Source organism: Heliconius melpomene, chromosome 8, assembly GCF_056956725.1.
Source record: "Heliconius melpomene rosina isolate 202511_hmr_F chromosome 8, ASM5695672v1, whole genome shotgun sequence".
In the NCBI taxonomy this organism is placed as follows: Eukaryota; Metazoa; Arthropoda; class Insecta; order Lepidoptera; family Nymphalidae; genus Heliconius; species Heliconius melpomene.
Genome location: NC_140396.1, coordinates 8,701,260 through 8,769,906, shown reverse-complemented (window position 1 = coordinate 8,769,906; position 68,647 = coordinate 8,701,260). Strand labels below are relative to the sequence as shown.

Genomic DNA, 68,647 nt, shown 5'->3' with positions numbered 1-68,647 from the left:
CATAAATACGATAAATGTGTATAAAGTCCTACCCGTTGAGACACTTTCGCGCATGCGCTGCTTTAATGGTAAGTACTACATGAAAAAAATGTACTGGAGTATTGTTTTTCTTAATAAGATCTACAAAAAAGTCCGCAAGAGCATATTTTTATATTTTAAGGATAACGTGTAGTGATCATATTTCTGTCTAAAAATAGTAATTTCAAGATATTTTTTATTGTGAGGGATATTTTTCCATAATGGTATTAATCCTTATCCTTTAAAATACTTTATTAATTTTCTACGTTAAACGAAGATAAAATTTGCTTTTTAAACTATTTCGAAATTGCGAATAGTATTAGAGAAAAACGCATTTAATTGTTGACACATCACGCCGTTGACACATCAGCTGTGCCGACTCAAGTTTTACTTATCCCTTACTCTCAGCATATAAATAAGTATATTAGTTACGTTGGCCATTTAATGTAGATCAAAACTGTCTTTTACTGTTTTTTCATTTTAATAAGTACTATAGAAATTGTTACAATATCAAAAAATCATTGCTGCGAAACGCGCCCCGCCACGTTTTGCTTATACAAGCGCGTCATGAGCAGTCATCGGTGGTTCAGTGGTAGAATGCTCGCCTGCCACGCGGGCGGCCCGGGTTCGATTCCCGGCCAATGCATTCTATTTAATTTTCCTCACAGGCAGCCACGTAGTGCTTGCTTTTCATCAGGGACAGAATAACCTCTTCAGCATTAACCACAGGCTCGAAAAAAAAACCCGCCCGCTATAGAGTCATAGCAACGAAGATTTAGATGCGTTTGCACGTATTGGATAATTGGAGTTGAATGTATTATTTCAGCGCGATATATTTGGTTTCATATTTTTTGTAGTAGTTGTTAGTAGGTAGGCTTTTGTTTATAATTTCTTCCGTTTAAAAATAGTCATTTAACTATCTAAAAATAGTCATTTAAAAATATTTTCATAAGTACTTGAAAAGATTAGTAGCACAGATTTAAAATTACGGTACCTACTAAAAAATCCTTGCTGTGTAAAACAATTGGAAAATCCTTATTGAAACTACGAAAATGCGGGTTGCATTAGAGTTTAATTAATTTTCACATTATCATAAGTGCTTTGCAAACATACATTATATGAATAATCCAGTAGTAAAAGCGGGCGAAGCCGCAAGGGGGTCGCTAGTATCTTATAAAACAAAGTCATTTTTCGTGTCTGTCTGTTGTTTCTAACTCTTCTTCTTCTAAACCACACAACGGATTTTCATGCAGTTTTCACCATTAGGTCGAGTATTTTTCGTAGAAGGTTTATATATAGTTTATTATTTGTACATTCTTATGTAAATTAACATAAATACGATAAATGTGTTTAAAGTCCTACTCGTTGAGACACTTTCGCGCATGCGCTGCTTTAATGGTAAGTACTACATGAAAAAAATGTACTGGAGTATTGTTCCTCTTAATAAGATCTACAAAAAAGTCCGCGATGGCATATTCGTATTTTTTAAAAATAACGTGTAGTGATCATTTTTCTGTCTAAAATTAATAATTTCAATATATTTTTTATTGTGAGTCATATTTTTCCATAATGGTATTAATCCTTATCCTTTAAAATACTTTATTAATTTTCTACGTTAAACGAAGATAACATTTTCTTTTTACACTATTTCGAAATTGCGAATAGTTTTACAGAAAAACGCATTTAATTGTTGACACATCCCGCCGTTGACACCTCAGCTGTATGTTACTCAAGTTTCACTTATCCCTTACTCTCAGCATACAAATAAGTATATTAGTTACGTTGGCCATTTAATGTAGACCAAAACTGTCTTTTACTGTTTTTCATTTTAATAAGTACTTTAGAAGTTGTTACAATATCAAAAAATCCTTGCTGCGAAACGGCTCGCCACTCGCCATGCGTCCGCCGCGCCCGCTTGCCTTACATGCATTCTATTTAATTTTCCTCGCAGGCAGCCACGTGGTGCTTTCTTTTTATCAGGGACAGAATATTCTCTTCAGCATTAACCACAAGCTCGAAAAAAAAGCCTGCCTTTATAGCAACGAAGATTTAGATGCGTTTGCATATATTGGATAGTTCGAGTTGAATGTATTATTTCAGCGCGATATATTTGGTTTTATATTTTTTGTAGTAGTTATTAGTAAGTAGGTTTTGTTTATAATTTCTTCTGTTTAAAAATAGTCATTTAACTATCTAAAAATAGTCATTTAAATATATTTTAATAAGTACTTGAAAAGATTAATAGCACAGATTTAAAATTACGGTACCTACTAAAAAATCCTTGCTGTTTAAAACAATTGGAAAATCCTTATTGAAACTACGAAAATGCGGGTTGCATTAGGGTTTAATTAATTTTCACATTATCTTAAGTGCTTTGCAAACATACATTATATGAATAATCCAGTAGTTAAAGCGGGCGAAGCCGCAAGAGGGTCGCTAGTTTAATATAAACACGACTGGTTGTGGATTCGATACTGAAAACTACATTCGAAAATGAATTATTATTTATTAATATTTTCATTGCAACGATGCAAAAGCCCAGCGTTGAGTTCCCCCACTCAACACGTGATGCCTAGAAAAATTAAGTGGACAGTGGAGTACGGAGTTTTCTTAACACAGGTTCCCTCTGCCTTCCCTACTGTATGCAGGATACATCGTGCAGCTGATTTAATTTTCTTATTACTTTGTATAATCGTTGCTTAAATCACTAAAATTATAATATTGTTAGCGTACACGTGTAAAAGTGGGTTGAGTCATGTAAGTAAGTAAAAAAATAAAGATATAGCAACGTGAACCTAAAAAAAATATAATAGATGGATAGAATAAGAAATTTTTGGAATAGAATTTCCTTCATTTGGAAATGCTATTAGTAAGCAAAGAAATATACAGAAAAATCGTTCCGCTACCGCTTTTACCTTAAGTAGTACTCTAAAACCAAACCCGTGCTCTCTCCCCGTAAGTTTGTGGTTTCTTCTCAGCAGTTTGTTACAAATCGCATCACATAAAATGTACCTCCTAGCGATATTTATTATAGAATTTATTCGTTGCTTAGTCTTTTTGAGGCAGAATTTTAGTGTTTTTACAGTTTTACTTGTATAAAGAATTTTTACTATTCTGGACAATGTTGGAAAAAGGGGAAAAGTGGGGAATTAAAAGATTTTCTTTGATTCTCTTGGGTTATCTTTTTTGCTATAGCCATTCTCAATAAAATGATTCTAAAAAGTAAATATTATTATTGCATTTGTTTAAATAGAACTTGTCCTGTGAATCCGTTTAATGCTTTACCAAAAAAAGTTTTATAAACACATACCTACACGTGTAACAGCGGAGACCGAGTTTGGGGATTATTTGTAGAACTTTCTTCTCAGACATCAATCTTAAGATGCTGATGTCTCAAGATCGATATATGTATATATATATATATATATATATATATATATATACTATTAAATATAGTAGGTATATGCGTGCGTCCATAATATCATAATCAAATCATACAATATCGGTTTGGCAAGGCTAAAGCCGAAACTATCGAAAAGTAATTCCAAAAAGGCCCCAAGTTTAGTTAACCAAATATAGAGGAAATCTAGTTTATTTATCCTAAATGTAATAGATGCTAAAGCTATCTGAATATACTTTTATTATAATAATATCGTTTTTGTGTATGTATTTAATGTAACGATTGTAAATTGGCTTAGGCACGAGGCGTGCGGCGTTAAGTTCCGCTACTTAACACATAATGCCTCCAGAATTCATGGGAAAGTAAGAAAAGATAGTATCTTAATGGATAATGGAGTATCTTAGCGTTAGGTACCCAGGTTCCCACTGCCTAAACTTTGACGATAAAAGTAGTTTCTTGTAGTTAAGTAACACGTTAGGTACGTATCTTAACACTAGGTTCCCTCGGCAGAAGCCATAATTCATATTTAGACGACACCCTCGTCGAAATTACCTTCGCGGAACCAGCTGTCGTCAACATGATGAATGGTCTGGAGTTTGTTTTGAAAAACTTCGGCCATTTGATTTATAGCTGTTTGATTACTGTTATTAATTATTTAGTGGGTCATCTTTGTTTGTTTATTAGTTCTATTTTGATTTTCAATTAGATATTTATTTGGAAACTTGAAAGGATGATATTGAATTATTAAATTGCAGAAATAATAATAATAATAATAAACAGCTTTACGTTGTGTCCCACACACAGTAGGGTAGGCAAAAGGATCCTAGTGTTAAGATACCCCGTTTCCCATTTACCGCCGATTTCTGGAGGCATTGCGTGTTGATTGGCGGAACTAAACGCCGCGCTGTACATCGACACCAGAGCAAAGAAATGAAATATCAATTTAATTTAATATTTTATGGCCTCGAGTGGGAATCGAAGCGACAACCAGTCGCGTTTACAGTCATAGACATAATTGCCTTTGATTTTAAGCTTATTTTAGCAGTATTGCTATCATAAAAAAATAATAAATTTTGAGAAGCATTTGGTAAAGCTTATACTTTGCAAATAAAAATACAAAATAATACGAAAAGAAACAAAAAATTAAAAAGTTGCTTTTACAAGAAAAATAAATTATCAGATTTCCTCCAGCACTAGTGGAAGAACACTACCGTTACTGAATTAAAGTTTTAAATCTTATTACAAGGTAAACTTTCTTTAACCTTCTCTCGGTGTACTTCAAGATTTTTCTTTGAGTTAAGCTGTGTTTGGCGTGCGAATTACTCTTAAATATGTTATTATAGTGCTATGTACTATATTTTTATTTTTTTTTAGTTTCAGCTGTATTTTAGGCAGAAGAAACTTGGGGACCTAGTATTCTGACACTCTGTTCTCCATTAAAACATTTCCGCTCCTTCGCCAAATTCTTGAGGTACTATCATAAGATATTATCGAGGTAACTGATATCCATATGTTTTTATATGGACTATTAGGAATGGAGGACATTAATATACCTTGGGTTCGATTTCTACTCTAGGGATTGTTCATATAATTTTTTTTCGGACTTTTAAGACAAGCACGGCCTCGGGATCCGCCTTACATTGAGCTGTTCTAAATTTGTAAACAAGGATAATTAACGCAGTATCATAAACTAGCTAATTAACACCGAGTTTTCAAAAATCTATCGAAGTTGTATACCTACGTATTACTTTTTATTTTTACTTTTAATTTAATTTTCATATTTTGCAAAACGAAATTCCAGTTTCAGAATTAAATTTTGATTACAAGAAGACCTTCACCAAGTATTATGTTAATTAGTTACAAAATCCAAAGTTAATTTTCGAAATCTCGTTAATAATCGAGAAAGTTTTGGGCGTTATTAAGACCGACATTTCACCGCGAGTCTCGACTTCGAACATTAAAATCATAAATCTTAAGAAATAATATACACTTTTATAGTCGAATAAAAAAAGTGGTTAAGTGCGAGACGGATTTGTCCAGCGAGGTTTCCGTATCTATTTCAGGATTATGAGTTAACTAAGTATATCTTATTAAAGTTGACAAATTTAGGTTTCCAAGCATATATTATATATACACTATTCTGCAAAATGGTTAATTCATCATTTTCATTAGTTTTCTTTCTCTGTTTTTCCTTAATTGACTAATTTCAGACATTATCAATGGCCAGAGCATATTAATGTTAGTTGAAAGAATGGAGTTTCTTGACAATCAATGTGAAGTTCCTATATACCTATATTTAGCTTAAACATAACTTTCTTGTGTATAAAAATCAAGAAAATTTAAAATATTATATTAAATTGAAAGTACTTTGATATAGTCACCACAAAGGCAAACAAACAGACATACTCTTACACCTAATTCTAAGGACTCGCATACATTTTTTACTAACGATACCCTAAAAAGGTATCTCAATAAACCTATAGTAATAAATTCCCTACCCTCTAAGCATCTTCTAAGAGCTCTCAGATTATTTATTTATTAGAAAAACAGAAAAATATACTTTTATTCGTTCCGAATAACGAACAGCGCGCAGTACATTACGTGATTGCCTTCCAAAGTGTTCGGAAACTTCTCATGTTTATTTACAAAACATTGAAGACACTGGGGCTGTTTACTTTAGTTATACTTAGAGGGGGGAATTGGTTTATTTTTTTATTTTCACATTTTTCACAAGAAAGAGGAGAAACTAGAGATAAATCTCTTCATTTTCATAATTTTTAGTAAGTACAGGAAAAAATTAGAAAACGGTAGCAGATATTTCATCCTATGCTCATACTCATTATGGGAGATAGTCCCATAATGCGGAAAATCTGTTAAGATTAAGCTAAAACAAATTGTAGGAAATAATATTTTAATTATTTCAAAGTAAAGAAAAATAATTAAATAATATTAGTCCGCTGAAAATATAACAGCAATGCTTAAAAAGCAACTTACTAATACAAAATAGGCCAATTTCTTCGTTAAAAATCAGTTTAAAAGTAGATTGTAATTCTTGAGGGAGTAAAGACTATTCCTTGCGGACATGAATTATATAGCTTTCTTATTCTGCAAAATGGTTCAATTTTCATTAGTCTTCTTTCTCTGTTTCTCCTTAATGGGCTTATTTCAGATATTATCAATGGCCAGAGCATATCCATGTTAGTTGAAATAATTATTTGTATATTAATTTCTGTTAAAAAAAATTTAACTGCCTAATTCCACTATGAATTCGGTTAATTATATAAATTAATTGAAATTAAAATTTACCTACAATTAAAATACCCGAATTAAAATTTACCTACAATTAGTAAATATTTACATACAAAATAAATGAGCTCGATTTGTTAGAATCCAAGTCCAATACAAGGCCGTGTAACCGCAGACCGCGCTGCAACGCGAACAAAATAAATAATATAAATCAATTATATTTGTTTAAATACCCGCAAATTATTGCGCTAAATTAAACTAAGGATATTTTTAAATTACATTTATCATATTCATCACGACATGTCACCAACTGCGATTAAACTTCCAAATGAAATATTTTATTAGCTTCAACTGGGTCGACACTATAAAACCTTAGTTTTAGAGCGTATGATAAATAGAAAATCAAATTAGCTTCCCGCTGTATCCCGCACATAGCACGGTAGTCAAAGAGAAGAGCTGAAAATATTAATAAATAATAATTAATTTCCTCGAGTAGGATCGAAGCCACGACGCGACGGCCTCAACGTTAGAGCATACGATAGATAACAGGAAATCACTATCGTCCCCATCAGATGGACATTGGAGAATGGCTAAACGCTCGTGTACGAAGAGGAGGACAATACAATTTCCGTTTTCCATAAAAGCAAATGGGATTTAGGAGGATAATGAATGGGCTGGACTGCTCGCTGGCTGGCTGGCTGGTAATGCTTCAATTGTTACATATTTATGCAAGAATGTCACGAATTTGTATTCGAACTTGTGGCCCATTCGATTGATCTAAAATCCTAATCTTATGGAAATAAATCGTATGTCGAATACATATATTGTCTCATCAGCACATTTTCTAGAATCCGGTATTAATCCACCCATAAAACATATTATAGCTATTGATGATTGTAAATGCGACAGGTTATGGGTTCGAACCCCACTTGAGGAAATGAAACATTCAATATTTTAATTTCCTCTCTCTAGTAACTATTGTCTTCATAATTCGGCGGAAAATGGGGAACGCAGTGTATTAAAACGAACGGAGTATCATAACACTAGCTTCCCAGATTACCTCTGCCTACAATATTATCTATATAATATTTTTAGCATTTTACAATAATATCGCAAAAGACATTTACGAGCGAGCTAAGTTCATATCGCCCGAGGAGGTAGCAGCGCAGTAGTGCTGGTTAATGAAAAACTTGAAAAGGCAAGTGATGTAAATGGAACAGCTTATTTCTCATATTCTTCATACACAATATGTGTGTGGAAATATACTGTTGATTGGTTTGGCTGATGAAATGTTTAATTATTATAACACCAATATTTTTAGTCGCTTGTTTGATTCCTGATGTCGTCGTTGAATGTGCTTTTAAATTATATTTCCAAAAGTTTAAAAAAAATCAGCTTCACGCTGTATCCCGCACACAGCAGGATAAGCAGAGGGAACCTAATGTTAAGACACTTCGTTCCCCACTTTCTGCCGAATTCTGGAGGCTTTGCGTGTTGAGTGGCAGAACTCAACGCCGTGCTTTGACGCCGGAAAATGAACCATAAATATGAAAAAGGAAAATGTACTATAAAGATGACAATGTATCATATATAGAAGAAAATAATATAAAAAATACAAATCCGTAAAACTTGCTATAAAAAGGGTCATATAAACTTAAATTTAGCCTTTTCTGTAGCAGAAAGGTCTACAGCGTAGCTTTTATAGGTTAGGAAGAGGGATGAATGTAAAACGTAAAGTTGACGCAAAATGAGGGATGTTACAAAGAATATCAATAGGTTCTTAATATGAAACCTCTCTATACTTTGGCTTTAAGATGTTTTATTATTATACTTGCGGACGCGCGCAGCTTCGCTTGCGTATTTAGGGGTGAATTCTAATAACCCATGAAACATGTGTTCGATGAAATATTTTTAAGAGTCTAAATTTAAAATTTTATAAAAATCGGTGGCGATTTAAAGATTTTTCCATACAAACTTTCAACCCCTTATTTGCAAAATTAGGGGGCGAATTCTAGAAAACCATGAAACACATGTTCAATTAAATATTTTTAAGGGTCTAAATTAAAAAAAATATAATAATCGGTGGCGTTTTAAAGATTTTTCCACACAAACTTTCAACCCCTTATTTGCACCCTTAGGGGAAGAATTCTAGAAAACCATGAAACATGTTGTCAATTAAATACTTTTAAAAATCTAAATTTCAAATTTTATAAAAATCGGTGCCGATTTAAATTTTTTTCCATACAAACTTTCAACCCCTATTTCACCCCTTTAGGGTTAAAATTTTTCAAAATCCCTTCTTAGTGGATGTCCAGATAATGAAAGTAAACATATGTCCAAATTTTACGTTTCTAACATCAGCGGTTACGGCTGTGCGCGCGTCTTACCTCAGTCAGTGAGGACAAGTCCTTTTATATATATAGATAATAACCCAAAAAAACTCATTTTCCCCATAGGTAGGGAGAGTGACCCTAGCGCTAAGACACGTGGTCTCGTCTCGTGGATCTCAACTTTGTCTTGTTATAGCATGAAAGAAAAGTAATTCTCCTGAGTGAGAATCGAACCCAGGTGCAGTGCCGCTGTGTCACTTTTACTTCTGAACGTTGGTAAATCAAAGAGCGGCGGTAAGCTCCACTCCTCTACAAGCAATATTCGAAATAGAATTCGGACGAATATATACTGAAAAAAATCCTATTCCTCCTATTTCCGGTGAATGTAATAAAAAATATTAGCCTCAAGCATGGGGCAAGCATGGTAAAGTTAGTTAACTAAAACTTAGAGTTAAAAAAAACTTAATAAATTTTAACAAATGCATTAAGTAATTATAATTACTAATAATTTTTGCATTAACAAATGTACGATTGTATATTATATTTTGTTAACCAAAGTTTCCACGTTATTGTCTTATGTTTGTAATAAAAATCAAAATGCTGACCACATCGTGCTATTTCACTGATTTTTTTCCCGCTTTAAAACTCCCCCAAATTGGGAATTGAACCCACAAGCATTGGGTTTACCATGAAGCCTCTAATAATTTATAAGATAAAAATTATTGTATATAAGAGTGATCTTGAAGTGATAAATCAAACTGAGTAAACAGTCAGTACGGTACGATATTGACATTTCTATATATTACTGTCACATCCGGTGATAGATGGTTATGGACTTTGCCACTTTTTTGCGACGTACAGATGTTTTTTTTCCAGCTTCGTAAAGTAGGAAAACGGAGACCTAGTGTCAAGACACTCCGTTTCCCAATTTTTGTCCATATTTTGATTTTTTGTGATTGATATCGCGTGCTGAATATGGATATTTAGTACCGTGTTTTCTTTTTTCAGGACTAATAAATAAATACAAATATGATATTCGATGTTTCATATACTAACATATATACATATATCCCAAATTGTTAATCTAAAAAAATCTAACTTCGATCCCCAAAAAGAACCTCTAAAAAAAATTTACTAGAAAAACGAGAAATTAACCAAATCGAGTATTCCATTCATACTCCATTATCCATTCCAGCTGTAGAAGAGCACCAGCAAAATGCATTGAATATCTGAACATTGCATAAAAGATGGAACGACATTCAGTGGGGAAGTTCCAATTCTACGAACCGAACTGGCTGACTATACCTAACTATAACTATACTCGACTGTCGATATCGTAAGCGTAAAATTCATATGACCAATAAGAACGGGCATCCTGCAGTAGAATATAAATGAACTATTGACAAAATTAAATATTTATACAAATCAATTGGGGCTGCGACAGGTTGTGCGTTCATTTCCCATTCGAGAAGATAAAATATATATTTAATATTTTAATTTCCTCACTCTGTTAACGAGGCAAAGCGCGGCGTTGAATTCCGCCTCTCAACATGCGGTACAAAATTCGGCGGAAGTGAGAACGGAAATATCCTAATGGGAACAGTGTCTTAACATTAGATTCCCAAGTACTTTTTGCCTACTCTGCTATGGGCGGGAAACAGCATGAAGCTGAGAATAAATATTTTCCAATCTAAACTTATAAAGGAATATTTTAAACAAAAAAATTGATTGACAAAACCTATCGTCGAGCTTAGTATTGTTTACCAGATCGACGAAAAGAAAATAATACATTTCACCAAATGGGAATTGAACTCACAACCCTTACAGTCAAAGGCTCTGCTGCTGTGCCATCATGTCCTCAAAATATTTTCTATTCAGAAAAGTTGCTTCACAAATATGCCTTGTTCTCGAGTCGACTCGCGAACATAACGCCTAATTGGGTTTGCTCTTTTTGCCAACAAATAAAGTGCCTACTGTACTTTTTGTTTTTTTTTCTTTATATTTTGACTTTTTTTATACAGTAAGAATAGAAATGAGGTATAAGTCATTCTGTACTTTAAGCCCATTTGTAAACATTGAACGTTAGGTGGCCAAAATAACTGAAGCTGTCATGGCGTAGCGGTGCAGAACTGTGTCTAAATGCTAAACAGCTGTGGGTACGATTTCCACTTAAGGCTTTTTTCCTGCACATAGCTGGATAAGAAGAGGTGGGGGGGGAGCTTAAGAACCTCTATTTTTCACTTACTGCCCAAATTTTCAGTTTTTACTCGTTGAGTAGCAGTATTCAACGCCAGTTGTTCTCTTTTTCCCGAAGCGAGGATATGGGAATTATTCATTCCCCGAATGGGGATCTAACTCACAACCACCTCTGACTACATAAAGTTCTTAAAAAGTACAGATAATAAATAAATTGTAAACAAACGTACCTACCATAGGAAACATTTTTTTAAAATCGAGCAAGTTGAACTACTGCAGTAAAGACGGTCGTCGATAGGGAATTTAGTTGGCTTTAACTATCTTCCCGTTTCTACTTCTGCCGAGCACAGATTCCTTGAACATTTTCTAAAATATTTTAAGACAAGTTTCATATAAAATTAATTTTTAACAAAAACAAAAACCGACTTCTAACAACGAACTAAAAAGTGAAAAATAATTATATAAAGATTTTAGAATTTTCAAGTCGGTGCCAAGTAAAACAAACAGGCTTAATAATTAGATATTGTAGTAAAGGTGTTGTGGCATTAGTTTGACACCGACTTCAAAATTATAAAATCTTTATATAATTATTTTTCACTTTTTAGTTCGTTGTTAGAAGTCGGTTTTTGTTTTTGTTAAAAATTAATTTATTTTACGATTTTTAGTGATGGGTAGATCTTAAAATGATGCTTCTTGAACGAGTGGTGATGGTGGTGGTAGTGGTTGTCAACGAGTGGTTGTGATTGTTCTATGTAAAACTTCATTTAATTAGCTATTATTTTTGTGCAAAGTTACATTTTGGTATATTGACAAGAACAAACATAAAAAGTATTCAGGTGAATTCGGAATCTCCCTTTTTTGAAGTTGGTTGAAAATGAGAACATCCTCTTTTTTGAGATTGGTTGAAAAGAAATGCAACGATCAGGAATCTCACTTCTGACATCAATTTAAAAAGTTTTTGCTTGTAACTATTACAGTATAATTAATTTTTGACCAAAAAAAACAAACTTTCTCAATTTTCTCCAGATTCCATAATCGAAACCTAACCAAACTTTCACCAAATTATCCTTGAAGTGTATCCTTTCAAATAAAAAAAGAATCATCAAAATCGGTTGGCGCGACATTGAGTTATTCGGCTATTAGTCGCGCACATGCATAATGCAAATTTAAGACTTATGTGATTTTCTCATGGATACCATTGTCAGATATGGACCAAAAAAAAATGGGACCATTCGGGAAGCTATACCTTTCAAATAAAAAAAAAAATATCAAAATCGGTCCACCCAGTTAAAAGTTATGAGGTAACAAACATAAAAAAAAAAAAAAAAAAAAAATACAGTCGAATTGATAACCTCCTTTTCTTACAGAAGTCGGTTAAAAAGAGAGTTTCAGAGAGAGTTTTCAAGTTTCAGATCGTCGTTCAAAATTAAGTAAAGATTGTAGGAACGAATATGAAAGTGCTATGCACTTTAATATCGGGACGCTTTATCGTACCTAGTTCTTCGTTTTTCCACACATGTAGGTAAAATACTTCCACACATGTAGGTAATCGTTGATTGCTGAATCCATTAAACGATACTTTCAAAGGATTTTTCTATCTTTTCAAAGTGAATTTCGATACGTTTTCTTATCATAATCTAAAACCTTCTAGTATGAGATTAAACCCATAATAAATTAACTGTGTAGCTAGGCCGTCCTGGCACAGCGAATATCATCTGACTGGAAACGCGACGGTGGTGGTAGGTTCAATTCTCTCCCGAGGGAACACGCAAAATCTCGGAAATTGGGCAGAAAGTGGAAAAATGAGTTTATTGACACTAGATTACCCCTGCCAACACAGCACAGCTTTAAAGTTAAAAAAGATAAATTAACACATACCTATTCTTTAAATATTACCACGATTCAAAATAACGTAATTAAACCACAAAATTTTCTCGAAATTTTTAAATAAACTATTTTCCATTAGATATAGCGAGCGCTATTTCAAATGCGAAATGAATCGGATCTCATCGCCCTCGGCGGGTAATGGGTCGGCGCATTTAATACTCGTTTACAGAGAATTACGTTTTGCTCGGGTTTTTTATGTTAAATCCACTATTCCAGTGTTTGAGTTGGTATTATCGTGGTGTACTTGCCATGTATATTGCTTTTGAAATGGTATCTTTCTTTTAAATTCTGTTAATGAGAACGTCATCATCATCTACTCATCACCATCAATAACATCATCGCGGTCAATAATATCAAATCAGCCTTTCATATTGAATTGAATTGAATTGAATTTAATTAATCTCTTACCATCAGAAGGTCAGGATCAGAAGAAATACAAAATGACTCATTACCCCAAGTAAAATGCGAATACAAACATGGTATTTACAGTTTTAAGACGGCCTTTATCTAAATGACTTCCAATATCTGATTGTGGAGACCAGTCGCCGCGGCACAAGTGTGTGACTGTAAACGTCACAGGTTCACTCAACATAATGAAATAGATAAGCACTTAATATTTTCATTTCTCCGCTTCCAGTATTCGGCGGGAAAAAGAAAACAAAAATGTCTTAACGGGAACCTATAAGTGTGGAATCTTAACCTCCTAGTGTTAAGATTTCACACTTATAGGTTCTTTCTCAAAGAAAATCTGATTCCTTTTAATTTAGTGAAAATTGTCTACTCTGCTACAAGTGAAAGAGAAGACAAAAAACCTTACAAGCTTTGTATACTCTTAGCACGTCTCAATTTCAAAAGGAGCTCTAAAAGTAAACTAATTTTAACCTGCTAAAGTACCTGCTGGAGTAAATTTCCATGTTTTATATGACACGTCGTTTAATTTTTTCATAATATAAGTCTAATTAGTAATATAAGTAATTTTGTCATGGGCTGTAATTTGACGTGAACTACCTCAGCTTAGGTCTTAGGTGTTGTAATATTTGATATGTTTCTATTTATATGTACCTGGAGGTGGTACCTGGTGGTAACTGGAGGAGGTGGAACCTATACAGGTTCCTCTTTTCTGAAATTATGATTAAAAGAGTTGAGGCCATTCGTGGTTAGGGTACAAGAGTGCGATTGTAAATTGATGTGGATTAGATATCTTCATTTCTCTGGCAACATTGCAAAACGCGGCGTTCAGCTACTCAACACATAATATCACCAGAATTAGGGTACTGAGAAAGTTGGGAACAGAAGTGTCTTAAGGAGAATGGAGTGTTACAATATTAAGTTCCTAGATTCCCTCTGCGTACATAGGGAACCTGGAAACCTAATTTTAAGATATTCCGTCCCCATTAATACATTTCCACTTCCCAATTCCCATTAAATTCTGAGAGCATTGCTTTTTAAACGGCGAAAGTCGATGCTGCTCTTTTCGTTACAAAAACGAAGAAATGAATATAAATATATAAAATATTTAATTTCCTCATCCATCCAGTTATTTATTTACTTTTCTATAGCTAGATAAAGAGAAAGAGAAAATAAAACAATAATAACATTTCTATACGAAATTCTCATCTGGTCACAGCATCCGTACAACAATATATTTGTTCTCAAAATAGTTGTTATGTTGTTCACACTCGTTAAAATGGAACTGTTAACGAGGACATCTGAACTTTAGTAGTTAACCAGACCGAGGTTTTCCAAATAAAATATTTATATTTTTCATTTTTCTGGCCATTTCTGTGAATGTAGATATAATTTCGAGCTCATTTGGTTAGTAGAGCTTGAAATGTAATATGAGGATGATATAACAGAAACTGTAGGTACAGTAATTTTATTATGAGATTTTTTTTTGCTTAATGCCATATCCCGCTTGTATCCCCATTTAACACAGATTTTTAACGTGGAACTCTATAACGCTCTCTATCTTCTTATCAGGAAACGAATAGAAAATTAATTTCTCCGAATAGGAATCAAACCTACAACGTCACGTCAGAAGCTTGGCTGATGCGCCACATCATCGCTACTACTGCTATGCGTGCTTTGTCTCCTAGCGATTTTTGTTTGTCAAAGAGATTCTAAATATAAGGATTCTCTATCCATCCCTTCTTTATCCACCGTCTGTCCAAAGATAAACTACGAGTGAGAATTGAACCCATAACCACAGCACCCCTATAGCTTACACAAAAAGCTATTATACATATTGATATACATTTCGGATCATTTTTCACTTCCAATTAGACAATATGAGTATCTCGTTAAGTGTCGTCGGCTGTAGTGGGCGCGTGCTGATTGAGGATTGTTTGATTTTAATCACCAGGAAATACTGTCTGTGGGTGATGAATACGTTATATTATTTAAATATCTGCTAGTATAATAAACTTTTTTTAGCTTTGGCTAGCAAAAGGACCCTGGGAACCCAGTCTTAAGATACTTTGTTCTCATCAAGAAAATTCCGTTCCCATCCATTGTTCGCCGAATTATGAAGACATTATTTATTGCCGCGCTTTGCCTCTTTACCATTGCAAAGAAATGTTGTTTTGCTTTTTTTCTGAATTTTAGACATTGCGTGGAGGTGAATGATGCAACTAACGAAGCCTTATGATTACAAAACAAGAAAATGGGTACAAGGGGTATTGCAAAATACGTAATGTTTTTTTTTTAGCCTCATCCTGTATCCCCCAAGTATCAGCTAAGGTACTTCTATCTCCACTTTCCAGTGAAGAAATAAAAATATTAAATATCTCATTTTCTCGAGTGCCAAAACGTGAATCAAACTCACGTTTACAGTCGATCTAATGTTCTTAAAATAACATTTGTTTTAGTGGAGATGGAATCGAACCCACGAGCATTACTTTCACAGTTACGCGCTATACCACGCTGGCCTGGGCATCAGGTTTAGTGTGTAGCTTTAAATTTCGTGATTAGAAGGCAGCTAACGCCGCTTTGAACATTTGAATGTTCATTAGCTCGTATTTCGATATAACTGGCAACTAAAACTTTACGTAGCTTAACGCTTTATCCCTTAAAAACATATTAGTAGGCAAAGAGACCTATTTACTATAAATACACTCTCCGCTCTCCTCTCAAATACTAAATCTTTAGTTGAGAAATTCAATTTGCCAAAGCTTTTGCAAAGAAAAAAAAACTTAACACCCAATGAGAATCGAACCCACAAACATCCTTATAGTTCGCCTCAATAACATTAACGTAGTAAAATCTAAAAATAGCACTTAATTCAAAGGAAAAGCTGACAAATGAATGTGCCATCTTACATTTTATAAAATATTGGAGCAGTATGAAATACGATCTGTAATTTTTCCTTGAGATTCGACTTAATATGGCATCTATCCATTGGATTTAAGCAATTTAATACTAAAAGCTATGGTTTGTTACAAATATGTATGAAAATAAGAAACATTTTTAAAGTTTTAATATTGATAAGGTTAAAGTTACATATTTTAATTTTTTTTAATATATGTAACTAGACACTAACATTACGCAAAAGAATTTAAAATATTTTGCTGCGTATTATACTATATTTTGTACAGCTACTAGAGATTTACTTTATTTTCTTAATATTTAATATTTTTTTACGACAAAAAATGCATTTGTTAGGAACACTTTTTAGGACAGCTTTACATCTTCCAAGGACGGCTTCCAAGAGGAGCGGGTTCAAATCCCACTATGTTGACGTTTTTATACGTTCTCTAAGAAATACGATGGCGTCACATAACATAAATATATATTTAAAAACAAATACAAATTTTCATATTTTCAAATATCTTATCAGTAAATATGTTTTAGTGGCATACAAGCTCTACTTTCCTTAGTAAATTAAGCTTTTTACGTTCAGAAATCAAAGTTTTTAATCGCCAAGTTGACCTACATACCGGCGAGTGGGGAAATGGATGAGCTTCGTTGCGGATTTATCACGTTCAAACTCTCTTTATATAATAACGGCAAATTATAGTTTTAGATAAACTTTTTTTTTAGTTATAATATTATGAAGCCAGTCGTGGCGCAGGGGCCCGTGTGCGGTGTGAATGTAAGCGCGACTGATAGTGGATTCGATTCCCACTCGAGGAAATTCAATAATTTTCTTTCCTAGCTCTGGTAACGAAGCAGAATGCAGAATTGAGTTCGGCCATTCAACATGCAATGCCACAGGAATTCGGTGGAAAGTGGAGAACGGAGTGTCTTACCATTAAGTTCCCAGATTCCCCTGAGCCTATCTTGGTACGTACAAAGTACGTAAAAATATATGTTTAGTGTAAATTTAAGGAACTACCCTATGCCTCGTTACCAGAGCACAGAAATTAAAACAAATAAAATTTTCATCAAAAGCATTCCCTCGAACGAGAATCGAATTAGCAACCACCGCGACCAATACCATTAGTGCCCCAATATGCCCCAATGTGCCCCAATAGTGTCTGTAAGTAATAGTAAAAGCAATTAAAAACATTTGTCATTGCCTTCGTAGCGCCATAAAACTGTCTCCCGCACACTTCAGTTAGAACGTCTTTAAAATAATCTCAACTCCTTAGTTTGTTTGAGACACAATTTGTAATTTGGATGGAATTTAATGGGAACGGAGGTTTTAACACTAGGTTCCCAGGTTCCCTCTGCCTACAATGCGGGACACAGCAGCAGAAAATATAAAATAATTCATTACAAAAAATACGTATATCAAATATTTTACATAATATTTTACACGTGTCTACGAACGAGGTTCCCATAAAGTTTTAACTAATACGAATAACCGTCAGTTGGGGGAGTAAGCCACATAATCCTGAACTTACTGAAGTATATTCCACTCGATAGATTAGTTCTGGAGACTGTTATATAATATAACATAATATATGTGATTGCAAGTTTATGTTTCACATATTATATATAATGTAAAATTGATTATAAATATATAATGAGGCCAGTCGTGGCGTGCGATTGTGAATGTAGATAGTGGGTTCGATTCTCACTCGGGGGGTTAATATTTCCGTTTTCTTCGTTCCTTCGTTCTGGTAACGAGGCAAAGCAAGCTGTTGAGTTACGCCTCTCAACACGCCTCCAGAATTTGATGGTATATAAAGTGAGGAATAGAAGTGTCTTAATAGGAACGGAGTGTCTTAACACTAGGTTTTTAGGTTCGCTCTGCCTACATTACTACTACTTCGCTTGCGATATATTATTTACTTAGAAATTAATGGAATATATTATTCCAATATGATTAGCTTTCTGCTCCCGTGTTTGCCCGCGTTTTCATAGATTTTTACAAAATATATTATTGCGGTAAAAGTGCTGTGTGCCGAACACGCATCACCTAGTTTTTTATTTATTAACCGACTTCTGTAAGAAAATGAGGTTATCAATGCGACAGTATTTTTTTTTAAATTTCTTTACCTACTCCATTTAAAATCAGTTTAGCTATTAAGCAATATCTGTATATACCTATATAATAAACTTACAGAATATTCCACATGTATATACCTAATAATACAAAAGTATTTTTAAATATTTTTATCATCGAACATAATTTTCTTGATAATAATTAATAACACTTTAATTAGAAGTATATACATATATGTAAATGGAACTTCAATGTCAGTCTGAAAAAAAACTTTCTTTTTTTTGACAGAAAACGCGACGGATTGTGGGTTCGATCCCACTGAAGGAAATAAAAATATTTAATATTTAATTTCTTCGGTCGAGTTTCGAGGCAAAGAACGTCGTTGAACGGCCTTGTTGAAGTCAGGACGCAAAGCCTCAAAAATTCCACGGAAAGTGGAAAGCGGAATGTCTTAACACTAGATCTCCTCTTAACACTAGGTTCCCTCTGCCTACCCTGCCGTATGCGGGACACAGCGTGAAGCTAATTCGTTTTTATTAAAAAAATTGTACCTAATAAGCTCCACGGATATACACATGTATGTATCTAACATCTTTTAATAAAACTTCCTTTTCCTTATCGAAAACGATTATACAGGTCGCCAGTTCACTTTAGTTGGCGACAGATAGTGGTGTACAATAGTGCTAATAATAAATGTAAAATTACATTTAAAAATATATATTATTATATAATAATAATTATAATAATTTTATATAATAATAATAAAAGTAATTAAAAATTATACATGGATTCGGAAAGACAATACCTGCTTGCGCCCACTGCTTCAGAACTCGCCTACAATAGATTAAGGTATTTTTTTTTATCGATACGTAATTAAATGTGTATAAATAAAAAAGGAATAAAAAATATAAATATAAAAGGTAATAAAAAAAAATGTAATAATTTAAGAAAAGTTAGAAATTTTCTTCATATACTTCGTCGTATTAAATTTATTTAATACATCCGGCAGCGGCTTCGCCCGTCTGAACTGTAAAATTATTTATTTACTAACCTGAATTACTTTTGTGTTCTAATAACATTATCATTTTAAATACAATATTTATTTGCATTAAAACTAATATTTCATCCAATTCAATAAAACAGTTATTTAGTAGAATTTTTGTCGATGAAAATATTTTATGATGATATTTTTTTATTTGTGAACCTATTGAAATAAAATAACTACTATCAGTTAAGGGAAGTCGAAATACAATAATGAAAACTGCATCTAAGTCAGTTGAGTTGTTTCTAACATTAGCGTGCGCAAGCGCATAGACAAACAAATAAAAAAAAATAAAAAAAACATAGTTACACGTTCTATTAAATTGATAAATGACCGCAAAAATATAAACAGGGATCAGTTACAATTTAATTTAATTAATATCACACAGCAGGGTAGGCAGAGGGAACCTAGTGGTAAGACGGACCGTTACTCACTTTTCGCCCAATTTTACAAGGCATTGGGTATTGACTGGCGGAACTTAACACTGCACTTTTGCCTTAGTGCCTGCCGGAGCGAAGAAATGAAAAGGGATCGAGAAGGGATCGTACCCATAACCGTCGCGTTACCGTCACATCCTTGTGTTCCTGCGCTACGACGGCCTAATTTAATTATATCTATGTGTAGATTGATTCAAGGTCATGTTTTCATTTGCGAGATTTCATTCACGTTGTAACGGAAGAGTTTTAATATTTAGGTACTATTATGTATGAATCATTTAACAAGCCTCAATTTTTCGTAGTTTCGCACAACACAATAGTGGCAGTAGTAGCACGCAAGTAGGCAGAGGGAACCTGGGACCCTAGTGTTAAGTGTAAGCCGTGAAATTTTTAATATTTAAATCTTAATATATATGGGGATCGAACCCACAATCGTCGCGGTTGTGCCCCTACGCCACGACGGCTATTTAAATATAGTTTAAAATATTATTCGTTCTATATCTTCATCTTGCCTTTACCATTCAACCAAAACGGAATATTATATAAACGTGTGTGCTGTTTATAATCACATCAGCGGGAGACCTCAGTTGACCTTCGAGAATACAGTATCAATAATACTAGAACGAAGTCACGTAAAAAGCATGAGAAAGCCCCCCTGGGGAGGACGAGGCAGAAAATGGAAAACGATTCCCTCTTCCTACCCTGTTGTGTGCAAGATACAGCGTGAATGAAACGAAAATATTTTTTTAGCTATACACTAACTTGCACTTGGGAGAAAAGACGGGGAAAAATATTTTAAAGACACTTCTTTGTCCACTTTCCCCCCTGAATCCGATACATAACGTGTTAAGTGGCGGTAATTATTATTAAAATAAAACCGTAGCCGCAGAAATTTCATCAAACAAGGTAAAAATACCTCCAGAAATCAGTGGAAAATAAGGAACGGAGTGTCTTAACTCTAGGTTCTCTCTGTCCATCCTTCTGTGTGCGGGATACATCGTGAAGCTATTTAAGTTAAAAAAGAAGTATTGGAATGAGACAATAAAATAATTAATAACGAACAGTCATTGTTTACTTATAAAAGTATCCGATAATAATTTGACATGTTTTCCATTTTATTGATTTATTAATAATACATACTTACATGTAGTATAATATATAAGTAATTAAGATTAATTACTTTGTGGACTACTAGGCCACTACTAGGGCGGAAATAATTAACGTTAAATATAGAAGGGACCGTCGTGGTGCAGGGGTACATGGCTGTCTCTGACGTGACGGTTGTGAGTTCGATCCCCATTCGAGGGAATGCACTATTATTTATTAATATTTTCATTTCTTCATTCTGGCAACGAGGCCAGGCGTTAAGTTCTGCTACTTTATAAGCAATGCCTCGAACAATTCGGTGGTAAATTAGAGAACGGAGTGTTTTAAGACTAGGTTCCCTCTGAGTACCCTGCTTGTGCAAGGTATAGCGTGAAGCTGATATTTTTTTTTTACGCATTTCGGAACAGAAAAATTCTTCGTTCTAGAGTCAAAGCAAAGCTCGGAGTTAAATTCCGCCACTCAACACGCAATGCCTTCATTAATTAAATTAAAAAGTAATTCAAAATTACAAAAACTTATATTACAGGTATGTTAGATTTAGATTCATTAATTCTTCATTTATTATTAGACCAACAAAGATCTAAAAAAAAATCTTAAAGGTGTGCTCATTTGAATTTCGATTTTGGCTTTAATATTTAAAATTTTAAAAAAATAAATAGTATCCAATGACATTTTAAAATTTATAAAAAATCTATTCACAATAATAATAATATTTTGACAGTTTTAAAGGCTAACTACTTTTTGTGTTCATTATTTACTTTAATTTATTCAGTTACTAAAATAAAATGATAGGTAAATAAAAACGATGCTTTGGCGCATATATACGATATTTTTTTAGCTTGGTGCTATACTTTGGTATACCGCAAGTAGCAGGATAGGCAGAGGGAACCTAGAGTTAGGAACCTCTGTTCCTCTCAGTCGCGTTTACAGTTAAATGCTGTACTTACTATTGCAACACATCATGTGAAGTATTTTTTTAGCTTCATGTAGTATTCTGCACATAGGAAGGTAGGCACATGGAATCTGGGAAACCAATGTTAAAACACTTCGTTCCCATTAACACATTGCCGTTCCCCAATTTTCGCTGAATTCTGGATGCATTGAGTGGAGGGAACGCTATGCTTTACCTCGTTACCCTGAATGGAAACCGAACCACTAACAACAGTCACACGCTTGTACCTCAGCGTCACGTCTGGCGTCTAATCAATCTGTGTTAATAGGTACCTAATATCATAAATTAAATACATTTCCTTTCTATTCCAGGCCTCTCCGACACCATGAAGTTATCAACGCTCGTCGGGAACTGCCCTGGAGAACTGCACGAGTTTGTCTAATTTTAATATTTTGGGCGACAATGGCGATTTTTCTGTCCATCATTGTATCAATGTTGATGAATAATAATTGTGGAAGACAGGAGCTGGGACCAACACCGGCTGTTCCTCCTGTACATCTGTCATTTGGTCCTTTAGTATCTTAAGATATAAATTAAAAGTGGTGTACAGTAGTTCCATGAGTCGTTGCTGTCCTGAAGTTAGCTATAGGCTGTGATTTTAGATTTTCTCTTAGTTTTGATTATTTTCTGCCCGAGTCAGCACTGTGCTATATTATACTTCAGAAAGCATCATTTCAGGGCGGCGTCGTCTCGATAGTACTGCATTTTAGTGTAAATATTGGAGGAAGTTAGCTTAGTTAATAAAAATAATGATAATATTATACTTTTGGGTTGGGTGTAGAAATTAGAATGATGCGGCGGAAAGTAGGGAAGGGAAGTGCCGTAATAGGAACGAAGTGTCTTAACACTAGGTTTCCTAGTTCCCTCAAAAAATATATATTTACTTTTGAATAATACATATGTATTATGTATTCGTAACATATCTGTGATCTATTAAAATATAGATTAAATAATAATACAAGTATTGTTTTATTTTGTTGAAAAAATGCTCATATAGGTACATTTATACAACACACATGTAAAGAAAATAAAAAAATATTTTAACAGTTTTATTTATACAATACTATACAAAATAGCACATATCTTTTAAGAAAATATTTCTTTAAAACCGATATAACAAATATCTGTAGCGTTAAGTTTCAAAAATATTACATTTTGTCAAAATTACACGGTTCAATTTTTATTAAGGTAATTATTGTATATGATAAATCCTTTTTCCGACTGTATTGCAAATAATTCATCATCTATTACTATTAATATAAAATTTAATAAAAAAGAAAATACATAAAAGTTAAATTTTGGTAGTCAATTTGAAATATTCTACAGATAAAGATTTTATGAAGAATATCCCATTTTCGAGAAATTGCATGTCGAATGGGGGAATAGAAGTGGCAATGAGTGGGTATCGAATCCACAGCCGTCGCGTTACAGTCACTTGCCACGACGGTCTAAACACTTTTATAAAGCTTAATTCAATATCACAACTTCCATACTTCCAAACAAAGGAACAGTTTCCAAATATATGAGATTTTATAAGTCAACTAAGAAAAATAATTAATACTAACAGAAGAATATTTTCTAACTTATAACTTATAAATGCATTTATTTATATGACTTAACACTACAGCCCTAGTAAGATATACAAATAAAACACAAAAGTGTTATATATAATTGTTAGGAATAGAGATTTGAACCGGTTACCTCTGAGAGGGCATACTATTGTACTAAGTTTGTTTAACTATTTACTTAATTCTATATTTTAGTGCAATTTTTTTTAATAACAATAACTTATGGGTGTTATTTATATTATTCAAAAAGTCTGGGGTAGTCTGAAGCACATAAGAATGATCTCTTACATTTTTATGGATGATGTGGGGATTGAACCCAGAACTTGTCGCATTCACAGTAGCGTCGCCACAGTTTCGCCCTTGCCCCTTAAGCCTCACTTGTATATTAACTTAAAAATATATAAATATTTAATAAACGTAAAAACTTATGTTTTATTTTTAAATAAAAACAGACTCAATATAAAAATTGCATATAAGTGTCAAACACTTACATGTTGCACATAAAAAACGCATTTTCTTGTCCTAACTATCTCTATATAAATAAGCTTGCTGTGCCCTTCTCTAGGCTCCATAAAGTGTCTCACTCATTCGTAGGTCAAAGTATACACTTTTATAACAAACTTCCAAACGACGTGGTTAATTTATCACTGAACAAATTTAAAAAAGTGGTAAAGCACAGGCTCTGCCAAAAAGCTTATTACTCTGTTAAAGATTATGTTCGCGATAAAGATGTTTGGAAATGAGTTGCTCTATTTCTAAGTAAAAATTGTTAATTGTGATTTATAACAAATGTTGGCATTTAAAAAGAGTGGCCATGAGTTTCTTTGCCTGTATCTTCTCATGAGCTCAACCATTTGAACGGGCTTTTTTCAAGTCAAAATTGCACATTTTTTTTGGTTATTTTGTTTTCCATTTTTTTTTTATCTTTTATGACATGTCCAAGTGAATGTTAAGCATTTTTATGGAATAAAGATATTTTGACTTTGACTTTGACTTTGACTTCTTTCTTCCTTTCACATATTGTTTAAGGACTCTACTTATATTGTTATCTCTTTCACTCCTACATATATTATTTATTTTGGTTAAAGACACAATAGCCTTAAAATTTCGTACTAGCCTTAAATAAGGCCTTACATTTTCATTAAATTTATTTTCTTCAATTATCTTTTCATAATAGTTTATGATTGATAGATTGAATATAGATACGTTACTCCGTTGAAAGCTATTAGTCAATTTAGAAACACTGTATGGCGTAACTCAACACCGCACTATATCAACCGACCAAGATCTGGAAAATATCCATAATATAAGTGATCCATCGTTTGAGATATAATTAATCCCATTCAGTCAGTCACCAATTATTTGTACCACAAAGGCATCAATATTTCTTATATCATCGAAACACATATGTATATGAACCTGCGACCTTTAGTTCACAATTGGTTATAAATACAAGGCCATAGGCCATTATATATCAAGTAATAATTCGACATAGCGAATCCGGTATGGAGTACAAAGCGTATATATGTATATCTTCTAAGGATCTGTTTTGGGAATTTTGTTTGACAATAGTCGTGAGTTCTCGGAGAGCTTCGTCTAGAATGTTCTGGTATTTGCTGTAGCTGTAACAGAAAATATACTAAGAAGCTTATGTTGATATTTTTCTTGTTATTCATAATGCTTAAAAGTATGGTTTAATATTTCTTTCGCATATGTAACTATCTCATTTATACTGCTTACAGAATATAGGCGTCTCGTTGCCACGCAAGTGGCGTCACTGTCTCGCTCGCACTCATGTACTTTAGGTACTTGCCTCTCTCTCACACATATAGAGCAACAACTCCCTATTTAATATCTTGCTCTCATACACTCAGTTATACATATCGCTATCTCACTCGCACTCGAGCAGTACGGCTACTCTCTCTCTCTCTCTCTCTCTCTATAACTCGAGCCACTCGTGGAGGCGAAGGCCCCTTTATATACACGGCATCACATCTCACTCACGCGGATTTCCAATACCACAAAACTACATACATCTCACACACACACACACACACACACACACACACACAGACAAACACACACACACGCACACACACAGACAAACACACACACACGCACTAGTATCTATACTCACGCATCACTCGCGGGGGCGAAGGCTCGTTCCAGTGCATGTATCTGTAGAGGCAGGAACAGATTAGCGGCGACGAGCCCTACACAGGGCGCTTCGCAAGCTAGTGCTAATACACTGACACGTACACGACTGAAGGCGGTTTGGAGTCCTATTTGTTCTAGGGTTGATGTGATTTTACTGTTTATCTGGAAGTTAAAACTTTATTTGTTACAATTAAATGGATATATATAAATAAGCTTGGAGTCTGTCTGTGCTTTTAAAATAACTGGTGAGATAGTTATTTACGCGAAACTAAATTTACAAATAAACAATTTTAAAATATTGTTCGATTTTAAAAACATCAAATGTTTCACTTTTTCTTTCTTTCTCTGTCTATTTAGAGATCAACTCAATACAACTTTACTTTTCTTACTAATATTTATGCAAATGAAAAAATGATTTTACAATAAATAATGAAATACAAACTTCCTTAAAAATGAGTTTTCTATGTTTCTCAATATTTAGAACTTACCTGCATTTCACACTGTCGTTTAATATTTTTAGTCATTCTATCATTTAGAATGAATGTGACTGACACAGTGGGCCCACTGAATTTCTCATTTTCACTCCAACTTATTGCTCTATTACCTACAAATAAAATGGAAAATTAAATAATAAATTAACGAATACGCTATTTTCATATGTTTAAAATTGTAAATATCTGGAATACATTTAAATTATTATGAACTTTTACCAAATAATAATTTGTAAACTTTGCTAGTCTTGGCTATCCACAAAAATTATAATTAATCGAGGAAATTAAGTTTTTAATGCTTTCATTTTCTCGCTGTGGTAACTAGGTAAAACGTGGTACTGAGGGCCACTCAAAGAGTATTGCCTCCAGAATTCGGCGGAAGGCGGAACGGAGTCTTAACAGAGTGTCTTAGCATTAGGTTCGTAGGTTATCTCTACGTCTACCTACTTTGCTTTGAGCGGGATACACCGTGAAGCTAAATAAAAGTGAAACAGTCTTAACAGTAAGCAAAAAAATAATTACTTACTAAATTCAGGATTCCGAATAGTGTCAGGGTTTAATCTTTGTTTTATAAAATCTACTAGTTTCAATGACTGCACTTTGTACTCTCGCACACTGAAATATAAAAAGAAATAATGTTATTTGAGTATTAGTGTATTTTTAATAGTAAACTCTATCAAATTTGAATTGCTCTTTCCACACAGAATATTAAAAAGTCACGAAACCATCCTTTTTTAACCATATAATTCTTTTAGCAATGGCCGCGTGTTTAACTTATTATCAACACATTTAACAAACATTATTTATCCCGCAAAGTCCTAACAATTATGATAAAAGTCAAAGAACGACATGAATGAAATTGAACGGGACGAACGAAAATGAACGAACCGAATTAAAATAGAAGAAAAAGCTATATTTACCGATTCCCTTCACAACACGACACTGACACTACATCACTATCTCTAAACACTACCACTATGGCACATTTAGTGAGATCATGCGCGTCGGCCGCGGCGCCCGTCCAGCAGATAGTGGGTATGTCATTCAGCCATAGTTCTTTAGCAATGGCGGCGTGTTTTATTTGTATAGAAGTTTTGCTGTCTGTTGATATACATAGGCATATTGTTGTGGGCTGGAATAGATAAAGGTTTTTATATATTTTAAAATATAAATTTACAAATTATAGAAAAATATATTTGGAAATGTTAAAAAAATAACTCAGCGGCAAATTCATGCCTTTTAGAAACGACCATGTTTGATGATTGTACATTAAGTCCCGCTAAAGATACGATTAAAAATATTCAAATATGGCGTTGAATTTGTCATTTGGACAGATTTATATACTAAAAATTTGGCTTGGAGACGAAAAATAACACTCACCTCGAGATTCTTAATCACAGGCGGCAAATCGACTTCCATAGTTTTCAAAATAGCGCCCATCCTCTCCAAAGACATGGAAAAACCAACGGACGTGCTGGTGAGACTAATATTATGATCTTTTACGGCAGGTCGAGCTATTGCCCAGAATTCTTTAACTAGATTATCGTATCTGAAATAGAAATTAAATTAGTGCTACATTTTTCAGCGACAGAGTAAGTACCCTCTTCCTTACCCACTCAGTGTCGCTGTAAAAGTCAATAGGTAGTCCTCTTAGCAGCATAAACCTCACGTTCGAAAAAAATAAAAAAGCGCTTGGCTGAGTTTCAGCTAACACTTGTTAAAATTCTGCTACATATATGAAATATTTTCTTTTTCGTAGTGTCTGATCACTTTAAAAAAAAATTAAAATATTTGTGTGACATTTACCTCCCACCAGCAGCAATAAGGTTTCTGGATCGGTGTTTGACAGTGCTCTGGTCGTGACTGACCGACATCTGCCAGAACACGCCGCTGTGCTGCATAGCATTGTACGCTAGGAACGGTGCTATACTGAGAGGGACCTGGAAGAAAAAAAATAAACATTTATTTTATTTAAAAAGGGCTCAGAAAAAAAGTTTATTTTTTTAGCTTCACGCTGTATCTCGAATAGCAGAGGTAGAGGAAACTTGGATATCTAATAATAAAATACTCCATTCCCATTAAGACACTTCTGTTTTTCACTTTTCACCGTAATCTGGAATCTTGCGTGAAGCTTTGTAATAAACATAATATAAACATTATTTAGCAACAACATATGTGACACTAACATCAAAAACAACAAAATAACACTCACGTTACACCCCAAAGCAACAGCGTGACTACACAACAGTTCCAGTTGTTGTATAGAATACTCGACTATGGAGCTCCATTTGTTCTTGGCGACTGAACCCACTACCTCCCTCAGCTTGTCTACGGGCACGTTAGTGTCTATCAGACGTTTGATGTTCATTATATCTCTATCTGTTACGCACAGTGTCGTTAAGTGAGTTTGGAGTTGAAGACTTGTTATGCGACCTGGAAGGGAATTTAGATTTTTACTTTCACGCAGTATAGCAGGGAAAGTAGATAAAGTATAGTGTTAAGACACTCTGTTCGTAACTCTTCCGCTCAATTTTGGAGCGTGTAGAGTGGCGCAACTCACCGTGACACTTTGACCGTGCACAGTTAGACACAAGTACATTCATTCATTCATTTATTGAATGGTGATATTAAGCCAGTAACATTTTGATATGAGATTTACGTTTCTGTCATATAGTACATTATATAGTACACTAATGTAAAACACCGAATTCAACATTTTAGAACAATTTTAGTCAATTGCTGATAACAAAAATAAATTGTAGCATAAGAACATATGCCTATATGGCTTAATAATATTTTTTTAATGTGTTATTGTAAGTTAACACTTACCTAATGTAACGTCCACTAATACAGGATAGACGCCTAACTGTTTATCCAGGGGTACTCCACAGGAGGATAGTAAGGCAGATAGTAATTCCGTATGATTCAATTGTATGAACACTTTGAGTGAAGTTCCTAATGCTGCCCGACTCGCAACTACGAGAAGTTCCGCATCGGACCAAAGTGTTTCTAAAAATTGACAGTGAAGACAATTAATAATAGCAATTTTTATAAAGTTGTTCCATATAATATTGTTTCATATCAATGTGAGCATATTAAAACTAAAAACTAAGTGTAATTAAATCATACCTGTTTTCGGAGTAACAATATCAAAGGCACATTCAATCATCTCTCTAGGATGGAACCCTTTCACAGTTTTCTCAGTCTCTCTATAAATACGATCCACTACGTAGCGACGCATGTACTTAGATCCCGAGTACGCAGTGTGCCTAAAATAAAAAAAAAATCTTAACAAAAAGTTGTAACATATTAAGAGTTTGCCTTCAATTCGATATATAATATCTACATAATTTTTTTCTAATATTTTATACTAATAAGCATTATCAATCATAATAATCGTTCAAAATTTTAAAAAAGCAAACCTTGCAAATGGTAACCTCAGATCGTGAGGCAAGTGACACACAGTGCCCGATGACGTCATCACTCTCACTGCATTCGGAAAACGATCCCAGCGTGTAGCTTTGGGTAGGAGGAGGGGCGGAGAGAATTCTACGGCGCCATGCTCTCGGAATATCTGATAGAAAAAGATTGGAACATTTAGTAGAGATCGAAGTGTCTTAATAAGAAATATAATATATAATACATTTGGTTACACAGTACAGACGATATTAGAGATCACATGTACATGTGTAACCAAATATAATGATATATGTGATCCTCTCATGTGATCTTTCATCCACACATGTAATCCATCCACTAATATGATCCACATATGACGTGATCTCACATTCATTTTTGTTTTTATGATTTACTGTCTTATGAAAAATATTTTAGAAACTTTAAGGGATTGGAAAGGCCCCTCCAAAAACCAATTCTGACTTTATTTTTCCTATTACTGTTCAAGTTACGATGATTATTCGAAAGTTGTGTTATGTCTTTTGTATGTTATGTATTGTTGTATGTTATGTCTTTTGAAGGGTTCTGCCGTCAGCGCCTTAATCGTCGAATTGTATGTAAAGGAAATGGATATTATGATGGTATGCCCCAATATATCAGTTACGGATCTTTGATTTGCCCTAGAAATTCTGGTTTATTTAGAGAACTTACACTCACCCTGACCACTAAATCCTTGATACCGCCAACAAAATCCATATCCCTACTCTTAAAAGTGCTATGATAAGTCAATTCCACTGCTAACGAGGGTTTCTGAGTGAGACACTCTGATATCAGTCTGAGGTAACCCCTTGAGGTTCTGTCACTGAGTGTGTGTGTGATGGCACCGGATAGTTCCACTTCTAAAACAGCTCGGGGGACGTGTTCCGATAGGAGGAGCTCTTGGCTAGTTGGACGGGAGCTTGCGTCGTGGTTGAGAAGCCATCTAAAAATTGATCTCATCTAAAACGATTTCTAATATGTTATGTCGCAGTTCAAACGTTGTAAGGAAATAGATGCGAATATATGTGTTATATATTATATGCATATAACTGTCGAAAATGTTGTGTATGAAACCCCTTTAATGAATGAAAATATCAAAGTTTTAGAACTAATTAAACAGAATAACTTATTTGGCTTATTAAAACTGAAGTTATCTAACAGAATATTACTGATATATATACATATGCTAATTGTGGAAATTTAATAAGTAAAAATGTCCTTTTTTTCTGCTAACTAGAAAGGAATCCAAAAACTTGAAAAGACCCAACAAACAAATTATAAAAACCCCAACTTAAAAAAAATAACAAAACAATACCTTATAACATGAATCTGTTTGCCATTTTTCTCTTGAAACTCTTGGGGTAATACAATTTCCTTTTTCCTTAAATTAGCTAATGTCACATATCTCTCCGTGCCAGTCGTGAATGGTGGGTGGAACATCTCAAATAATATAATACCTAAGGAATAAATATCTACTTTCTGATTGTATATCACTTTGTGTACTGATTGTTGGAGCTCGGGTGCTACGTATAAAGCTGTGCCAACCTTAAAAAGTAAAGAAAAAAATCTATTAAAACCATAAAATTCATATAATATATTGTGCAATAAAATAGTGTATTGGCCTATTAACCAATTCACTCGGTGAGAGTATTTAGTTACTTACATTTATATATTGTCTTTTAATGAAATGAAAGAGATCTTAAAATATAGTTTTTTTTTAAATTTAAGTATGTATGTAAAAAACGTATATTAATATTATAGTTATGAAGAACTCACTTTACTCGTCAGGAATTCATCAACATCTTCCTGTGATGGACTATCTAAAAAGAGTGGAATATCAATAAAAAATATATACGTATAATAAATCAGATCAGAACAGCTTCATGTGGTATCCTGCATATAGCAGGGTAGGCAAAGAGAACCTAGTGTTAAGACACTCCGTTCCCCACTTTTCACCGAAGCTTGGAGGTATTGTGTATTTAGTGGCGGAACCCAACGCCGTTCTTTGTACGTATAATAGAATTACTTATAACTCATCGCGGTATGTACATTGTCCATGGAAGATATATAAGAAAATTTGTTGTGTATTAAGAACATTTATTACCGTAACAGAACCCAAAACAATGATTTTTAATATTTTTATCTGTTTGTCTGTGCGTTTGTTCAAGCTAATCTCGCATAATAGGATCGAACGCATAACCATCGCGTTAGTATATAAATATATTTAGTATGGAAACTAACTGCAAAAAAAAAATGTATTTAAATACAAGTGACAACTTACCTTCAACAATAGGCACTCCAGTAAAAACTTTAGTAGCCAAACCAAAGTCTCCAATTTTGACGTGATCATTAGAATCCAAGAATATATTGACTGGTTTCAAATCTCTGTGTATCATACCTTTTTGATGGACGTGAGCTAAGCCTGTAATATTTATATTTTTTAAATATTTTCTTTAATAATTTATTTGTGTACTATACTCACAAATCAGTATCAAAATCAATGAGTTACTCATCCCCTGTTCCCTACCCTCGAGTAAGAATTTTTGTTCTAAATATATTTTTTTTATTGATGTACTTTAAATGATTAATAAAGTTTTTTGCAAACAAAAAATATATTGATATGGCCCATTAAGGAAATTTACTATGCTTTAACTTTCTAAATGTAGAAAGTTTACTTATTCCACGGTCCACAGGTACAAATTCAATCCAAAAAAGTCCATACAAACCTTCCAATATCTCTCTAAATAGCCGCCAAGCCCTCACATGGTCGCCGTACAATGCGTTATCAATGGCCTGCCTCAACGTGTTCTTCTCACAGAACTCCATTTGTATGGACAATACTTTTTTGTATGTCGGCGACGATATTGTTTCTTCGGAGGGTAGAGTTTCAGCTTTAACGGAATTGGTTTCAAATTCTATACTACTACTTGTTGCGCTTTCTGGACTGGAAATTGAAAAGGCAGACATAAAAAAGATATAATTAATAAAAAAAAAAACAAAAAATATTTTTTTAACTTCACATTATATCACATATAACACGTAGGCAGAAGGAACCTAGTGTTAGGACACTCTGTTTCTCACGTACCACCCAATTTTCAAAACATTGCGTGTATAATATCTACCTTAAAAACAATATCCACTAATTATCATTCAAACCCAAAATCAACCTTTTCAGGGACATTATAAATCAATTTATTTTGGTGACATTCCCTGTTTTTAGATTAGAAATTTAGCTATAATTATTTCTTAAGTAATTTTTTGAAAGTCATATTTTGAATTACCTCTCATTAAACCAGGGTTCATCATCAGAATCGTCCTCGTTGTCCGTAGACCCGTCTCTAGCTTGGACTGGGTTCTCTGACATAGACCAATTTAACTGTAATTATAATAAAATTAAAATACCGTTGGAAATGAAGATCTAACATGTGATTGTAAATAAATATCTGTTAAAAATTTTTGTTCATACATGAGAGTATCTTTATTTAGAAATTTAAAAAACCCTAAGATCGATTGTTAAAAGAATGACTTATGCTCTTTATATTTAATTTTATTTTGCACCACAAAAGAAAAAAAATGCAGAAAGTTTATAATAATAGAAAGATGTGCACAACAGAAAACTTATCTCTAAGAGAGATAGGAAACCCTTTATCACCATATTATATAAAAAAATTACCCACCTGTATCCCCTGACCCAATTTAGCTATATCATCTTCCAAACTTCTCTTCTTAACCTCAACTGTTTCACTATCATCATTATCGTCTTTATCTATTTCAATAATAGTTTCTATCCACGCATTGTAATATCTAACTACATTCTCGTGATTCAAACGAGATAGTAATTTAACTTCACGAGTTATTTTCTTATACAAATCAACACTCTTTGGATTCAATTTAACATGTTTTATGGCGTATAGGCCACCGTCGAGTTTGTTCCTCACCTGTAATTATCTACGCGATAATTTATTGGGAAAAAAAAATAAAGAAATATAAGTATTAATAATCATTATCATCATCACCAGCGAGAATAGGCTGTTCATGGTGATGGCTGATTATGACCCCTGTTGAATATAATATTCTCCAACTGAGAATTAGTATTATTTAATATTATTTCATACAAATTAAGTACCTATATTCTATTAATATCCTCTTAATTATGAGTGGATAAGATAAAAAGTTTATATTTTAATATTTTTTTCTTTAGATTAACGAGACAAATTAGATTTAGCGTTTTTTTTAAATAAATGGCAAATACAATAATAAAAATAATCAAATTTTAAAACAAATGAGCGGAAAAGTAAAAGTATAACAGTCCAAAATACTTTAGCTTTGAACAAATATGTTCATGTAAATGTATAACACTAACCTTCAAAACATCACCAAAAGCGCCTTTCCCAAGCCAATCTAATATTTCAAACTCCTCGTTCAAACGGGAATGACCGTTCACTAGCGTACTTATATCTTGTATTCTTTTTATACCGCTTTCATCCTGATTACACATGAAAAAAAATATTAACATTTTTATTAACTTCATGCTGTATTCCTCAAAGTAACCTAGTGTTAAGACTCTATTCCCCACACCGTTTATACCGTCTTAAAAGAGCAAAGAAATGAATAAATCCTTCCTCCCGACAGGAAATCGAACCCACAGTACGTCGCGTTTACAGTCAAACGCCATCTTGTTGCGTTACAAGGAACTAAATTATAGAGAAATAGAGATTCTCTTATATTTCATCTCTAAAATTGCACAATAATGACCTTTTATTTATATTATATTTATTTTATCACAATACAACATTAAAATACTATAAAATCTATAATTACCTCAGATCCACTATCAATATAGTTATGTTCGTCCCTATTAGGCATGACGGTAGGCGTGTCGATAAGGAAATTATGCGACACTAGCTGTTCAGCTGACCACTGTACGTTTTCATCTTGAGTTAGACACCTTAAAATGATAAGGTTAAAGAGTTTTAAACTTAAATAGAGAACACCAGAGGTACTACAGCTTTTTTACAGAATTACGCCTTTAAGGTGGTGGTTGATGGTCTTTTCATAGGAAGGACCCATATTGTATCGTCCCGGAAACATTACTACAGATAGGCCATTCCATAATTCTACGACAGGTGCAGTAATTTTCTTTTACGTACCACACAATTGTAGAACCGTATATTAGTGGAGTATATTAGTGGAGACTTAATAATATGAATAATATTTGAGCTTGACATACTGTGCGGTAACATCATTCGCAAGCAAGTACTTGATCAAGCAGTTCCTCAAAACACGCTCCATGATAAATGCGGTAAAGAATGCACAGCGAATCAAGCGAGCCAAAGTGTCAAGCCTTTCACAGATCATTGGAGAGGATGCAATCAAATGGTTCAAGTTGTTACTGGGGTGCTTCAGCTTAAAGTTAAAAAGAGTACTCCATATGAGTCCAAACCTGAACTCTATACAGGTAAAATCAGTGTTTTGACGTGAAGTTAGTTTGAGAAGTACACCCAACTAAGTGTCATCAGCAGAGCAAAACAGTACTTTTAAACAAAGAAATATATCAAAAATCATCTTACTTAGAAAAGAAATCTTTGGCAACAATCGGTAAGTCCAAGGGTATCTCTTGAGAGTCTTCAGCCACTATGGACAGTAGGAGTTGTGCCGCCGCGTATATATCTTGAGATTTTGTCTGCCTAGAAAGTGAATTAATAAAGGGAAAAAGATTAAAGATTTTAACTGATTTGTATATTTGAAAATAAAAAAGTGAATATAAGTATATTAAATAGGCATTCTTGTGTTTTTTTAGCTTGACAGTTTACCCAGCACATAGTAAGGTAAGCGTAGGGAACCTGGGAACACCATATTCCTCACCTAAGTTAAAAAATAATTATAGAAAATAAGCACGAGTCATGACGTAAGGGCACAAAGTGTAATTGTTAACACGTCTGGTTGTGTGCAAGTGGAAATTAAGTGGAATGCTAGGTTGCCTCTACCTACCCTACAGTGTGCGGAATAGAGCGTGAACCTGATTTTTAAAACGAAACAAAAAGGAACATTCTTAAATCACAACAAAAACAAAAATACAACATACCTATCACAATCAAAAGCACCATCAATCATCTCCACTATGCGTACATCCAAACTAGCTCCAATCACTTTAACACTTTCCCCACTTATGTACACTTTTTCACTTCTAACATCTCTATGCAATACTTCTACACTGTGCAACTCACTTAACACACTAAATACACTTAAACCTATATGCCTCAACAATTTCAAACCCCCACTAACGTTGAAACTAGTTGATTCCAACAACATTTTCAAAGAACACCCAGGTATATAGTCTCTGAATATTAAATAGGAGAGTTTCTTATTATTTTCTTTACTTTCCATTGCAATGTATGGTATTAATGATTGATTTTCGAGTTTATTTATAGTTTTTAGGTCTTTTTGTAGGGAGATTATCTGTCTGTTCCTATGTTGTATGTAGTGCGTTGGTGGTATGTGGTATTGTTTCACCATGAGGAGTCTCCCATCGTCGTCGATTGCTGGGAAGGTTGTTGAACCATTTGGGGAATGGCCTGTAATTTATTTACAAAAAATAATAAAAATGCTTACTTTATAATTATATTTGTTTATTTTTTCTTATTTCATACGCTTCACGGGTCCCCTGCATAAGTTTTAAAATACTTTATTGCAATAATAATTTATTTAATTAATACAATTTGCCATGGTTTACCTTTGAGCAGGAGTATCCCGTTTTGTATCACCAGAGCAGAGATAGAAAAAGAAATTACATTATTTTCCCTCAGTGAGAATCTAACATACAATCATCACATTTTCAGTGGAACACTGTCACACTGCACTTATATATACTCTAAATTTGAACTTACTTAAGCATTTTCCCAAATAAACTTTCTTTGTATTCTTATATGTATATCTCAGTGTCTGTATCCCCACAAAATTGCATGTACAGGGCATCGAACCTGCACTCTTCTTAAGAATTTTCCTTGCTGGTGATATTTTATCATCTGCGTAACTAAAAATAGAAAATAACCACAATTAATTAAAACACTTGTTGGTTACATTAGTTTTATTGTTTTTGCGCCTTACGCCATATTCAGCATATAGCAGGATATGAAGAGAGAACTAGTGTTAAGACACTTCATTCACTCACACAGAACTGCATCACTTTTTTGAGATAATGCATCAAAGGAATGAAAACGATTAATTTCCCCGAGTGGGTATCAAACACACATCTGTTGCATTTACATTCAGACTCGCCACAATTGGTTAAAAATTATATACTTACTAGACTAGTTTTTGCACATCACCCTGTCCATTCATTTCATCACTGTTACTGTTAGTATTGTCAGAATCTTTGTTTCCTTGTAACGCCTCTTCCCTCCTTTGAATTTCGTCTTTGATTTTTTGGAACTAAAAAAATTTACAATGACAATTAAAAATATAAATTTTTAGCTTTGTGGTTAAAGAGTTTATTTATTTCTCAAAAGAAATTACATTTCACTTAAAGAGAAATACAGAGTTATCTTAAACAAATACATATTAAACAATGTGAGCGTCGGAATCAGCAAAACATAGTTAATAACAAAAAGAAAACAATATCAAATACTCAATTAACAAATGTAAGTGAAAGAGGGTACATTGAGATAATTTAAAGTTAGGTTTACCCACATTTTAAGAAGTCACAATACAGGGTCGGATTCTACTTAATTTTTATAAGATGCTCCTTTAATTTAGTTTTAAAATTATACATTTTTTTTGATGTTTTTATATCTTGAGGTAATTTGTTGTAAATTTGTGCTCCTTCATAAATAATAGATTTTTTGCCATAATTGGTTCTTGTTTTTGGTAAGTATAAATTATTTGCACTTCTAAGTGGTCTCTTTCCTATTTGTTTATTGGTCAGAAAAGATAGCTCCGATTGTAAATTGTTTTGTAAAATTTTATGAATAAGAATACATGTGTTATATTGATATAGTTGACGAATATTTAAAATTTTAGTTTCATTATATATCTTATTTGTAGATGTTAATGTTTTTTTACACTGTAGTTCACATAAACGAAGGTAGATAGAAAACCATGTGGTGGAACACAGTGCCGCACTTTGTGAAGAGTAGGTAAATAAGTTAATTCACTCCTCCCAGGAGAAAAAAATGCATAATTAAAAAACAAAGTAAATTACTACTAAATATACATAAAATGTAATTGTACATCTGTTAAATATATTTTTTTCTTAAAAAAATACTTACTTCTTCAAGTTCCCTAGTTTTAAGATTGTGTTGTTTAAGTTTTTCCATTTGGTCTTTATCTCTTACCATTTCTTCGTAAAAAGACAGTATGGGTTTATTATAATTGTCTAAAAATTGCTGTAACAAATATTTTTGAAATTTTAGTAAATTCTTTTTATCACACTGTACAGCTAGACAGAGGGACCCTGAGAACTTAGTGTTAAAACACTCCGTTCCTCTTCTTCGACTTCACACAGCATGAAGTTATAAAAATATGACTGTACAATATGTGTTTTACATACCCTAGTATACTCCGCTAAGTTGTACATCATGACTTCTCCACACAAATCCTTTGCTAATTTATCTAATTCGTCTAGTAACTTTTTTTTATTCTCATCTGACAATCCAGTGGATTTATTTATTGAGATCTCTGGTGATCTGGAATTTTAATTTAAACACAATATATTACTATTTCTTAATCATTAAATATCTTATGCCAAACTTCAAGGTAAATATATTCTTCATATAAATCTAACAGAAAACAATACTATATACCTGAACTAGCGACCCTATTGCGGCTTCGCCCGCTTTTACTACTGGATTATTCATATAATGTATGTTTGCAAAGCACTTAAGATAATGTGAAAATTAATTAAACCCTAATGCAACCCGCATTTTCGTAGTTTCAATAAGTATTTTCCAATTGTTTTACACAGCAAGGATTTTTTAGTAGGTACCGTAATTTTAAATCTGTGATACTAATCTTTTCAAGTACTTATTAAAATATATTTAAATTACTATTTTTAGATAGTTAAATGACATTAAATAATACATTCAACTCGAATTATCCAATACGTGCAAACGCATCTAAATCTTCGTTGCTATAAAGGCAGGCGGGTTTTTTTTTTTCGAGCTTGTGGTTAATGCTGAAGAGGGTATTCTGTCCCTGATGAAAAGCAAGCACTACGTGGCTGCCTGTGACGAAAATTAAATAGAATGCATCGGCCGGGAATTGAACCCGGGCTGCCCGCGTGGCAGGCGAGCATTCTACCACTGAACCACCGATGCGTGTAAGGCAGGCGGGCACGGCGGACTCGCTTGTATAAGCATAACGTCGCGAGGCGCGTTTCGCAGCAAGGATTTTTTGATATTGTAACAACTTCTAAAGTACTTATTAAAATGAAAAACAGAAAAGACAGTTTTGGTCTACATTAAATGGCCAACGTAACTAATATATTTATTTATATGCTGAGAGTAAGGGATAAGTGAAACTTGACTCGATACAGTTGATGTGTGAACGGCGTGATGTGTCAATAATTAAATGCGTTTTTCTCTAAAACTATTCACAATTTCGAAATAGTTTAAAAAGCAAATTTTATCTTCGTTTAACGTAGAAAATTAACAAAGTATTTTAAAGGATAAGGATTAATACCATTATGGAAAAATATCCCTCACAATAAAAAATATATTGAAATTACTATTTTTAGACAGAAATATGAATACTACACGTTATTCTTAAAAGATATAAATATGCCATCGCGGACTTTTTTGTAGATCTTATTAAGAGGAACAATACTCCAGTACATTTTTTTCATGTATTATTTACCATTAAAGCAGCGCATGCGCCAAAGTGTCTCAGCGGGTAGGACTTTATACACATTTATCGTATTTATGTTAATTTACATAAGAATGTACAAATAATAAACTATATATAAACCTTCCCTGAGAAATACTCGACCTAATGGTGAAAGCCACATCCAAATCCGTTGGGTGGTTTAGAAGAAGAAGAGTTAGAAAGTTCAGACAGACACAAAAAGCGACTTTGTTTTATAAGATATAGGATGATAACATAAAAAACAGTATGTCATCAGTAGAGTAAGTATAATATTAATTTTATGTATGCATATAGCAGTTTAATTAGAGTGAATTTAGTACTAAGACATTCTACTCATTGCTTCCTGCCCAAACTTAAGACATTGCACTTTAAGCAGTATTGACTTCCATACTGCACCTTGTCTTGATAGAGTGAGAAAAATAATTCATTTTGAGAACCTTTTAATGATTTTTAATAAAAACTAGAATATAAACCTATCAAACATAATAAATATGCACTATTAAAAACTTTTGAAAATGTACAATGTAAAATAACAAATAAGTGCATATAAAAAAATATATTTTATACTAAAAACAACATACTTATCAGGATATTTAGAGCAGCAAATAAATTGTAGAATTACTGAGCAGTGGACTCCATTTTCATCATGCAAAGGCTTCAATGTTATAAGAACATCTAGTGGACACCAATCGCTCCATTCATTCTTTCTATTATCAACCACTTTACCATCATAATAAATTTCCTGTTAAATTAAAAGTTAATTGTGTTTTGTAACAAGAAACTAAGAATTATATTTTGCAGTCAATAAGTATATTTTATTATTCTAAAATATTTTCAACATCCATCCGTTTCAATAAATATTTTAGTGGAATAAAAAATGGTTGTACAATTATAAATATAATATGAAGATGAATTTTAGAAATATTTGAAATAAGCATAAGTTATAAAAATTATCCTTATATCCTATTTAAGAAAAAAAAATATCCTTATGTCTTATTTAAGGACAGAACAGTAAAGCCAATCGCAAAGTGGAATATACAAGTTATAACATGTTCATGATCTTCAAGAAACATTACTTAAATTCCGTATGATCAGTTAATATTATTACAAATAATGTATCAAAAATGAGGTAAATAAAAATATGAAACTTTTAAGCATATTGAATAATATTTGTAAATATGTGTAAAAGTTACACTACTAAGATTCATCAATTAAATATAAAATATCCACACTATTCATGATATAAAAAGAAAATTTTACCTTTAAAGCAATTAATTCGTTCTCTTGACGCTCTTGATAATTTTCTTCAGTCATTTTTATATTTTAAATAAGTTTTCATAAATTCCATTAAAATTTAAGAACCAGCTAGCTGGGGATTGACTAATTTTATAGACGTCGATGGCATTCACTAACGTCAAACTCGATTGACAGTTGTCAAATTGAAATTTGACAATGTTGTTAGAAATTAGTACGTTCCGAAGTACGTTATATGAAGTACGTTAAAAAACAAAAAGAAATATGTTTTTATTATTATTTATTTAGTATAATTATACTAATTTATAAATATATAGTGAATAGTGTATTATTACTGTTAACTTAAGCATATCAAGAGTATGCCTAGATTTAAATCGACTTATTAATTTTATGCATAAATATTAAATATTAAATAATCTAATCGATATATTTGATAATATTTTAATGAGGGGGACGGCGCGTACGCAGTCCCCACTACCAAAAATTACGCGTCCGAGTTATCCGCATTAGGGATAATCGCAGAGGTCAACCCAGCCGCAGTGCAATGGAAGGGTCTCGCTCTGGGGGAACCGCCTTCTTGATCACGGTGTCCCCTACGCCAGGTAAGTATACTATAAAACCTGTATAGAGAGAGGGTCACATTTTGCTCGAAAATCTTCCCAGCGCGATTCCGCTACCCCATAGAAAAGAGTAACACCATCTGTTAAAATACTATGAAATTAAATTTTGAGCGACTCTGCCGTGTTAGAATATTAGAGAACTATTTTATACTTTCATCAATATAAGCAAGGTTTTTTTAATATCGTCTATTTTTATAACACCAATTAAATATTATATTTCGTTGCGTAGAAATGTTTGGAAATAAGATATTAATGAAAGATTCTAACGTTTCAATGAAATGATGAACCAACTTTTTGTTAATAATACAGTGTTACACACTTTTTTGCAAATTTTGAAATAAGTAAAAAGCATGTCTTTTCTATAAAATGTACATGCTTAATTTTTGACAAAATAAAATCAAACAGTTTGAATATGAAGTCGAATATTACTTACTATTTTTATATTACCTACACATAATTAATTAATTAATTAATTAATTAAAAAAATAATTAATTATCTAGGTGTCTATGTTTTTATATCTTCACACTGTATCCCACATCGATGTCGTATTCTAGTAGCATTGCGTGTTGAGTTACGGAATACAACACTAATTTTTCATTTCACCGAATGGGAATCGAACCCGGAATCGGCCGTGCTTTAGTCGCACGTTTGTCCCTGCGCAATAAAATATGAATTTTAAATCAATATCCATACAAAATTCAGCTATGCATTAACAATCCCTTTAATCTTATTTTAGTTATGCCAATCTGTCCAATTACTTATAAGTAAGACGAAAGTGTCATTTAGTATAACAAAATGAATTATTTGTCGATTTCAGTATTATTTAATCAGGTTTATTGTTCGGGGTGACAGCTAGGAGGACACCTGTCAAATTTCGCCGAATTCTATGGACTTTTGTCCCCCGTCGTCCACGTCCACTTGTCTTCTAAAATGTAGCGTGGTATAAGTGTAAAGTTTAAGCGATTGAATATTATAACTTACTCGCTGCTGTGTGGAATTTTGTTTGCGTGGTCTCCATTACGTAAAATTTAAAATAACTTTTTCCCCTTTTCCTTAGGATTTTCCAGAAATCCTCTTAGTACTACACCAGTCGTGGCGCAGGGGCAGAAGTTAGTGAAACCACTCGTTCGTCTTCGTCATAGAAGTTAGCCACTCGATGAAATTAAATATTTAATATGTTCATTTCCTCGCTCTAGTAACGAGGCAAAATGGTGTTGAGTTTCGCCACTAAACACGCGATGCCTCGAAAAATAGGCCTGAAAGTAGGGAACAGAGTGTCTTAACAATAGGCTCCTTCTGCCAAATTCATCCATAATTTGGCCAATTCATCCACGTACCACAAGAAAATCGATATTCAAAATGCATAATGAGTACCTACAATCTACATAGCTATTATATTATAGCCACACTTTACTCATATTACGTAAAATACAAAATAAATTCCATATAATCCCCTCTTACATCTTAAGCCAAGGTTACACCTGGACCGCTCAGAATACTAATAAAGTTTTTAAGCTAACCCTTTCAAATCTAAAAGGGTCAAAGTTGTCAGTACGTCATGACGAAGTAATGCTCTTTTTGCTTAAGTCGGTTACGTGCTGGATTTTATTCGAGCTTAAATAAGGCTTAGATAATCGTATAAGGGTACCTAAGTTTTTGAGGACATATAAAACATTGATTTTATGAAATTTGGGATTTGGGATAAGTATACGTGTAAAATGTGTTTTTATGTAAAAAATATTGGTTGAGTATGCTGTCTATGAATAATTATTTGTAATCCTTTGATATTTAAAGTAAATGTAATAATAATTAAGTTAATAGCGTTAATAGCTAAAAACTTTCAAAGTTAGGCAAAGCACGGAATGCCTCTAGAATTCCATGTCATTTTGTGGGGAACTCCTGTTCCTGTCTTAACACTAACTTTCTCCGCATATCCTGCTGTGCAGGATGCAGAATGAAGATACAACATAATAAAATTTGATGGCATCATTAATCGAAAGGAATCTAATATTGAATAGGTACGTGTTTACTCCACTTTTACGACGGTAAACGAATCTATAAACTTTGAACAGAAATTATTCTTTGAAACGCGTGAAAATGGATAGCTGATTACTCTTAGACACAATGGGGTGACCTTACGATTGTCATAAAATAAATATATAATCTAGATAGTAAATCAGGTTAGTCTATAAAAGGTAAGGCGACAGTTGATTAAGATTATGAATGCTAAAATCGTTAACAAATCGCTTTTAATGCTAAATTAGTTTTAGTAATTGAGAATTTTTATCGTGTTTTTTAAATGTTTATACTATATTCTTTAAAATATTTACCATGTGTACTTATAATAACTAACAAGTAATATTAATTTATATTTGCAGGCTGATGGAACCTGGGAACCTAGTGTTAAAACACTCCGTCTTCATTAAGACTTTTCCTTTCCTCACTTTCCACCAAATTCTGTTAAATGATGGATCTCAAAGCCGCGTTTTGCTTCATTACTAGAGGGAGAAAAGGAAAATCTTCATCGTTCCTTCGAATGGGACTCGAACCCACAACCATTCCCGTTAACAGTCACACCCCTATATCCATGCATTACGACGTTTTTAGTTATTATTTATTTAAAAACAGCTTCAAGCTTTCTCCCGCAAAACTAAGATCAAAAAATAAAATTCCTAATTATCTATACTAATATAATAAAGCGGAAGAGTTTGTTTGTTTGTTTGTTTGAACGCTAAGATCTCCGGATCAACCGTCGTCGCTATGCGACCGCGTCCGTTACCGCGTCATTTTGATATCCATCCTTATGAAAATAAATATAATAGTCACTTTTAGCATTTCATCTAGATTGAAATTATATTTCTATAGAAATTATATTCTTATATTTCAAGCAGGCGTAGCCGCGTCCGGGTCCGCTAGTTAGCAATATATAAATGCTAACTAAGTATATTAAGCATTAAATAACAATAGTATTCACCGTCAGAACTTGCTAGTGCCAGTCAACTTGGACCAACTTAATTAACATGACACTACTGAGCCAAGGGGAACCTAAATTGAAGAGCCAAGATTATATATCTGAAGTTCGGAACTTCAATGAAGTCTAGAATAGAAGTCTGGCCCACAGATGTCCGTTTAATTTCGAGCTTTCGTCTCATGAATATGTACATCTGTAATGAAATTCCACTACAAGAAAATGTTGGCACCCGAATAGTACTCTTTTTCTTTTTCCTTCGCTAACAAAACTTTGCAAGTGGATATTTTTAACTGTTAGTATATATTTTTTACTGTAAATTTTTTTTGTTTGCTCCTCGATTCGTTGGGAAGGGTTAGAGGTGCCAAAAGCTTAGCTTAGCTGAGTGTACCTCTGTTACGTTACATAATAATGCTTGTCTTGGTGTGAAAGAAAATACTATTTATTTTTTTATTTACGGAAATTGAAATTTATCGGAAAGTGTCTTAATGGGAATGAGGTGGGTCAACACTAGGTTCCCAGTTCCCTTTGCCTACCTTGCTATTAGCGGGATAAGTGTGAAGCTAAAACATATTTAATTAAAAAATAATAATGAATTATAAAAGAAATGGTCATCTTTACCTATATTCGGCGTATGGCACTGTCTCTACATTCTCTTTTCTCTTTACATTCTGTCTAAATAATATAAATTCAAATAGGAGAATTACGTTCAAATTTTCTGCTAGATTTGGCGATTTGAAAATGAAAAGTAAATCACCAGAATGATATAGGTAGAATCTCTTTTCAACTATACACTTTAAACTTTGACCGGAATAAATCTCTTGGTTTTTGGCACTGCATTCACATACTTAGCTCTTAGAGTATGCAATGAAAGCCAGATTCAAATACAAAACAGGAAGCTAAAAGAATGGCGGAAAGTTGTCATAATGGAATAACATGGAAAAACTTTTTAATTTTTGGTACAGAAAGTTGCAAGAAGAGCATTTGATTGTAAATACCGGTTATGTATTCGATTCCCACTAACCAATCTTGTATACAAGGGCCGCGTTGAATTCCTCTAGTAAAAAAATGGTATTATTAGTTTTAGCTTCACGCTATATCTCGCGTAACATATCAGTGTTGGAATTGTTAGCTTTATTTTTTAAGACAACTACTATTGCCGTTAAAAATTATTAACGGTAGCATCACCTTTTCTCATGAAGAAATCAGCCTGTTCGTGTCCATTGCTGAACATACATCTTCCCCAGGATGCCCCAATACTCCTGGTCTTCCGCCTCCTGCATCTGGTCAAAGGCACCATGTTCATCACACCCTTGGTCTATCAAGCTTAACATTTTTTTTAAGTTAAAACAATTTTAAGGGAAACAAGAATATCTATCATAAGTACTTCTACTTCTAAGCCTTTCAAGAACTACAGGTGCATTTAGCTGGAACACCTCGTTAAAAACCAATTAAGCGACACCTGCGAAGGAAATCGTAGGAAAATTGCACTTTTACTACAGCGCTCATTGAATTGCAAACTTTTTATCCTTTGTATTTTATTTTATTGCATAATTTCTACGTCTAACTGGTGTTTTTTACTCGTGGCTTCGTTCGTGTACCTACGTGGTAATTATTTGTACATACATTTAATTACTATTTTATTAATAATTGGTATATATACGTATGTCTGTTTATCTTTATGGCCTATCTATGCAAGACCAAAATATATCATAAATTTAGGCTGTCGTACTGGACAGCGTCTAACTGTGTGACGTGATTGTTTTAGTGTCGATCCCCATTCGGTAGAACGTTTATATTTTTAGCTTGCCAGTGTATTCTGCACATAACAAGGTAGAGAACCTGGAAACCTAGTGTTAAGACACTCCATCCTTGGAGCGCTTTGTGTTGTTGCCAGAGCCGGGCAATGAAAATAATTAATATTGCTTCTCCCGAGCAGGGATCGAACTCACAACCATCGTATTTAAAGTCACACGCATTTATTATTATTAAAATATGCAATTTAGCAGACCGGATAAATAAAAAAAATAAAGTAAAATGAAAAATTTGTTATAAGAGTATTTAAGATTTATTCGTATAAAAGAAGAAAGGGCGAAAACATTACACAAAACCTAAGTTCAGACAAAAAATGAAGATGGAAACAAAAAAAAAGGTCGACTCTCTTCTTATACATTTGTATGAACCGATCAGAATAATCGTCAGGATTCAATTAAAAACGGGTTCGACGGTGAATATTTTTACTAGACTCATTGTTGATTGCTCAAAGCTCGATAATTGTGGGGGTTCAGTGTTTTGTGATGATTGTAATGGGTTGACGTAGTGTAGGTAGTAGGTACGTTACTTTTTAAAGAAACGTATAAAAAAATTAAATTAGCGGGATTTGAACCTGCCCCTCTTTTTTCTTTCCTAAGTATGGAATAACACTTTAAAATTGTTAACTATAAGTTCATTATACACGTTCACAGCGAGACAGATATATTTTTATTTTCAGCTGATGCTGATGAGGTCAAAGAGCTGGTGATGAGAGGTCTAACCAGAACTTCCCGTTGATTGAGTCTTTTTCAGCGTCATATTTTTTTTAGTGTGTAATTACTTGACCAGGAACGGATTTTCCTCCAATTACTTATTTGATTTTGTTTAAATTATATCAAGTTTCCCTTCGGGTTTTGACTTTTGATTCGTATCTCTGTAAATATATTATATACTGCAGTTATACTGTATATTCTTTTTTTATGTGCTGAGGTGTTAACTTGTATTATACTATAGCTTAAAATTAAAAAATAGCGTTAAAATAAAAAATGTTTTAAGAATTTAGAGTCAAAACAAAAACGTGATATTGCGTATTGAGTGGCGAAACTCAACGCCGCACTGTGTCCACCAGAGCCCACTTCTAGAAATCCTTTAGAAAAGAATCGAACCTTCAACCATCATAGTTCCAGGCAGTCTGTTTCAATTTTAATTTCCTTATAGATATAATAATTATATAAAGAATAAAAAAACCACGTAATTCATCTCGCTCGAAGGACCAAACACCGCTATAACCCTAACCATTCACGTTCGAACTTACCAGATGTCACCGCAGTCTAGACGATTGCTGATATCGAGGGGAAACTAATTTCTTGCAACTATGATTTAATATAGTATATGTATGTATGTTTGTATGTATACTTTTTATTGGAAACTCCATATAATTCAATTTAGTTTTATTACTAAGTTTAAATCAATTTTGATATTTTTGGTAGACTATTTGATTTCATAAAATTTATTAGTCTATTGACTTTTTAGGTTATATAAAACTAATATTATAAATGTGTTGATATTAAAAATGTTATATATCTAAACAAGGTCTGATAATTTATGTTTCAAAAACAATATTATTAAGACCAATATTTTTCTATATAAGTATTTCCTCAAAGGAGAATCAAACCCCCAATTACCAACCAGTCAAACACAATGCTACAACGTCCTTATTATAATACTTACTAACTCAACATTTAACTAAAAATTATAAATAAAAAGTTAATTACCGCGCTAGACCTTTCACTACAGACATCAAAGGCGTTAGTGAAAATATGACACTTATATAATGCTTTAGAAATTAGTGCTTTAATGGAAAAAAACGCAGTGGAACTTTACTTTGTAAGTACTGAAATGTTGAAACGGCATTTTTCCACTTAGATGACTTCCTTTGCCTTCCCTTTTATATAGGGAAGTACTTAATATGAATTATAAGATATTTCTAGTGTGTATTTTATTCATAGAGTTTTTTTATATATGCGTTGATGTGTTAGGTAATAATGTTAAAGATAAACGTGTGACTGTAAGCATGACTGGTAAAGAGGCAAAAGTGTCGCGTGGAATTCCACCACTCAACATTTTAGCTCGAGAATTTGGTGGAAAGTGGGGAACGGAAGTGTCTTAATGGTAACAGAGTGTCCTGACATTAGGTTCCATTTGACTATCTTGCTATGCTATGGATACAGCGTGAAGCTATTTATTTATTTATTTTTACGTTTGTACCCTTTTAGGTTCCCTTTGTCTACCCTGGTGTGTGCGGGACACATCGTGAAGCTGATTTATTTTTTTAGTATAATATTTTAAAACTTTTCTCATTTCCCTTCTCTATTTAAACAAAATGTAGCGCAGAGTTTTGCAACTCAACATGCAATGTGTTTACAGACACACACGCTTGTGCCTAGTAAACTAACGTAAATTATACACGTTTACATAAAAGTCTTTCCTTACTGAATGACTGAGAGACAGTATAGCCGGAAAGTGGCGTAGAACACTGAAATACGCGGCGTTGAACGCTAAGAGTGGGTTTTGACGAAATTCCCACGAAAACGAGAAACAACATAATTTTACGTTTTAAAGTAGATATTACGCAGACGAAGTTGCAGGCAGCCACTAGAATACAAATATAATATTTTAATTAAATCTAATTTATTTACAAAATTAAATAATTAATTTGTCGTCAAATTAAATCACAAAGGCTAATTAAGCGAGTTTCATAAAACGATATTAATTTTATAACACATGGGTAACGCTTATTAAATTTTAATTCGCGTCTCGGGCGTTTTGACTGTCATTGTTTAAATGAATTCTCAAGTTTCTGTCTTATATATATTTTTTATTTTAATACAATTATATTATGTTTTTATATATTATATAATTATATTATGTTTTTGTATATTACATAATTATATTATGTTTTTGTTTATTACATAATTATATTATGTTGTTATTATATTATGTTATTTTTGTAATATAAAATGCTAAACTTGGAGTGGAAATCATATTTTTTAAAGGCTTCTTCCGTAGACACTTACAAGTAAGCTTTTTGGTGCTTCAGGCTGTATTAAGACCTGCTGTATTAGAACCTAGTGTTAAGATATAGATTCTGTTCCCCACTTTCCGTTGAATTCTGAAAGCATGCGTGTTGAGTGGTTCTACTCTCTGCTTTTGCCCTCGGTTTAAGAAAAAATATATAAAATTAATTAATGTAATTCAATTAATCACTGCGCCTTACTTGCGCCTTATTCCTTTTATTAATTACCTGCATTATTTGAAAAGTTGTTTACAATTATATGAATTATTATATTAATTCTACGGCGTATTAAAATTTAATATTCTCACAGTTCTAAAACGTACAGTTCTTGTTCTTTAATAAATGAAAACGAAATCGTTATTCTATTATTATATTCTATTTAATTAAACACGTATGAACAGATCTCAATAATTTCCCAACGGTATAAAATATATTTAAAGAAAACATTTCCAAGCTTCATTAGATCTAAGGAGCTTTAATAAATGTATTATTTATTTTTAATAAAGAAAAGGGACAAGTTTAGTTTTTTTTTAGCTTTATGCTTTATCTTGTATATAACAGGATAGGCAGAGGGAACCTAGTGTTATGACACTCCGTTCTCCACGTTCTTTCTGGTTATCCCAAGCAGAGTAGCCAGCGAGAACAGAGCACCAAGCGCAATGGTCTCAAGATTCCTATTTCGCCTCGTTCACTGTCATCGAACTCCGTATCTGTATATATCTATACATAATTATAAATCTGAAATACTAACGACTCCCGCGCGGCTTCGCCCGCTTAATATTAGTGGTATATCCCCAAAAAGAAGATTTTTATTTAAAAATAAAACCATAGCGATCAATATTCGATGGTTCAATGAAATGGCATTAAAAAATCTGTAGAATTGTGTGTGACAGTTCTCAAATTGAAGGGTTTCGAGTGTTTCGCACCCTTCAATCAGGGGTTTTGTGAATGAAGATATTTAATTTTGTCCGCTATTTCGAAATCACTGGCATTGTTGAGGGTATTGTAGGGAATGGCAGGAATCATTCGGCTGTTCAGTTAAGTAAATGATTGCTGTGAAATTATGAGCGCGAAAAAATATTTTTTTATAATTTTTTTGTGGTGTTTTTTTAGTTTTTTTTTGACTCTTTCAACAGAATTCCCTAGTTACGACATAAGGTGAAAAAGTGTTGAGAAGTGGAATTTTGATTATAATTAATAAATAGTATTGAAGATATCTATATAAGAATTGCTAGTATATAGTACTAGCAACACTGTAAAGAATCATCTAAATTCATAATCTTAATCTGATGTCCTCAAATTATGTTTCACTCAAGTTGTTCTTACTAATCGAATAAAAAATCGGTCAAGTTCGAGTCATACTCGCCCACCGAGAGTGCCATATCAATTTCAGGATTATAGATTAACGAGAACGAAAACCAAATTTGACAAATTTAAGTTTGCGTATGCATCTATTTTGTTGTAGTGTATCACTTCTAGCGTAACGTTCAAAATAGATTTTTTTATAAGAAATATCTATAAATATTAAATTTTCCTCTTAATTTATAATGTAAGTTCTCAAAACTGCAAAACTTCACAACTGTGAGTCCACGGGAAATACCATATAGGTTGCATAAATGCATAATCGATGCATAAATGCTCGTATCTTTTGATTAAATGGACTTAGAAGATTATTTTTTTCTGTATTTCAAATATATTAAACCTGAATATTTGATTTAAATTTTAGCTCGATGCGTCCACGCGATCTTGAGATAAGTGGTCTTGATAGACGGACAATAAAGTAATCCTATAAGGATTCCGTTTTTACTTTTTGAGGTACGGGACCCTAAAAATTGTTTAATAATATCCCTTACAAAAAATGATTTATTCCGACATCAGCCCTCCGCCTCCGGTGCAACGCAGTGGCGAAGTTTACACGGAGGGTGCGCAGATTAAAAATAACACTACGCCCTCTTGTAAGCTTTTATTAGATAACGATTTTACGTGATTTGTGTGAAAAATGGAATAAATTCTTATAAAAAAAGGAAGTTGTGTTGTACTTACCACATTTTATATTTTTCAGACATTTGATAGAAAGAAACCAGTGGTTTTAATAAATACATTTTTTGTTATAGAGAAGAATTCCACCAATCAACACCAAATGTCTAAGCGAAGGGTGGAAAGTTGAAACTGACACTAGGTTCATCGTGATATGTGAATGTGAAAGTAGATAGTGTAACGATTTCTTTGTTTTTTTTTTACTCTGCATAGTTAAACCCTTAATTATTAATTATTTCAATATTATCTTAGTTTAAATTAAAGAAGAAGAAGAAGTGTTGTCTTCTTGTTGTACTGTGACAAAACAATTAAAACTGCCTATACATTTCACACAAAACCAAAAACATCCATATATAATAGAAAATAATTTTAACGAAAAAAATGTGGCAACATTACACGAAGCGAAGCGAAGCGAAGGTGCGAGGGGTGTTTTAATAAACGAAAAAAATCAGATTTAAACCAAGCCAATGGGAGATGGGAGCCAGCGATGCCGTGATGCAGATATTGATAATTGCACAGTCATCCGGCTAAGCATTTCGGGGAGCATTCCTCCTTGGAAATTTATGCGTGAAGTTTAATAGAATTTTTTTCTTATTATTAAAGGAAAGTTCCTTTGGAGGTGTTTTGTAAACGGATTATGAGTTGCAAATTTATGGTGTTGCTTGAGTTATGTGAGATGCTAGGGTTTCGGAGATGGGAGATAATTTTGTTTGTTTTTTTTTTGTGTTTTTAATGGTAGTGGCTTTGAGTTGGTGTTTTCGTCGTGGACGTATAGAGCATAGAGCCTTTTATAGGGGGGAAAGGTAGGTAGGGTAGGCTTGTAAACAATTGAGTGTTTATTTGCAGTTTGCAAATACTGACTAACCTTATAAAGGGTTTGTTTAAATTTTTCTAAATTCTGGGATGGTTACCAGATACATTATGATGGATTAGACATCTATAAATATTGTTATGCTATATATATATATATATATATATATATACATATTTTTCTTCATAAAATACATATTTCAATAACGATGTGATGATTATAATTATGTTGAAAACAAAGCTAAACAAAATTACTCTATTAGGACATGTGGTTAATACAAATTTCACTTAATGTTAATATATTTTTAATATTGATACCAAATCAAGAGGAAGCCGAAACCAGCCAAGCCAGATCTTTGTTTCGTTGCTACCATTGCTTGTGAAATTCTTCAAAATCCCTTTATATTCTCGATAATAAATAAATTATTAATTATTATTATAGCAAATTATTACATAACTATTCCAACCATAAGACAAACACATGCCGCTGACACACCATTCCATTCTCTGGATGCTGTGGATTTAAATACTGCGGTCTTTGGTGGCGGTTTTGGGTACATTGCAAGCTCAACCAGACCGAGACTAACTTTGTATGGACAATACAAATAATCCACCTACTATGGAGCTTCAGTATGCACTTAGTGCTAAATAACATAATATATGTTAGTTATTTCATATGGTTTTGTATGTTAGGATTTAGAAACTTTTGTTTCATTTTCGTGGCGTTCGATTCTAGAATTAACAATTTCTAACCTAACCCACCCCTCCCCCCTCAACCAATGTCTCGAATAATTCGGGGGAAAGTGGGTAACGGATTTTTTAAATTTATATGTAAGTATTTTGTAAATTTTGTTGATGGTTCTTAAAATAAATATTTTATAATAAAACTAAACTAAATAATTAAACTAAAATAATTCACGCTGTATCCCGCACACAGCAGGGTAGGCAGAGGGATCCGAGTATTTTATACTATTTAATATTTATACTATCAATTCAATAAAGGTGCAGATTCACGCTTATTCCTGCATATAGTAGGTAGGCAGAGGAAAGAGGTACTGTTAATACACTGCTCACCGCTTGAATGAAAAATTAAAATGAAAATTCACACCCTTGAGAGGAAATCGAACCCACAAACATCGCGTTTCTAGTCAGACGCTGTGCTGCTGCGTTACCATGGGCTCATTTTAATAAGATTTTATAATAAAAAAAATTAAAAAGACATTTAAATATCATACATATATAATATAAAAAGCTATTCCTGTCTGTCTGTACGTTTATCATCCCTTCTGGTATTGCAGTAGTCTATGAGCGACGTCAATATTAGGTAGGTAACGTGACGTCAAATTGTCGGCGGATCTCGGCTCGGTTTGCTGAACGCGTCTACTCTACTACGATGGAATGTGCTCTGTTAGATCTGTATACAGAGTGTTCCTTGTTTTGTATGCAATTTTGTTTGTTTTATTATTTCAATGCATAATGCATTTTTGATATATTTGACTGAATATAAATGATTTAAATGTTTGTATGTGAAATTCAATATTTTAGATACCGTCGTGGTGCACCGAGGTAAGCGTGTGAGCTTGATCAAACCAAAAGCGCGGCGTTAAGAGCCGCTACTCACCTAAAAGCCGCTAAAATTACGGGGGGTATTTTAACAATAGGCTTCTTCTGGTTTGCCTGCTATATGAGGGATGCTGTTGTCTATTTAGTTTTTAAATAACAAAAAAAATACGTTCCCATCCCTGTAGCTCAACATCTAATGTATAATTTCCATTAATTTCTTTTATCTCTCACTGTATTTTCTGCTTTATTATTCCATTTAAAGCTATCTTTCTATAAAATTAACATTTCAGAACACCCTGTACACATAGGCTTACGTAAACACCGCATGCCTTGCGTTGTCGCAGACGTGCCGTACATAGCGTGCCGCCTCTAATTAAGTGACGGGACCGATCAACTTTGATTACCAACTATTTAAACTATTAAGGTAATGCTTACTATGCTAACACTTTTGTATATTATAGGTGTAGTGTTTATTACATATAGTTTATGGGGGTTTTGTGGTGGTGGTTCGAAATACTATGTTTTTTTTGTTGTAGGTATATGGGAATCTAATTTTGACTGACTTAAGGCTAATGGTTGGGGCCGTCACGTTGTATCCCCCACAAACCAGGGTAGACAGAGGGAACCTAGTTTTAAGACGTGATTTCTGGAGGCATTGCGTGTTGAATGGCGGAACTTAACGCCGCGCTTACAGAGCGAAGAAATGAAAATAAATATTTAATTTCAACAAGTGTCGATCGAACCCACAACCAGTCGCATTTACAGTCACTCACTTGCCTCTGCGCCATGACTGGCCCCTGTTCTGACTGCAATAAATTCATACTAGTAAAGTATTATTTTTAAGTTTTACAATCATTTATTATCACGTTCATATTAATGTTATTGACAAATAGGTAACAATAAAAGTAAGACTAAGTTAATCGACATTTAAAGATCTGAAAGTTCCAGGCACACCCAGAGTTTTATCTTCATCCGTCAACACCCTTAACTCCTCATTTGTTGTCGCCTTATTTATTTCATTCATATATTCTGAAAATTCCTTTGTTGTAAGGATGTCTAGAAATTCATCTGTAATATAAATTATGTATTATAATTTAGAAAAATCTAGTTAAGTTCTAGTTAGTAGTTTCTAACAAGTATGTGCTGTTTTTGATAATTATATAAAAAAATAAATACAAGATTACACGAAAAAATTACAGAATATAAAAAAAATATTTAACAATAACTAAGAATTTACATGTACAAATTATCATAAAAAAACTATGAATACATATTTGTAAGATTGGTATAACGATATACGCAACTTGGTTTAAAAAAATAATATGCATGGGAATTACACATAATTAACATAGTTAATTATTTATTATATATATTACGCTTTTTTTATTATAGTTCGTGTATTAAAATAATGACATCACGAGCGTTGGAAGCCTTATCGTAGGCTATATTTCTCACGCTATATCCCGCATACAGCAGGCAGAGGGAACCTAGTGTTAAAACACTCCGTTCCCCACTTTCTGAAACAGCTACATTGGCTCTGAACATTACTAGTTCAAAACTTTCGAGATATTATAATAGTAGCAAATGGTTTTAAAACTTCAACTATGACTTACCGTGCATTTCCTTTATTGTTTTTTCATTGCCGCCATATTCTTTAGGCAATATTTCTTTAGGCACGTAGTCGTACAACGTGTCTGTAGTTTTGTGTACGGCGATACGAGATGCAAGCTTTGCGGAGAATATTTGCTTGAATAACGTCACGAGGGTATCTATGGCTCTAGATTGTGATAAAATGTGTATGCCTTTTATTTTCATGCCATATCCTTCCTATATTAGAAAAAACTTTAATATTTCTTAAAAAATTAAATGTGGTGCAGACAAGGCAGACACACAAGTGCAACTGTCTATAAAGGCGATCTCCCTTGGGAGAATGAAATGTTTCTTGTTTTGGAGAATGGAGTATCATAACTAGATTCCCAAGTTCTCTCTGCCTACCCTTATTGGGTGCAGGATACAGCGTGATGCTAAAACAAAAAAAAAATAAGTAAAGATGATTTTATGTACTTATTTTTCTTTTATCAAGGTCAAATGCGAGTATACGAATATCGCCTACCAAGGTTTCTGGATCAATTTTAAGTTTGCAGGACATTGGGAGGTTTTTATTAAGCTTTATGTAATTAAAATTAATAACTTCCTCTTTTTTTATTACGCTTGTATCAAAAATATTTACTATCGCACAAGGAAAATCGATAAAATTTCAATTTTGTTATAACGTCATCGCTATTACCTTTAAAATAAGTAACACTTGTCGTAGCTCCGTAACTTTGTGCGCCTTCACCGTCTCCATAATATTCGCTTCGTCAAAGTCCAACAAAATTACTAATCCATTGCAATAGTCGTGTGCTTGTATATATTCACATTGCTGGAATTATGATTAAATTAGATTAGAACTATAGATATTGACTGGAATAAATTTTTCTGTACTACAAAGAAAGACGTGTATGTCTTTCTGTTTAAGACTAAGAATGCAAGAAAAGCGTAGATACAAAGGAAGTAGTAGTTCTTTCTCGCTCTTCGAGCAACACATAAAGGAGAAAAAAAATTTCAAAATTTTACATATTTTTTTTTTATTATTTTGTATTTAGCCACTATAATGTAAAGTCTTACCAGGAATAACAATTGAAATACTTCTAACAGCCCAGCAGGATACGTTTTTGCTTCACTTTTAAATAGAAATGTTCTGTAATGCTCTTTGGTTAGCTTACGCATAAAAGTGCATCGTCTAAAAAATTAAAAAATATATAAAAATTGCTTGATTTTACATATATATTTTTTCTCTGCTGAAAGAGACCTGGAATATCCAGGTCGTTTACGTCTTCCTCTCCTCTTAACCAAATCCTTGAAAGGGGATTCATTATAAAATTTTAAAAAAAACTTACAGATACTTCCATGATTCAGATTTCTTTATATCGCGTACTCCAAAGAATTGAGGGTGCAGCGTCCTATACGTACATATTTTGTCCAATTTGAATTTTGCTCTTTCCACAGATCCTTTGCTAATAATAATAGTTCTTTCCAAATAATCCCTAGCTAAAATAATATTATATTTATTGCAGAATTAAAAAATATAAATAGATGCAATTAAAATTAAAAAAAATAAAGAAGTGTGTGAAAATTCCCATTCGGCAAAATTACTTTATTTAAATTATTTTTATTTCCCGTAAACCTGACTTAAGATATATTACCATAGTTATTTGCTATTAAAAGAAAAAAATAAACCATAAAACATATATAATTACGGAAATCTCTTTTTCTAAAATGTGGTTGTTTTTTAATCCATTCTTCTAATAAATTAATGGCTTCTTCAATCGCTCCTGGCTTATCTAAGTTGTACTGTTGCCTTAAAAATTGTAACGTATCGGAATTGAACTCAAGGATAGAGTCTTTAGGTATTGATTCCATTGTGCTGTGATGGAGACGCTTCTGACAACTGAGCTCGATGATAATGATATCATTATATATACGTAAGTACCTTCTTAATAAATTTAAAGGTCGCATTCCACATGTAGCGCTATATAATTTGTGTGGTTTTTTGCTATATAGCCTCCACAACATCCTCTATCTTCAAATGAAAGTGTTGTGGGTATCAGTTCAGTTGTTCCAGAAATTATAATATATTAAAAAAATCAAATTATTTGATTGTTTTAGTCTTTTAGTCTATTTAAAAACACACAGGTATTTTAAAATTACAGACAGACACTTAAGTTTCATTTAGTTTTATTTATTTGCTCCAAATTTTTGGTTTTTATAATGTTAAATATTTTGATATTATAAATTAATTAAATTGTTTTAGTTCAGTTGTCAAAAAATGTTAGATTATTTATATTATATTTATATGTTATTTCATATCTATTTAGGTATCGTAGGTATTCGTGTGCGATAAACTCGGTATTTTCCCGATCTCGAGGAAATTCCGGGATAAAAAGTAGAATTTATCTTGCTCTGTAAGTTCCTCTATCTTCAAGTCAAAGCCCCATAAAAATCAGTTCAGCTGTACCTGTCTTTTGTTGGGGAAGAGACAAAGTAATAATTCATATGGGTCATCTCATGGTACATGGTCACCACTGCCGTTTCCCACGTCTGTATAGGAGCTACAGGCCTTTAAGTTCATTTAGGCGATTAACGCAAAGAGACAGACAGATAAAAATTTTAGAATCGTTAGTTTGTGTTTTAGTTTCAACTCGTAGTTAATTAACTACGAGTTTACACACTTGGAAAAAACACAGTTATTTCGTAATCATAAACAGACAATTCAACTCTATTTAAGTGTTATATAAATTCCCGTGTTTTTCTTAATAATAAGTTAATTAAAAAACACAGGAACAAAGAAGGCACGGACGTTCAAAGTCTGTGGCGAACAACACAACATTAATTTAATTAATAAATTTAATCCGTCACGGTCATGTCTATTATTTTATATAAGTCATATACATAAACATCAAGGTAGGTCATGGCGCAGGGAGTGCGTTCGATTCCCACTTAAGGAAATTAATTATTTAATATTTTCATTTCTTCGCTCTGGTGTCGAGGCAAAGCGCGGCGTTTAGTTCCGCCACTGTTGAGTGGCAAAACTCAATGCCGCGCTTTGCATGTTGACAAAAATTGCCGGAAAATGGAGATAAGTGTCTTAACACTAGATTCTCTCAGCCCGCTATATGTAGGATACATATATAAGATAAAATAAATATATATTTAAATGAAACTGACGTTTCGGTCTGTGATTTTATAATGAATGAGTTTTTTAAGTGCATAATAATTACTTATTTAAATTATTTATCATACTTATTTACATTACATTATAGTAATAATGCCACGATTTGATCCAGATTTCAGTTCGATTCCAGTCAAACACCACCTCCCCAAAGTAGTGGGTCATCACGACACCCCCAATATAATATAAGAAATAAATAAAAGCAATAAGCCAAACTCATAAAACTTTCGGTACTCCTCGCCTTTGACAATTCCTTTTTATGAACGACCAAATAAAAACACCCCCCGTTTTCCGGATCCTGATTTTGACACTTATAAATTGACAGCGGCCATATTGACACGCGTGTCACCTGTACAGACAGATAAAATATAAAATAAACAAACGTCAGTTTGGCACAAATATTCGATATTGCCCCTTATTTCCTCTAATATCCAAATATGTTGAGCTTACTTTTCGCTCTTGAAACGTAAATTTAAAGACTATTTTACTATATTTTGTATTTCATGATATATTTTGTATTAAATTTTAAAGAGGTTCAGCTTGTTTCTTTGGTTCCCCCAGTGAAGGGGCATTTTGCAATGATTTTCCTGTCAGCCTCCCCCTTTGAACTTTGCCCCGTTATTTATGGTATAGGATTTCGCTATTATAAACTTGGGTGAAGTTCCACGTGCGATTTAAACTTTGGTTAGGTGCATCATGCTTCTAATGATGTTTGTCGTTGAGTTGCAAATATTAATGAACGTAATTGATGAATTGTTTTGGTTTTGCTATAAATATATAATTTCAGATTATTTAAGCGTAATAGTAAATTTTTTTCAGCTTTACACTGAATTTTTACTACCAGTCTCATGTCTTGCCAAAGTAACATACCAGTAAACACGATGACTGTGAGTTCGATTCCCACTAGGAGGAACGAATTATTCTCATGTTCTTGCACTGGTAACAGGACATAGCGTAGCGCTGAGTTCCGCAAATCAAATCTATTTCAAACACTAACCTGCCTATCCTGTTGTATACGGGGTACAGCGTTAAGTGAAGCAAAGTGAGAAGTAGGGAATATTAATAAAATTACAATTAGTTCTAGCATTCATTTATTTAATTAAGACTAATTATGTCTTAATACCTTACTATATAAATATGACATATTTTTTTTTAATTTCATTATTTTTACTTATTTTTCTTTTGTATAAACATAGTGCGGGGTTGAGGTCCATTCAACAAGTACTACCTCGAAAATTGTGAGAGAAATGGTGAACGGAGTGTTTTAACATTTGGTTCCCCCTTTCCTCCGAATTCTATAGTAGCGGAACTAAACTCCGCGCTTTACAGTAAAGTTATTTTTGCTTAAATGTTATGCAGCTTTCGGTGCAACGGGATTCCAATAGTATTTCTCGTATACTTTATTCCAGAAGTTCCAACTATTGGCAAACAAATCTTTCTTCATTTGCAACTTCTTATTGATCTCCAAGTAGCCTCGATTTTTATTTGTGAAAGGTTGCCACTTGAACGATATAAGAGAGCTTTCATATTCTGTTGGATCCCTGTAAAGAAGTGTTATTTATTTTTTTTAGTAATGAGGGCTTCGTGACGCAGTGGGATAGGGTCCGTCTGTAAATGTGATCGTAGTGGGTTCAATCTCTACTCAGGGGAATGACTATATTTTTATATACCCGCTCCGGTATATTAATCGCGGCATTAAGTACCGCCAATCAATATCTCTAAAACAAATTTAAAATTAAAGGGATGTGTGTAAAAAGAAAACATTAAAGATGAACGCTATTGGTTGTGGGTGCCAATCCCCCCTTGGGGGAATTTTAAATTAATTTGACTTCTTTACTCTTGTTAGGTACGGCGTTATGCTCCGCCATTCAACACGCAATATTTCATATTCAAGTGGAAAGTGAAGAATGGAGTGTCCTAGTACGTGAGAAGAAAATATTTTTATTTCTTTGCTCTAATAACAAGACAAAGCACGGCGTTGAATTCCACCCCTCAGAACGTAATGTCTCAAAAATAGAGTAGTCCTTGGGAGAGGATTGTTAACACTAAAACTAGGCAAAAATAATAATAACACATACCCATATTTTACAAAATCAGACCACATATATGTCATACGATCTCTAGTATCCAGATCTTTATAGTTGCTTGTATATCCAAAGAAGTCTAGAATATAGGAAGTTTGATCTCTATGACTGGCTGCTTTTACTCTGTCCATGTAATTATGTTGTATATTCAACTTGCCAACGTAAGAAAATTCGTAAAGGTATACGGGTTCTTTTGTGGCCGCCGCGTGTAATTTCGCTGATCGCATTATCCCATACTTAAACATTGAATCCGAGAAGTAGTCTATATAGCCTTGTAAAGCTTCGCTATCCATCTTTTTATTTTGGAAATAATATTCTTTTACTTCTGCGATGAAATCTTTTTTAGCTTTCTCCGTATCGAAAACAAGATCGGCTGGTAGGAAATCGGCAAAATTGTCATTCATATCTTCCCTCCACTCACCGAATTTTATGGTCCGACTTATTCCTTCCATATTAGAGAATCCAATTAGGACAGCAACGTTATTGTTTAAGCTTCCCTTTAATATATCTAAAGGTGACTCTGTTAATATCGCTTCGATTCCATCGATTTTATTCTCAATGCACGGAGCGAAACCAAATGTGCTATTTTTCAAATAGTAATTTAAACTTTTCTCAGCTAGATTCTGGGTTGTGGCGTTCAGATAAAATTCAGTTAAATCTTTTAAACTACCTGTTCCGTTATAACCTATCGAAGCAGCTATATTTTTCGCGGTGCTTAGAGGATCTCGATTTATAGAGAAGGGCGATAATGCAGAGGCACTGTCTAAAATAATTTTATTGAACAATCCCTTGGTTGCTGGCGATAAAGATAGCAAGTCAGCCATGGCTGCACCCACACTGAAACCTGCCAGAGTTACGTTATCAGGATCACCTCCGAATTTCTTTATGTTTTTCTTGATCCAGCGTAAAGCGGCCACTTGGTCCTTTAAACCTGCGTTACCTGGTATTTCTTTATTACCCAGACAAGCGAATCCGAATGCTCCTAATCGATAGTTGAAACTTGCGACTATAATGTCGTGTCGTGCTAAGTAATGGAAACTAGCCATAGTACCACTTCCTCCCGAAAATGCTCCGCTATGAATATATACCACAACAGGTACTAAATTAGTTTCTGAAGCTATTTCGGGAACAAGCAGATTCATAAGAAGACAGTCGTCTGATCCATCAAGCGTTACTTCATCGTCGTTGTCTCCACTGAAGTAGCATTGATGACAGATTGTTGTTTTCTTTGTGGCTTGATAAACTTCTTCCCAAGGATCAGGAGGCAAGGGTGCCTAAAAATTACAGGTTATTAATGTTATTGTTTTTCTCAGCGTCTTATAATATACTATTATTTTTCTTTAGTTTGCCCTGAGCGCTTACACCTAGACGCTCTCCACTGCCTTACGACAAGAATATGTTAAGTAATTTATTAATTTAAATAACAAATAAAACATTCAACAACAATTAATAATTTTAATTAAATTGTTTACTTTTAACAATAGCAACATAATAAATAATAAATAATTATAAACCTGAAATCTATCCCTTCCCGTAGGAATCTTGGCGTAGGGGATCCCGTAATATTCATAATAGTCACCGTTCCAGTATTTCTCACCGCTCACTGGTCCATCATCCAGAACAACTGTTCTTGAATTTTCCTCACCGAAAACACTACATAAAATAACTAAACCCACAAGTACAGTCCACATGTTTACCTGAAATGAACTGAACTGTACTGTACTGTACTGTACTGATACTGTACTAAAATGAATTAGAGATAACATATCGATTAAAATTATTGATAAATATCGATAATTTTGGTCGATATTTATTCGTACACGTAATATTTACGTTGATGAGGCTTATCTTTATAATAGGTACTAATGTTTTTGATTTGTGGAATTTTATTTTGACACAGATTTTGGACATTGGTTTTCAAATTGGAAGATTTTTTTAGAGTGCAGCTAGCATTCTTTTACTTCTTTTAGGTAGAGAATCAAGTGTCAGAACATTCCGTTTTCTTTTTTCTTGCTTATCAGGCTTAATGAAAATGACTCCCACGAGTGAGGGTCACTCACATTCATTGTGCTTGCATTCAAATGCAATTCAACTATGCTACCGATTATACTTATTTAAAAGCAATATATCTATATTATACTGATTTCTAGGTTAAGCATCATAGGTTAAATTTTATTCATTTCCCCGCTCTGAAAGACATAGTGCGGCGTCAAGTTCCGCCAGTTACACACAATAATTATATCTTAATATCTTAAAAACAATCATGTCTTAATAATGAATCCTTTTGCTTACCCTGCTTTTCCCTTTCAAATAACATTTAAAAAGATTTCCCCCGGGATTTTAATAAATATTGCGAATTGGGGACCAGATGATCAAAAATATGATGGATTTCATTGAGATGACAACCGCAAGTGTCTATTTACGCTGACAAAGAAGGATCGACAAGCCTTCGATCGTTTGAAAGGGGTTTAAACCCTTTGTCATTATTAGCCATGTCGTTTTACGGTAATATATTTTTACCTTTTTAAATATATTTTTTGTGAATGAAAGAAATAAAGTGAATTGATTGAAATGTTTCTTTTTTTAGCTTTAAAGTTGTATCTCGTGTATCATGGTTAAGTAGGGAACCTGGGAACCTAGTATTAAGTTACCACCTAACACTGTTTTATTAAAGACCCTTCCGTTCCCCAGTTTCCGCCATATTCTATTAAAAAAAATACGGAATGAAATTTATTTATTAATTTATTCTATGGTATTAAAACACTTTTATATTTTCATTTTTGCGTTTTGCTATTCAACACACAATGCCTCCAAAATTCGACGGAATGTGGGGAACGGAAGTATCTTATTAGTAACGAAGTGTCTTACCACTACGTTCCCAGGTTCCCTCTGCCTACGCTTCGACACTAAACAAACTAAAAGATCGAAAATTTGATATGCATCAACAATATAGAAAGTTTAGTACCTACCTGCACTCCACGGCCAAAGTTGGATGACATTACTCTCTGCATGGCTAAAAAGAAAATTTAAATACGAAAAAGTTTGAGAAACTTTGGGTCATTTCCTTGCAGTGCTCTTATCTTTAGCCTCAAGCCTTGAATTTCAAGACTTGCCCGAGTTTGTTTCGAGAGCTTTGTCTACAAAGAGAATACTAAGTTGTAAATAGTTTCTTTGTTTTTTTTAAAACGCTAAATTATTTCAAAAGTTCTTTAAATTTTTAGTGCAAATGAAATGGAGAAGTTCCTCAAAGCTTATTACTTGAACAGTTTGTGATGGTAAAGTAAAAACTTGAATTATTTAAGGATTGTAGTAATGACTAGAATATTCTTTTATTTTGTAGTTTAATATTTACTTTGTTGTAAAAAAAAAGCAGAGGGAACCTAGTGTTTAGACACTATGTATCCACTGTCTGCAGAATTCTGGAGGCATTGCGTGTTGAGTGGCATAACTCAACGCCTCGCTTTGACACCTGAGCGGAGAAATCGTAATATACACGTAAATAAATATTTCACTTCCTCGAGTGGGAATTAAAAGATTTCGCCGAGTAAAATTCGAACCTACATCTAGAATAAATACTCAGAAATAGAAATAAGAAAATTAAAACATTAATATATAAATCATAAATATTAAACGTTTCTGGGGAAAAAATCGTGAAGCCAGCACAGCAGTGTATTATCATAAGATATTCTTTACGACACATTTTAGTGTCCAACGTAAAGTACATGGACGTCCAAGCGGCGTTACGGTCTTTTTATATGGTACGATATGTAGTTTTCTATCTTTTTCTTTTAAGGTCGTATTGGCGCACAAGGGTGTGACTGTAACGCGGCGGTTGTGAGTTCGATTCCCACTCGAAGAAGTGAAATATTTATTTACGTTTATATTTCCATTTCTTCGCTCTGGTGTCGAAGCAAAGCGCGGCGTTGAGTTCCGCCACTCAACACGTAATGCAGCGGAAAGTCGGGAACAGAGTGTCTTAATACTATGTTCCTCCGCCTTGCTATATGCGGGATATCGCGTGAAGCTACGCTATGTGGGTTAAAACAGTTATTTATATTTAAATCAATCAGCATCCCACCCTTTTATGCGAAAAGGTTCCCCAAAGGTTCCCACGAAGATCAGTCTTTATAATTTAATATTTCATATAAAAATCGCATGATCTAAACAGCTGTCCAGCTCTTCACGCTGAATATATTTGGTGTAGGTCCCCGTATAGGATATACCTGCAAGTAAAATATGTTATCCTTACCCTCGTTCGCTGTTGTGGACTGTTTAGTTTCAGAAGTTGCTACATATTCAACAGAAACATAATATTATACAATATATATATATATATATTATTAAAAAATATTTCATTGTAATAGGTGGTCGTAGTGGTACAGTGGCTATAGCGTACGACTGTCAACGCGAGAGTTTTGGGTTCGATTTCCTTTTAAGAGAATAAAATATTTAATATTTTCATGTTCTCGCTCTGGCTACGAGTAAAGCTCTGTTCTGTTATTCAACATGCAATGCCTCAAGAATTCGACGGAAACCGTTGAACGGAATTAATGTGGATCACAGTGTTTTTACACTAGGTTCCCAGGTTACCTCTGCCCACCTTGTTATGTATGGTGTATACCATGACGCGAAACATAGAGCTGAGCTTTAAATTCTGTCACTCAACAAGCACGTCTCGGAAATTGATCAAGACGGAAAGTGACGAACGGAGTATCTTAACACTACGTTCCCTTTGCCTACCCCACTATAAGCACAATGCAGTGGGAACCCATAATTAACCTTAAAAATCTCTCAGTAAACAAAAGTAAATCTCCCTAATGATTTTAATTAGTCCCAAGAAGCATAATACAACAGTAATTACCCGCGGGTACCAACAATCAAAGGAGAGGGAGAGGAAACAAATCAAGAGGCACAAGAGGCTAAGTCTAATCAGAGGAGGCCATTACGAGGCGTTAGCGCATAATTCAGTAGCTGAGTTATATTGCTTTAGCCTTAGATAATTGGTAGATGTTCTGGGAAGGGATGAGTAGCTTCTGTTTTTTGTTTTACACTATTTTAGTTTCACACTCTATTCTCTATTAGAGTAGGTATATTTATCGAGATATACAAAAAATATTTAAAAAATAAATAAATTTAAATTGGTCAGAAAGCTTATAAATATAAGTTTGCGTATGTACTCATTTATACAATTTCATAATTGTAATTTGTGAAGAATTTGAATGTTTTCAAAATTTTTACTTTTCTGATTTTCCCTATATTTGTATAACTGTAAGTTTACTGATAGTGCTCCAAAGATTTTGATTGCGCGGAGAGTTTCATAGAAAATGAAAAAAAATTGCATCACTGCTCGTATCTTTTGATTGCGTTGACTTAGAAGCTCGATTTTTACTGTGCTCTAAGGGAACAGTCTTGACGGACGGACAGATGCACAAGAAAGTACACCAAAGAAGATTCCGCTTTGGTTAAAGCTTTTGAGTTACGGAACCCTAAAAACAACTTTCTTATAAGTATGAATTGTGTAAGGAAATTAGATATAGTAATACCTGGGGACCAAGTGTAGTTTTAATAAAAAACTCAACGCATTTAAAAGACAAAAAAAATACCTTTTTTTTATTTTCTTTAGTAAGAACACACGGAAACAACACACAAAAAAAATAGTATTATACATACAGAATAGTCTATTCAAGAATTGGGACACTCAGTCCACCGGGAAATTACCAATTAGAGGCGTGCCAAATGAAAAAGTCGATCGTGTTTTCCAAGTATGTATATTTAACATTATTTTATTGTATTATGTATATATATGATAATTTTGCTTTAGATGGATTGAAGTAAACTCATAAGTTAGTTTTATGTAAGGGTTATAGGTTTAAATCCCAGCCCTAATAAAATATAATTCACATCATAACTCTTTTGTGAATCGAGCTAGAAAAAAATATATTAAGAAAATCAGCAAAAATCTGTATCCCGCACAGAGCAGGCTAGGCAAAAGGAAATTAGTGTTAAAACACTCCGTTCCCCACTTTATGTCGAATTCTGAAGGCATTGCATGTTGAGTGCAAGAACTCAACGCCGCGCTTTGCCTTGTTAGTAGGGCGGCGAAATAAGAATAATTCATTTCCTTAAATGGGCATCGAATCCACAGCCATCGCGCTTACAAAGAGACGCAATCTTCTATATATATATAAAATCGAAAGGTCACTCACTCATCACGAAATCTCAGAAACTACATGTGCTAGGAATCTAGGAATTTTGCATAGCAGTTATTTATAGGACGTAGGTGCTTGCTAAAACGGGAATTTGCAATTCGACTTCTAAGGGGTTGTTTTTGGGGTTGAAAATTTGTATGGGACTTCGTTACTACAAATGCTAGGAGTCTCAAATTTTGCATGGACGTCACTTATAGGACGTAGGTACTCATGGAGACAGAAATTAATAATAACGTAGTTCACGCAGGCGAAGCAGCGGGCGGGCCGCAATTTAAATATAAAAAAAAAAGTTCAAAGGTATACAATATCTCGATCATTGGGCGTAAAATGGAGAACAGTGTTTCTACGAGTAAATACTAAACTCCCTCTAACTCTAACTTCAAGCAAAGAATGCAACTTCGACCCCTATGTTTTCACCAGTAGTTTTTTTCTGTCGTCAAATGACTTTAAAGTAATAAAGGTAATCTAATGCATCGAGAATTGGCCGAAATACAGGGAACGGAGTGCCTTAACACTAAGTTCCCTCTGCGTATCCCGCTGTGGGCGGGATTCAGCGTGAAGCTGATTGCTCAAGTTAATATAATTCTAAATTTACAATTATAATTTTATTATCTTACGCAAAATAATGAAATTGAAATTGTATTTATTAATGAACAGTTATTGCTTTAGGTTATTAGGCCCCGTTTCAAATACACATTCGTTTATAATAAATTTAATAAATAACTAATTTTTAATTAAATGTCGTTATTAACACGTTATTAACACTTTTAATTAAATTTTCAATTATTATTTTTAACTTCACGATGTAACCCGCACATAGTAGTGCAGTCAGAGGGAACTTAGAAACTGGTTTTCATTAAGACATTTCCGTTCCCCACCCACCACCGAATTCTGGGGGCATTTCCTATTGAGTTCCGGGGCTCAACGTCGCGCTTTGCCCTGTTACCAGAGCGAAGAAATGAAAATATTAAATAAATCAATTTCTGTAATGGAAATCGAACCCACACCTGTCGCGTTTACAATCACACGTTTGACCTCAAATAATTAAATATTGTGAATCCTTAGGTACTTAAAAAAAAGAAATAAAAGTAGAAAGTAATCTCATACAGTTTATTAAATAAAAAAAGTGAACACGAAGATTTTACTTACATTAATTTCAAGTTATTGAATATATAAATAAAATATAACGTAGCGGGATTTGAACCCACGCCTCTTAGTAAACCTGGAAGGCTTCCAAGTGGCAATGGTTCAAATCCTGTAGTGTCCAAATATACATATATTCTACGTTTTTAATAAAAATAAAAAAAAAAACTTAACACTCGGACAACGGTATACACCTATTTGTATTAGTTTCCCGTACATTTGGCGTATCGCAGAAGCAGTCTGGTATGTCGCATGCGCCGGCAACCTTAGGCTCGTGTACGGTAGGGTTGATGCAGGAAGGTTCTGCCATTCTTGGGCAGTACAGCACTGAGTGCTCTCCGGGAGGACATGGTTCTAAAAATAAAAAATATGCTATAATAAGATATTTTCGTGATTTTTACTAATATTAATTATTTTTTTAGTGTCACGCTCTATATCGCAAACTTCAGGGTATGCAGAGGTAAACTCCGCTCCTCAGTTTCCGCCAACCGAGGATTTACGTCTTAAGTGGAACTAAGTATCGCGCTTTGTCTTGTTACCAGAGCGAAGAAAATGGAAACATCAAATATTTCATCTCCTCGAATCAAATCCACGACCTATCGTGTTTACAGTCACACATTGAGCCCACGCGATTGGCCTCATTTTAAATGAACTTAATAAAATAAAAGATGTTTTTTTTTTATTAATTTTGTTTTATAAGCCATAAAATAAAACTATAGTGGCGCAGCACTACAACGTATATAAGCGCGACGGGTGTAGGTTCGATTCTCACTCTTCTAAGTACGACAAGATGGGCATTGAGTTCGCTAAAACTAGATTCTTTCTATATATATTTTAAATCAA

General features: G+C 33.4%; 4 protein-coding genes, 1 long non-coding RNA gene and 1 other non-coding gene across 6 annotated transcripts in view; 1 reads left to right on the top strand and 5 right to left on the bottom strand.

Annotated features, from left to right (window-relative positions):
* Positions 1–19,125: 19,125 nt before the first annotated feature.
* LOC146537012 (uncharacterized) lies at positions 19,126–22,952 on the top strand. Its single transcript, XR_014878182.1, has 2 exons — positions 19,126–19,315; positions 22,316–22,952. It is a non-coding gene; the product is annotated as an uncharacterized LOC146537012 (long non-coding RNA).
* Positions 22,953–23,040: 88 nt separating this feature from the next.
* Positions 23,041–40,929, bottom strand: Gcn2 (eukaryotic translation initiation factor 2 alpha kinase Gcn2). The gene is made up of 29 exons (XM_085189054.1): positions 40,777–40,929; positions 40,098–40,258; positions 38,204–38,339; positions 37,923–38,039; positions 36,962–37,086; positions 36,543–36,688; positions 35,741–36,230; positions 35,226–35,342; positions 34,477–34,603; positions 34,019–34,141; positions 33,333–33,593; positions 32,937–33,031; positions 32,382–32,599; positions 31,937–32,077; positions 31,432–31,475; positions 30,971–31,200; positions 30,334–30,598; positions 29,643–29,794; positions 29,350–29,489; positions 29,050–29,229; positions 28,433–28,653; positions 28,027–28,160; positions 27,601–27,769; positions 27,141–27,352; positions 26,747–26,835; positions 26,218–26,333; positions 25,710–25,891; positions 24,573–25,194; positions 23,041–24,102 (listed from the first exon to the last, which is right to left on the bottom strand). Exons 1-28 carry the CDS (start codon positions 40,828–40,830, stop codon positions 25,047–25,049), a joined length of 4,593 nt encoding a protein of 1,530 aa, XP_085045180.1. The 5' UTR covers positions 40,831–40,929; the 3' UTR covers positions 23,041–24,102; positions 24,573–25,046.
* Positions 40,930–41,218: 289 nt separating this feature from the next.
* On the bottom strand, positions 41,219–41,380 carry LOC146537010 (U1 spliceosomal RNA). The gene has a single exon (XR_014878231.1). It is a non-coding gene; the product is annotated as a U1 spliceosomal RNA (small nuclear RNA).
* Positions 41,381–54,465: 13,085 nt separating this feature from the next.
* Positions 54,466–57,059, bottom strand: LOC146537009 (uncharacterized). Its single transcript, XM_085189395.1, has 6 exons — positions 56,897–57,059; positions 56,537–56,687; positions 56,265–56,379; positions 55,885–56,019; positions 55,211–55,424; positions 54,466–54,665 (listed from the first exon to the last, which is right to left on the bottom strand). The coding sequence occupies exons 1-6, from the start codon at positions 57,057–57,059 to the stop codon at positions 54,514–54,516; spliced, it is 930 nt and encodes a 309-aa protein (XP_085045521.1). The 3' UTR covers positions 54,466–54,513.
* Positions 57,060–59,442: 2,383 nt separating this feature from the next.
* LOC146537008 (esterase FE4-like) lies at positions 59,443–62,183 on the bottom strand. Its single transcript, XM_085189394.1, has 3 exons — positions 61,967–62,183; positions 60,447–61,726; positions 59,443–59,909 (listed from the first exon to the last, which is right to left on the bottom strand). The coding sequence occupies exons 1-3, from the start codon at positions 62,141–62,143 to the stop codon at positions 59,720–59,722; spliced, it is 1,647 nt and encodes a 548-aa protein (XP_085045520.1). The 5' UTR covers positions 62,144–62,183; the 3' UTR covers positions 59,443–59,719.
* A 5,576-nt stretch (positions 62,184–67,759) lies between these two features.
* The window catches only part of LOC146537007 (uncharacterized), a 1,139-nt gene continuing 251 nt past the window's right edge, over positions 67,760–68,647 (bottom strand). The window contains exon 2 of the mRNA XM_085189405.1: positions 67,760–68,158. Coding sequence (XP_085045531.1) covers positions 67,974–68,158 — 185 coding nt within the window. The 3' untranslated portion in view covers positions 67,760–67,973. The remainder of the gene's footprint in view (positions 68,159–68,647) is intronic.

Excerpts from the sequence above, each read along its gene's own strand:
- LOC146537008 (XM_085189394.1), bottom strand. The coding sequence starts at position 62,143 with ATGTGGACTGTACTTGTGGGTTTAGTTATTTTATGTAGTGTTTTCGGT. Across the intron at positions 61,727-61,966 it reads CGGGAAGGGATAGATTTCAG|GCACCCTTGCCTCCTGATCC; the intron begins GTTTATAATTAT and ends TGTAATTTTTAG. Across the intron at positions 59,910-60,446 it reads TCTGATTTTGTAAAATATGG|GGATCCAACAGAATATGAAA; the intron begins GTATGTGTTATT and ends ACTTCTTTACAG.
- LOC146537009 (XM_085189395.1), bottom strand. The coding sequence starts at position 57,059 with ATGGAATCAATACCTAAAGACTCTATCCTTGAGTTCAATTCCGATACG. Across the intron at positions 56,688-56,896 it reads TTTTAGAAAAAGAGATTTCC|CTAGGGATTATTTGGAAAGA; the intron begins GTAATTATATAT and ends ATATTATTTTAG. Across the intron at positions 54,666-55,210 it reads AACAATAAAGGAAATGCACG|ATGAATTTCTAGACATCCTT; the intron begins GTAAGTCATAGT and ends TTTATATTACAG.
- Gcn2 (XM_085189054.1), bottom strand. The coding sequence starts at position 40,830 with ATGACTGAAGAAAATTATCAAGAGCGTCAAGAGAACGAATTAATTGCT. Across the intron at positions 28,654-29,049 it reads ATTAGTGGACGTTACATTAG|GTCGCATAACAAGTCTTCAA; the intron begins GTAAGTGTTAAC and ends ATTCCCTTCCAG. Across the intron at positions 26,836-27,140 it reads TCGTGTTGTGAAGGGAATCG|TGTGCGAGAGTACAAAGTGC; the intron begins GTAAATATAGCT and ends TTTATATTTCAG.